The following is a 71,903-nucleotide window of genomic DNA, read 5'->3' as shown; positions in this document are numbered from 1 at the left end:
TGGCAGAATCCGAGGCTCCAGAGGGCACCTGTGCCTTCCTCTGTGAGCCTTCTTTGAACATGATCAGGCATGAAAAGATCCTGGAGTGAGAGTCTCCACCACGTGCAAGGAGATAGAAGGAGAAGCAGAGAGAGGAGCTGAGATTTCTTGGAAGTCCTGACATGACTCTGAGCAGACTTGATTTATTCTCCTTATATAGGAGAGATCTGAGTGGGCAGAAAGCGGCCCATCCAACGCAGGGACGACCGCTCTGTGACTCAGCTGCTCCCGCTGAGGGTTCCCCGGTCCCGGCTCAGCGCTTCTGAAACGCGGCTGTGCCGGGGGTTGCTGAGTGCGGAGCCGGTTGGAAGGTGGCTGAGGGTGGCTCCTGCTGCTGCCTGCAGGGCCCCTCCCATGGTGAGCCTGCCTGGAATCGCAGAGAAGGGACCAGGTCCCTCTCCTTGGAGGAAACAAAAATCCAGTTATAGTTGCTCTATCCATCTACTCACTACAGAATTCCGTCTGTGACATGAGTAACCTCTCAAAACTGATTCAGCATCTAAGGATACCTTCTCACTTCACACTCTCGTGACCCGAGAAAGTCTTGGCAGCGATGTTCCAGGGCCTGCACAGCAGATGCGTGCACGGTTAGGGAGCCAGGATGGGCGCTGGGCACCCCTGCTCCGGGTCACACTGCTCAGCAGCAGCCCGGCCCCTGCCTGGCCAGGGCTGTCCTGCCAGGGGAGGCTCAGCCGCTGTCCCACTGGCCCCGTGGCTCAGTGTCCGCTCTGAAATAGCATCTGAGGGCAAGAGCCCTGCAGGCTGGAGGGGTCCTGTAGATAACAGACCCCCTTCCCGGCACACCCTTCTCCAAAGGGAGCCGAGGAAACATGCCGTCCTTGGGGCTCCCGGTGCCTGGTACCCCGCTCCTCTCCAGCCCCGGGCTGGCTGGCAACTGCCCGGCTTCCCCACTGTCCTCTCCTCCCACACACTTTTTTTCTTGTCCAAAAAAAAAAAAGTGTCTATTTTCTCCCCTGGAATCTCTTTCCTGGTCTACTTTGTTTTCTTTTTCTTTTACTCTCTAACCATCCTTTCTCCAGTGAGGCTGAAGACTGAGCCCTGCGGCCACAGGTGACCAGCAGTTTTTGGCTTCATGTGAGGACATGGGATTCAAGCAGCCAGGAGCCACAGAACCTTTGGAGGAATGGGTTACAGCAAAGAACTGGAGGAGGAAAAGACACATGAGTTGTCTTGTTCTGCATGCCCTGTCTCACCTACTCTCCAGAGGAGTCCAGCAGAGCAGGCTGGTTAGGGATTATTATCCCATTTCATAGATGTAGAAACTGAGGTTCAAAACCATTAAAAGACTGCCCAGGCTCACACCACTGGTAAGGGACAAAGTCAGAAATTCAAACCCAGATACTCCTAAAGCGGTGTCTCGGTTCTGTCCACTGTCCCAGGCTGCAGTTCTTGACCCTGCTCTGTTTCAATTGCGAGGCTTCAATTTTCTCTCTCTGAGAAGGAAATAGAAGCCCTGGGAGGCTTGGGGACTCACTGTCGTGTGCCCTGATGGCCGCATCTCTTGCTTCCATGATAAGAACGGCATGCTTCTCACTTTAGGTGTATGCGTGTGCTCTTGAGTGTTTCTCAGCTTCGTGATGGCACCACCATCACACACTTGTCCTAAGCACGTTTTCTCTTCTCTACAATGGGGCAGTAAGGGACCAGTGCTGTGACGTAATGGGCTAAGACTCCACCTGCAGCCTCGGCATCCCATGTGGGATGTTGCTCTTCCAATCCAGCTTTCTGCTAATGGCCTGGGAAAGCAGTGGAAGATGATCCAAGTGCTCAGGCTCCTGCACCCATGTGGGAGACCCAGAAGAAGCTCTTGGCTCCTGCCTTCAAATCAGCCAAGATCTGGCCATTGCAGTCATTTGGGGAGTGAACCAGCGGATGGAAGGCCTTTCTCTCTGTCTCTCCCTCTCTCTTTCTGTAATTCTACCATTCAAATAAATAAATAAACATTTTAAAACAGGGGACAATAATAGTAGCTGCCTCACAGGAGTCCAAGGAGAAACATTAGATTAATTAGTCAATTTTTTGTTGCTGTAACAAACTACCTGAGGTAGGCTAACTTTATGAAGTAAGGAGGTCTACTGCATACAGGTGTGGAAGCTGGAAGTCCAACACTGGGCAGCCTCATTCATCTGCCCTCTGCTGAGAGCCGAGTGGCAGGTGGCATCATGGCGGGTGCCTGTGCACAAGCAGGCAGTCCCCTCACCTGCCAGGCAGCCAATGTGAGGGTGAAGGGTGAGCTTGCTCTTTCCAGAACAACCAAGGGCTCCCGTGAGAATGACCTTACCCCCTTTGGCCTTAGTACCTCCCTTAAGACCCCGCCCCTTAAGTGTCTACCCCACCTCCCAACACTTCGATACTAAAGATCAGGTGAACCCTCGGGGGACACACCACAGCAAGCCGCGGTGCATATGGGTCATAATAAAGCACAGTCGCTACCTGCTAGTGCTTTGCTGCTGCTGCCCATGTTGTCATCATTGTCATTGCTGCTGCAGAAGACATTCAGAACGAGGAGGCTCTACTGTCCATCCGTGCGAGGCTTAGTCTTCGCGGGAAAGATGCAGTGGTAACAGGTGAAGCCTCACCCACCATGGGGCCGATGCTCTAATCAGGGGAGAAGAAGCCCAAAGAACAGAGCAGCCTGAAGCCACCAGGACAGAAACGGGATGCAGGGGCGGGGCCAGAGGACAGCACTGCCAAGAGAAGCATCCGAACTGAGACCTGAGCGAGGAGAAGGAGCCAGGAGAGCAGAGACCCAGGCAGGGGTCTGAGAAGGGAGTGAGCTCAGCACGTCAGCTATGCTTTCCTGATTCCAGAAACGTTCTGACATGCAGCAGGAAGCAGAAGCGAAGGGCCAAGGTCACAGTACAGGCAGACTGGAGCCGGTGCCACCTGATCTTGGCTCCAGACCGTGACCTCGGGAACGTTACCCAACTCTCCAAGCTGGTTTCCTGGTCTTCAGATTGGGAGAGACGTAGTGAGCATGAAATTAGTTAGATATGAGAGTAGCAGGCACAGTTCTTGGCGTATAATAAGCAGGGGGAACTCCTGCTCTTGTTACTATGACTGCTTAATTGGTATAAAGAAAGCCCTAGGACAGTTCCTGGAAGCAATAAACAGTAGGTGCTAGCTGTTGCACCTCCTGGGTTTTCCACACAATGCACACTGGGTGACTGGATTACTTGAGGGTTTCTCACAGTGTCTGTATCTTGATCAAGTGTAAGGAGAAGGATTTTGCATATCATTTTACTGTTTGATCAGAAAACACATCAATAGAATCCCTGTGGTCAGGATGAATTGTGTTTATCAACATGTTTGCCTTACTGAATGGAACCAGTGCTTAAGGAAAAAATAAAAGCAAAAAAAAAAACCCTGAATTACAAAATTCAGGGCATTCTTTTGGAAACCCACCCCTGTTGGCCAAATGATTTAACTACTGCTTCCTCTCGGGGCTGAGTTGCACAGTGTGGGGCATCATTCCTCTCTTTCCCTCAGCATTTCCTGAAGGCTCTCATTCCCTCCAGGAGGTGAGGTGCTGGGGTGAAAGGGTCAGTTCAAACTCGGTCACCATGGAGTCTGGGCTGGTTTCAACAGTTTCCCATCAATGTTTTTCTGGCTTCTGTAAGTTATTATCTATGGGACATTGGCCCTGGAGACTCCCTAGTTCATGGCTGACATGGTTTTGTTCCCATGCCAGCCAGGAATTCTCCCACACAACCATCAGGAACTGGATTTTGTGAACTCACACCAGGAGGATTGTGGCTGGGACCACTGAGGTCTATTTTAGCAGGAGAGCCTGGTGGTGTTGCTCTGCACTGAGGACCTTCCCTGGGGTGGAGACACCAGGCCCGGGCACCAGGGCTCACTGAGCCGCCTCCTGTCCCAACTGCTCGGCCCTTCATGGGGGAACTGATTTTACAATTTCTATTTAGGACATCAAGATAGGTTGCCATGGAAAAATGACATCTTCTAATTAAAAACACAGAGAGGTCACAAGTTTCCCAGAACCACCAGGGCACAGATCCTAAAGGGAAAGAAACGAAACATTTGAAAAAAAAAAAAAAAAAAACCTTGAGAGCTACGTCAGCCTGTAACTTTCCAAACCTGAATGAGATGCCTTGCGTGGACAGGGGCTGCTGAATGGAGAGTGACAATTCCCCACCAACGCTGCTGCTGTGGGCTGCCAAGGCTCAGGCTGCAGAGCAAGGGTGCCTAGGGAACATTGTGTCGCTCAGGGCTGTCCCTTACACTGGGGACTTCTGATTTTGCTTGAAGAGTACAGGGAAGCCAGGCGGGAGCAATCAGAAGACTGCTAGTTCCAAGGGAGCAGGCGCCCCTCATTCTCAGCCAATTTCCCCTCTTTGTACCATACCTTGTGCATGGTAACCTAGGCAACCCGCACCAGACTGTAGCTTCTTCAGGACATGGATACTGTTGCCTTTATGGCCAGGGTCTAGTATATTGTTTGGTAGGTAGAACATGTACAATAATCCTGTTGAACAGATATTAACAACAGAGATAACAATAACAATAATGATAATAATAGTAATAATAATAGCTCTCATTTACTGAGTGCAGTGACATTGGAATATCATTAATCTTGTTTTAGAATAAAGAAACTGCAATTCAGGGAAGCTAAGCAGCTCACGTAAGTCCATACTAATAGAACATGACAGAGCCTGGATCTAAATTCCACGCTCAGTCCAAAGCTGAGCAATAAATGAATCCCTGTGGGCCAGAGTTGCTCGCACACGGAGACTGACTAACCGACAAGTGGTTTGAGGGGCCCTTTGCCGTGGCTCCTCCTCTCGCAGACTGCCTGCTGGCCCTCTCTAGTCTCCCGGTAAGCCCTGGGCTAGAGCAGGAAGAGGAGAAACAGTCTACACTGCAGCCTGGCTGCCCGGCCAAGGCCTGCTGGAGGACAGAGCCCCACGATGGCCGTGGGTGAGCCTGGAGGACTTGGTGCCTTTCTTGCCCTGACATCTGTCCATCTTAGCTGAGGAACTGACGTCACACTCCTAGGGTCAGGAAGCTGTCTCCCATCACTGGGGAGCTTGGAGTGAGTCGAGTGCAGCCCCACACTGGAAACCCCTGACAGTAAATGGAGTGGAATGGGCTCTCATTTAGCCAACACTGCCATATTGCCCACAAGCATAGAATATCATGTGAATAACTGTGTAGGAAAGTTTTCGACATAATCTTTCAACTTTCAAGTGCACTTTGCATTATACATCGTAAATGTTAACAGCCTGTATTCATTTAGAAAAGACTTTTACACCCATTGTTTCATGGCTACCCTCTGTTCACCCCCTTTACAGATGATGAGGTGAGGTGTGGAGGGTATGCCGTGTTCCCTCGATCAGACAGGAAATAGCACATAAGCTAAGGCTCCTTACAGTGCCAATGTCAGGCCCTACCCCAGACCAACAGAATCTGGGGGGTTGGGCCCAGGAATTTGAGTCTTAAGTCTCCCAGGTGGCGCCTGTGCTCACTGAAGTTTCAGAAGTTCTACCCTAGGGCATAGGATAAGTGGCAGGGGGTTGAGTTCAAATTCAGCCTTCCCTCTCCCACCCCAAGTCAAACCCTGTTAAAGGGTCTGGAAAGTGGGCAGGATAAGGCTGATGCCTGGGCACAGATCACGGGGCAACTTTCATTTGTTGGAAGAAGGTGGACGAGGGAGTTAATCACTGTCAGGTTCAGTTGCTTCTTCTACAAATGCTCCACATTACTGGGCAGCTGTGAAAAGCAAATTCACGTATGTTAGCGTACCATGTAAACGGTTGAATGCCAAGCACCATATGATTTTGTTGCTTTTCTACTATTATAATTATAGTAATTATTATGGCTCAAACATGGAAAAAATAGGAACTAATGGGTAAACTGAGGTTTAAATATACAGTCATAACCAGGTTTCCATTACGTAATCCAATTCTGTAAATACAAAATTATTTTCAGGGAAAAGAAAATGAGGGCACGTTGAGTGACCCAAGCTGGCGAACAATGACAACAATCATCGCGATAATTACTTGTGTACAGAGAAGAGGTGCCGCTCTGTCTACCCAGAGGAACAGGCTGCAGAGAGTGCAGAGGAGACGTACAGAGGGTACCTGCGTCTGCACCCAGGGTGCTTCCCCTCCAAGAACTTAGCTCTTCCCCTGGCAAGGTGAAATCCTTACAAGAAGGAGATGATGACTTATTTGACGGGAGGCTCAAGCAAAGAGAGCGTCTGGGAAGGCACTCTGCAAACTGCAGGCCTGGGTACAAGCGGGAATTGTTCTGCTTGCTGCTGCTGTTTACAGTGGGAGAGACTAAATGGCAAGGCACGCAGAGAGCAATGGCTCCACAGGGGCTCCTGAGACCTGCCAGGAGAAAGGCTGGGAAGGGTGACTTTTTATATTTATTTATTATTCTTATTATGTATTAAATTCATTTGTTTATATTTATTTACTTTATTGTTATTTGAGAAACAAACAGACACCAAGACAGACAGCGAGGAAGAGCTCCTATCTGCTGGTTCACTTCCCAAATGCCTATAACAGCCGTGGCTGGGCCAGGCCAAAGCTGGAAGATAGTAACTCAATCCATGCGGTGGCAGGGACCCAGCCTCCAGAGCTGTCACCTGCTGCCTCCCAGGGCGTGCATTAGCTGGGAGCTGTTGGAGTGGTGCTGGGACTCAAACCCAGGCATACTCATTTGGGATGTAGGCATCCCCACTGACAGCTTAACAGCTGGACCAAACCCCTGCCCCAGAAGAAAGGCTTTTAGCTGCCTGGACTTTGGGCAGCAAGGGGCAGGTCCCCTGGACGGGGTGAGGGTGTTGAGAAGGAGCCTCAACAGTTGGAGGCAGCAGGTGCAGCTCCAGAGAAGGTGACTTCCAGGGGGCCATGCAGTCACCCAGTGCCAGGGCATCAGCCCATTGGCACTGAGTGCACCGGTCCAGGGGTCCAGCTCAGGGCTGTCACAGCCTGCACCAGCTCACATTCACAACAGCTCCCAGCTGAGACGTTCAATGTCATTTCCAAGTGGGTTTATACCGTCACAGAAGACGGTGTCACTGCTATCACCTCACACGTGTGCGTCCTGCTATGTGTGTGTGCGACCTGCAGCATCACCAGTAGTTGGTATTTTATAAATCCTCGGGCTATATTGTAAATTGTCCAATTGTATTTTAAAATCAAAGTGTTAGTTTGTTAAGTATAAATGTTTAAAGCATAACCGTAATTTTTATGGCTATTTCTAGCCTTGCTTCCTTTTTTAATCTATCAGGAACTTCTGAGAAGCCCCAGCCAAGGTCAGCAGACCTGGTAATCCAGCTCCTACGTGGGACATAGCTGGGAACTCTCACATAGGCACAGACATGCTGTGTCTTACCCAAGCCTTTTTACAATAACTGTTCACGTCTGTATAGTACTTCAAACTTTACCCAAGCATTTTCATACACATTCTCTAGCCGTGACACAGTAACCATAGTAAAGCAAATATTTCCATCCTTTACCCTTGTATTCATTGCTGTATAACAAACCAGCCCCCGAAGCAAGTCAATGACAACAACAACAAAGTCATTTTATTTAGGAATCTGCCATCTGGCCTCAGAAGAGACAGCTCGTCTGTGCTCCAGTCAGCACGGACAGTCGTGGCTCACAGGTGGGGGCCTGGGCTTGCCCACTCACCCACATGTCTGGGGCCTGGTCTAGGAAGACTGCAACAGCCAGGGCTCCCCTGTCCATTTCCCTGTGGTCAGCTACTGATCGCTGTCCAAGACCCAGAGCATCCGAGTTTAGATAGCTACACAAATAGACATTCAGGAAATGACAGATACTTGTTTGGGAGCCTACTTCCCTGGAAAAACTTGGTCAGGTTATTGTGATTGATACACCTGGGTGGAAGTTCAAGAGGCAGACGTGTGGCGGGATCAGGTATGTGGAAGTCTCGGTGCAGGAGATGTTACCAAAGTAGCTTATTCATTGTCTAGTTTGCATATGGGCGCTCTTTGTGGTTTTATTGCCAAAAACAGAAATGGACAGGAACATGGAGCTGGTGGCCTCAAGTGTCCTATCAGGAACTTCTAATTCCTACAACACATCTTTGGAGCAATCAGCCCTGGGGAGGGGGGTGGTGTGCGCACATGTTTACATCTGTGTGGCTTTGCAAAGTCGCTTGCTTCCTGACTCAAGATGGGGTTTTTAACCTTTTCTGGGTCACTCACCACCCTGACTGAGAGTTAGCCTAGAGAAATAAGGTGCTAAAAAAGTCAAGTGGTTTGATTAAAAAAAAAAAAAAAGCACAAAATGAGGAAGTTGCTCTCAGAAGCCCAATCTCCCCTCTCTGATCCGCCAGACACACTTTCACTGGATTTCTGTATGTCAAGGACCAGGCAGTCCTGCACTCTGAAAGGGCTGACATGTAGATGGCCACAAAAGATACTTGTCTCTCTCAGATCTTTAGCTGCCGTGACTAATCAGGATGAGGGCTGGACGCATGCAAGGTCTTTGAGAATGCTGATCTCTCCTTCCATGTATGCGGAAAATGCCATTCATCTTGGCCTAATAAGAAGGGAGCCTTTTTGAAGTCGAAAACTGCAACTTTTGGACCAGAACACAGCCTTGCGGATGGTCCTTAACTGTGTCAGACTGGTAAATCCCTTTGTGCACATGTTTGTAAAAGAGGTTCCAGAATGTTCTCTCGGAGAAAGACACATTCATGGGCGTCTATGCGAGGATGAACCCTGCTGATTTTTTTGTCTTTTGAGTCTTCTTTCAAATACACCGAGTTTAAATTCCTGGCCAAGTTTTGCTGTCCCTGGAGGCATAGTAATATGATGATGATGACGATGACGACGATGGTTTGCACTTACATGGCTCGTGCTGTGTGCCAGACATTCAGTGTCTTAGACATAATACCTCAGCCAATCTTCACAGCCACACTGTGAGGTAGATTCTGTTATTATCCCAGTTATGTGGGAGGGCGTGGGGGGAGGAGGGATAGAGGACCAGAATAACTTGTTCAAGGTCACACAGCCAGGAAATGGTGGACTGACATATAAGGCAAGGCTCCCAGAATCCATGCTCACCCAGGGCAGGGTCCTGGACGACTGGTACATTTAGGGCATGGACAGAGGAAAGAAGATCTGCAAAGCTCCAAAGGGGCTGTCAATCATGTAGTCCTGTCACAGGGTAGGCACATGAGCCAGGAGGGCCAATCAGAGTGCCTGCTTGTGCATACACGGACTGCTGGGGACCAATCAGAATTCAGAAAAATGTATGGGCTCTGGGAGGAAAGATCTGTCTTGGGGCTGCCAGGAGCCATTTTTTTTTCTTAGCCCCATTGAGAGAGCCCTTTCCTGATACAATACAGAAAAAACCTGACCTGAGACGTGGGTAGGCGGGATAGAGCTGATGACATTGTTTGATCAGCTGGACTGCAAGCCAGTCCCTTTTCTCCTCTCTGCTCCCTCTCTTTCCACTTCCTGAGCCAGTGCATACCCACTTTTGCTCCAGCCTGCTTGGAGGAGGGCTCAGTCACTTTTCAAGAAAGGAATCTGAAACAACAGCGCCTGCCAAGACACTTTAGGGGAGGCAGGAGTGGGCCGGGCAGGTCTGGGACCACCAAGGGCAGCTTACATGGAAGCAGATTTGGTTCACTGTAAGGATAGATGCCATGACTGATGTGATAGAAGTGCTTGCAAATGAACAAAAAACATATGCTTGTTAAATGAAATACTGGGCCAGAGTAGTTCCAGGTCTGGCCAGTCTGTGGGTATCAGGTATGAATAATGTCACAGTCATCATAGCAGCTCATATTTCATTGTCTATTGAACCCACATACGGCACTCAGACCCTGCCGTCCTCCGTAATTATTTCCAAGCGTCTCTCGTGGCAGTGCACAGTGCCCTTCTGGATGGGGCTACCAAGAGCCCTGGGCATCTATGTCTAAGACAGTGGAGCCCTCGGGACCAGTGCCAGGCCGTGGTCTGGGGCGAGGAGAGGACTGGCGCCGTCTCCCTTGGGAGTGATTCTCTGCTGCACTGCCCCTGTCCCCAGGTCTGGCAGAGCCTTCGCTGCCACTGCTCGTTTAGAGCTCACTTTCAGCACCTCTGCTCTGCCTAGAACGCAGGCAGTAGCGGAACAGAGGCTGGACTGGGAGATAAACCTGAGTGACAGACATTGAACTTGCTCTCATCTGCGCCTCAGTGCCAAGGTTAATGGGTTTTCTGCTGGGTGATGTTGGCTGTGCCTCTTGCTTTCTGCCCTCAGTCTGGATTATCCCAAGGGACTTCTAGGACCTCTGCGAATGGACTTCTGGTCACAAACATGTCCAGGCTTGTCTGATCTCACTCAGACTGCACAACAATTAAATAGAATAAGGTTGAGAGGCCGGGATGTGCATAGAAGGTCTGGAAGACGTGATACAGAGAGGCCCCTAGAGGCTCCAAAGGGGACTAGAGGTGACTTTTTACCAGGAAGAGGGAGGATCTGGAGAAAGCAAGACACGAAAATGATTTCTTCCTGTGAAAAAGAGTTCTGTGTGTCCCCTCTCACTGTCTCTGGCAACATCAGAGCAGGTTTCGCCTGCCCTCCTGCTCCTCGAATAGTGGGCTTGGCAGGAATCAGCTACTGTCTAATACAGGATGTATGCTTACATATTCCTTATATCTTATTAATTTTTTAAAAGTTTTTATTTATTTGAATGGCAGAGAGAAAAAAAAGAGAGAGAGAGAGAGCTCTTCCTTTCACTGGTTCAATCCCCAAATGCTAGGGCTGGGCCAGGCTGAAGCCAGGAGGCTGGAACTCCATGTGGGTCTGTTATGTGGGTGGCAGGGACTCAACCACTTGATCCATCCCCTAATGCCTTCCAGGCTCCTGTAAGCAGGAAGCTGCATCAGAAGTGGAGTGAGCGGTGACTTGATCAGCATAGCCCTGACTGTTAATGAACAACTTAATACATTATCCCTCTTAGTAGTTTTTTTTTTGTCTGTTCTACATATTATGACTGGTTTAATTCTGTAATTAATACACAGTTATTCTTAAGTGTTGAAAATTAACTGAAATGTGATCCCTGTTAAACATAAGAGTGGGAATAAGAGAGGGAAGAGATGTATAATTTGGGACATGCTCAAGCTGACTTGCCCCAAATGGTAGAGTTAGAAACATACCAGGGGATTCCAATTCAATCCCATCAAGGTGGCATGTACCAATGCCATCACACTAGTCCAAGTGATCAATTTCAGTTCACAATTGATCATAATGAAAGGACTAAGAGTCAAAGGGATCACATAAACAAGTCTAGTACCTGCTAACACTAACCGATAGAATAAATAAAGGGGAGAGTGATCCAACATGGGAAGCGAGATACTCAGCAGACTCATAGAATGGCAGATGTCCTAAATAGCACTCTGGCCTCAGAATCAGCCCTAAAGACATTCGGATCTGGCTGAAAAGCCCATGAGAGTATTTCAGGCATGGAAAGCCAAGACACTCTGGCAAAAGATCTCTGTGAGTGAGATCCCAGTGGAAAGAACAGGTCTTCAAAGAAGGAGGTACCTTTCTCTGAAGGGAGGAGAGAACCTCCACTTTGACTATGACCTTGTCTAAACAAGATAAGAATCGGAGAACTCAGAGGGCCTCCATAACCTTGGAAACTCATGACTGAAGCATAGGGAGATTACTGATGCCATAGACAGGAGTGTCAATTGGTAAAGTCAACAACAGGAGTCACTGTGCACTTACTCCTCATGTAGGATCTCTGTCCTTAATGTGCTGTGCATTGAGATTTAATGCTATAACGAGTACTCAAACAATATATTTCACTTTGTGTTTCTATGGGGGTGCAAACTGTTGAAATCTTTACTTAATGTATACTAAACTGATCCTCTGTAAAAAAAAAAAAAATTATCAACTCCCAACTTGACTCTCACTGGGATTAAACATGACAATAGATCTGATCTGATTTCATTATCACTTAAAAAAAATCATCTATTATTTTTCACTTTATGTTTCTGTGTGGGAGCAAACTGTTGAAATCCTTACTTAATGTATACTAAGCTGATCTTCTGTATATTAAGATAATCGAAAATGAATCTTGATGTGAATGGAAGGGGAGAGGGAGTGGGAAAGGGGAGGGTTGTGGGTGGGAGGGACGGTATGGGGGGGAAGCCATTGTAATCCATAAATCGTACTTTGGAAATTTATATTCATTAAATAAAAGTTAAAAAAAAAAAAAAAGAAGAAGTGGAGTGAGTAGCTGAAAAAACTTGAATCAGGCACTCTGCATGAGATATGGGCGCCCCAAGTGGTGGTTTAATGTGCTGCACCACAGTACCAGTGTATCATAAAGATATTTTTAACTAAAAATTAAAGTCCTCACTTAACTATAAAGTTAACATATGTCAAAGATTTTTTGAAGGTTTTTAAATTTGAAAAGCAGAGAGACAGAGACAGAGACAGAGAGACAGACAGACAGAACTCCCATCCAGTGGTTCACTTCCCAAATGCCTGCAATAGGTAAGGCTGGGCCAGGTCAAAGCCAGGGACTGGAAACTCCACGTGTGGTTGGCAGGGACCCAACCACTTGAGCCATCACCTGCTGCTTCCTCGTGCATGCGTTAGTGTGAAGCTGGAATTGGGACCAGAGTGAGGACTCAAACCCAAGTACTCGGACATGGAATCTGGGTGCCACAAGTGGTATCTTAAGCACTAGCTCGCATTAGGTTCTCCCCACACATATGAGACATGTTTAACTCATTAAAGAGGGAATCAATAAGATTCAAAAACCTAATTAAAGGAGACTTCAAAAAGTACATTATACATCATGAAGAATACTGAAAAGAGTTTACAAATAAATTCAAAATTTTTTTACATATCCATGGGCAACAATATGTGAATCTCCAGGAGCCATAAAATGTTTCTGTAGACAAGGGTCATTTTATTTTTTTAAATATTTATTTTATTTTATTTGAAAGAGGGTTACAGAGAGAGGTAGAGACAGGGAGAGAGGTCTTCCATCTGCTGGTTCGCTCCCCAGATGGCCGCAACAGCCAGAGCTGAGCTGATCCGAAGCCAGGGCCAGGAGCTTCTTCCGGGTCTCCCACGCGGGTGCAGGGGCCCAAGCGCTTGGGCCATCTTCCACTGCTTTCCCAGGCCTTAGCAGAGAGCTGGATCAGAAGAGGAGCAGCCGGGACTAGAACCAGTGCCCGTATGGGATGCCGGCGCTTCAGGCCACAGTGCCGGTCCCAACAAGGGTCATTTTAATTTACTATTAGTATTCTACAACAACTTCAAAAGAAGCTCAAGGACAATGAAAGATATGAAGTCAGGGGTCTCCAGATAAATAGAATCAATAGAATATAGATGCAGATATAGCTATAGAGGCAGGTATATGAAAAGAGACCTATTCTTAGAGATCGGCTCACACAATCACAGAGCTGGGAAATGTCCAGTCTGCAAGCTAGGGGCCAGTAAAGCTGGTAGTAGGGAAATCCTGGCCCAAACGTGCAGGCCCAAGAGTCGGGAGCACACCGACATCCAGGACAGAAGGAGAAGGATGTCCCAGCTTGGGAAGACACAGGATTTGCTCCTCCTCTACCCCTTTGTTGTATCTAGTTGGTGCTCAGTGGTCTAGATATTGCCAATCCACGTTGGTGAAGAGGGGCTTCTTCACTCAGCCTACTGATTGCAATGCTAATCTCCTCCAGAACCCCTAATGAGTCATGGACAGACCCAGAAGGAATGTCCTACTGCTCCCTTAGCCAAGTCAAGATGACACATAAGACTGGATACTTCAGGGGATGACTTGGAAGAGGGCTTTAGACAAGGCAAGCAGTCAGCATTCTTACCCATGTGGAAGTTTGCATGGTTCTTCCTGCCCTGACCGTGGGTTGGGGGCCTCCACAGCATGGAGATGGAACACCATGATCAAGAAAGTAGGGATCTGGGAAAGCAGATTCTGTGGGAGGGGAGACCCTGTGCAGGACCGACCAGATGGGATCTCGAAAGGAAGCCAGGTCCTTTCCAGGTTGAATGCGCCAAGAGGTTTCTTAGGAATGCTGGGACAACTGGATAGAAACCATTTAGAAAAGGGATCGAGTGAGTGAATTTTGTACTGTGAATCATCCTGAGGCTTTGTAAGGTGGTAAAAGAAATTAATTAGACCGGAATTTTCAAACAGTGCTGGCAGAGACTTAGGTCTCCGTGTTGAGGCAAGGAGGCGGGCAAAGGGATGGGGATCAGAAGCCCCTCCCCCACTCCCTTTTCTAGAGCAGCCCTACTTGTCTATTGTATATCCTTGAAGACTACTTAACATTTCATTTGAACAGAGGATTAAAACATAATGAAATGTCTATGAAAATAACTCAATCATTAAACAAATGGTGGTTGCTCTGTAAAATCTAACCTTCTTAAATTTTTCATGAGAGTGTATGCCGAATCCTGCCCGTCTCCTAGGATACCACAAGGATACCGAGATCAGGGTGAGGATGTTGCCATCCACCGAGGGAAGCTCTTCTAACTCTTGGTTAAGCGCAAACAAAAAGCAGTTTTTCACAAGGCTGACAAGCAAAGTAAGTAACCACCCTCTCCCTACCTCACAAATGAACAATCAGCCATCTGTTAGCTGGCTGCCGTTCATCCTAAACACACCCAGGCTGGAAAACTAAGTTCTGATGTCTTGGCAGGGGGGGGGGGGCAGTCATCTCTAGAATTTTGCCAGATTAAGTTCTCATTTCCGAGATCATGGAAATTCAGTTGCTCTTCTTCTGACCTCGTAGGTGTGACTCCTGGGTACAAGTGCCCCGCCCCCATCTTGTCATTAGTAGAATAGAGCTGACTTGATAAAGCCTACACTTACAGACAGAAGCAAAACACAAGTCCCTCTCTGTGTATCTTAAACCCGGAAATTCACCATGACGTCTCCCCCTTGTCTCCAACCCAAAGCCTCTCAGTCCTTGCGTGCCATGCCCCCTCCCGACAGGTGACCCTGCGAGTCCACTGCATCTAGAAACAGGGCGCGCCTTCCATTCCTTCACTGTGTAATCAGCCCCTGTTCACCCCTCAGTTCTTAGCTACACGAGGTCATCCCTGTCTCTGATTGGATCAAAATCTCCATATTATGTACTGTTATAAAATCACATACTTCAACTTAACACATCTCAGTTATAATTTTACCCTTTTTTTGATGATTGGACCATTTTTTTCAATGTATGACTTGACCCACATGTGTCTACCCAGGTCCAAACATAGTGGGACTCAGTGCTTATTTGTTGCGTGAGTACGGGAATGGCCATACTTTCTAAACAAGCAGTTGACTGAATAGTCTGGAAAGTCCCTCACCTGCTTTAGGCCTTTACTCAAAGCACACTCTCACAGGGCCAGCACTGTGGCATAGTGGGTAAAGCTGCCACCTGCAGTGCCGGCATCCCATATGGTCACCGGTTCGAGTCCCGGCTGCTTCACTCCAATCCAGCTCTCTGCTATAGCCTGGGAAAGCAGTAGAAGATGGCCCAAGTCCTTGGGCCCCTGCACATCCGTGGGAGACCTGGAGGAAGCTCCTGGCTCCTGGCTCCTGGCTCCTGGCTTCAGATTGGTGCAGCCATCTGGGGAGTGAACCAGTGGATGATGGAGGACTTCTCTCCCTCTCTCTCTCTGTCACTCTGTAACTCAGCCTTCAAAATAAATAAATAAATCTTAAAAAAAAAAAAAAAAAGCACACTCTTAGCACGGCCTTCTCTGGTCACCTCATCAAAAATCCATGTCCTTCTCAACCCCCGCAAGTCTCCCCCACCCCCCGGCCATTCTCATGCACATACATCCGCTCTGTAACCTCTTGTTGTTGAGTTCTCTTCCTGGGTGCTTATCTAATGTGATTGGTTTATTTATTTTGTTCATCTCCCCCTGCCTTCAAGACCAAAAACTGTGCAACCAGAGATTGTTGTCTGTGTCTGTTGGTGACTGACGCATTGCTAGCTCCTGGAACCATGCCTGGCACATAGTGAGTGCCTGGTAAATACCAATTGCATCCATGAACAACTTCTTAAAGGGTGCGCAGAAAGTAGGGTGGACATTTGAACTGTCCTGGAACACCTAGCGCAGCCATTGTTGTAGTCTCTTTTCTGGCCTCCCCCGTTCTGCCTGCACCCCTCCCATGACCACACTACACTAAAACTACAATAACCTGATTTCAATGCAAATCTGAGAAATCACCCAAACACTCCAGAGACCTCTCTCCACTTGCAGCAAAATCCGCCATGCTGACCTACATTCCCCCACGTGCCTGGGGCCCTGGTCCCCCCAGTACTGTCTCTAAGCTCTCTCTCTCCACCCCACCCCACCCTGTTTATCTCCAGTGGCCTCCCCTGGGCCCTGCTGATTCTCACCTCACAAGGGCCGTCTGCATTTGCTCCTCTCCTGCACATCTGCTCTCTCATCCTCTCTCCCTCTGTCCCTCTGAAGACACCCTGGCCGTCTCTAAAGCAGTCATACCCTCCCCCATCACTCCTCCTGCCCTTAACCTGACTCACTTCCCTTCCAAGGACTCCTAACCATCTGCTATGGTGGTGTTCATACACTTGTTAGCTATCTGTCTCTTAGTGTTCAAGCTGCTTGAGGCAAGGACTTGACTTTCTTTATTGTCTAGTCCCTGGTGACTGGAGTGATGCCTAGGCCCTCAGGTAATGCTTGCTGATTGAATAAATGAGCATTCTACTGTGTATGGCATCCATTTCCATCATGTCATACGGCAGGTGGAGCAGAGAAATTTGGATTCCACGTGTTGTCCATGCTCCTGACCCCAGTTCAACCCCCACATTTATTGCAGGAGCTAATATATGCAAAGGAGCCAGGAAGACTTGTGATGGGTTCAGAGCCCCATACACGGACAGGCAGGGCCAAGCAGAAGACAGTGCGCTGCAGTTAGGAACGGACGTCCGTGTCCTCCTCAGGGACTCCACAGTCCATAGCACAAGCAGGGGCGCTAAGGTCTAAGCTCCCCTCCTCTTGCAGAGAACACAGCACAGCCTCGGTGCCCTGAGGGTGAAGGGAGGATGGACAGGCAGTCGGGGGTGTGACAGATCACAGAGGACGCCCACCCGCGGCCAATGATGAGCACTGCTCAAGGGGCTCCCTGGCAGAGGAAACACAGGGGGTGGCCAGGGAGGAAGACGGCCTGCTCCTCAGGAGACAGCTGGTAACCCCCGGATAACTGGGGAGCTTTGGTGTAGGAACTAAGGAGCGTGCAGGTGGAAGGCAACCAGGACAAACGGCAGCTGGTGGGGCATGGGGACATTCCAATGACACCTGTTCCCTGGGGAATTCTGATCCAAGTGTACCATACACTCCGAATTATGAAAACTGAGAGATGTAATATTTTGTCCACACATGAGGCTCGGAATGTGTTCTCAATGAAACCTGCTTAAGAATGTTTCAAATGTGTTCACTCTTTGACTGAGAAATCCCGCCATGGTCCTCTAAGCTGAGGAAATGGTTGGAAACGTATGGGGTGAAGAAAGCTTTTACTCACAAACACACTAACACATGTATTATTCATCTCAGTGAATACTTTCCAGTGTAAGGGGAGAGGCAAATTCTTGTAGGTACAGATAGTAGAAAACTATGCATGGATTCCTACCATTTGACAGTGAGGAAAATCTAATTGTGGCTTAAATCTAGACTCAATAAAAGGAAATATTGGTCAACACAGTGGCATAGCGGGTTAAGGCCCCAGCCTGCAGCACCAACATCCCATACAGGCACCAAGTAGAGTCCTGGCTGCTCCTCCTCCAATCCAACTCTCTTCTGTGGCCTGGGAAGGCAGTGAAAGATGGCCCAACTCCTTGGGCCCCTATATCCACATGGGAGGCCTGGAGGAGATTCCTGGCTCTTGGCTTCAGATCAGCTCAGCTCTGGCCGTTGTGGTCATTTGGGGAGTGAACCAGTAGAATGGAAGACCCCTCTCTCTCTCTCTCTCTCTCTCTCTGTAACTCTGTCTTTCAAATAAATAAAATAAATCTTTAAAAAAAAAAGGAAATATTGATAAATTAGACACCATCAAAAGGAAAAGCATACAGCCAGACAAAACAATACTTCTAGATCCTGGTAAAAGAAAAGGACCAGCAGCCCAAAAAAAGAAAAAGTCAAAGATCCGAACAGGTAGGACTCATAAAAACAGCCTTCAGACATATTAATGTGGCTCAAGCACACTCATAATTAGTAAAATGCACACTGGGAGTACATGGAGATACCACTCGTCTCCTGTCAGGTTGACAAGTGTCCAGATGTTTGAAAACCTGTTCTGAGGACAAGGCTGTGGAGAGTCAGCACCCCTTTTACCACCCCAGGGGTGCAATAGCACAGACACTGTGGAGGACAATTGGCAACACCAAGTAAAATCCCACGTGCAGCAGCCCTGGGACTGGCAACCCTAGTGCTAGGACTCTGTCCCAAAGACAGCTGCACAAACAAAAAATACCACTTTAAACTAAAATACTGGGGGGGGGGGCGGTGCCTCGCTTGGTTAATCTCCCACCTGCGGCACCAGCATCCCATATGGGCGCCAGGTTCTAGTCCCGGTTGCTCCTCTTCCAGGCCAGCTCTCTGCTGTGGCCCGGGAAGGCAGTGGAGGATGGCCCAAGTGCTTGGGCCCTGCACCTGCACGGGAGACCAGAAAGAAGCACCGGGCTCCTGGCTTCGGATCAGCACAGCTCTGGCCATGGTGGCCATTTGGGGAGTGAACCAATGGAAGGAAGACCTTTCTCTCAGTTTCTCTCTCTCACTGTCTGTAACTCTGCCATCAGGTAGAAAAAAATAACCTGAAATACTGGAGTCAACTTCAACCTCTGTCGTGGGGAGACTGAGGAAACCATCATAAACCCATACAATGGCACACATACATGCATCAGTGGAAAAGATAAGGAAGTAAGTGAGTAGTTCTGTGGAGTCATCTTCAGGATACACTTTTAAGTGAAGGAAGCAAGATGCAGACAAATACAAAAAATATGCAACATTTATGTAAGGAGAGGTAAGAATATGATTATATATACACACAGGTGCACACACATGCATATGCATACATGCATACACACAGGGGATTTAAAAAAAGTTTGTGAGAAAATAGAATTAAAAGACAAAAATTAAGAATGTAGGGGTGGGTGTTGTAGTGCAACATGCCCTACTGGAGTGTCAGTTTGAGTCCTCATTCTCTGCTTCCTATCCAGCTTCCTGATAAGGTGCTTGGGAGGCAGCAGTTGATGGTCCAATTGCCCGAGTCCCTGCCAGCCACATGGGAGACCCGGATGGAGTTACTGGCTCCTGGATTTTTCCTGGCCACAGCCCTGGCTATTGCAGGCATTTGGGGAGTGAGCCAGTGGATGGAAGATATCTCTCTTTCCCTTCTCTCTCTTTCTCTCTCTCTCTCTCTCTCTTTATCTCTCTGTTTTCCTCTCCTTCTCTCTCTTTCACTCTTTCAAGTAAGTAAATAAATTTTTATAAAAATTTCTCAACATAAACTCCATCAAATTCAAGACACTTTCATAAGTGGTGATACCAGCCATTTAGTCCAAATCTAAAAAACTAAGGGTTCTGAGAATTTAACTATTTTATTAACTGAAGAAAAATGGGCATTGTTTGAAGCTTTTTTAAGAACATGAAGCAAAAAGAAGTCAGAAGCAGCCAAATCAAAACTGTAGCGTGGAAGCCAAATGATTCCTCATCAAAACTTGCAGAGCTGCCTTTCTGTGAGGAGAGGAACGCGCAAGAGCATCGTCGTGGTGGAGGACTCTCTGGCGAAGATGTCCTGGGTGTCTCTCTGCTGCAGATCTGGCTCCATTTCCCAGAACTCTCTCCTAATGTGCAGCTGTTATGGTTCTAAAGCCCCCCAGAGAGTTAGCCAGCAAAGTACCTTGACCATACCCGAGAACTGTCGTCATGCCTGTTACTCTTGGCCACTCCGCCTTTGCTTTCACTGGACCATTTCCACCTCTTGATAGTCACTTCTTTGATTGTGCTTTGTCTTCAGAGTCACACTGGTGAGGCCATGCTTTATCTCCTGTTACAGTTCCTGGAAGCAGTGCTTCAGGGTGGTGATCCTACTTGTGTAAGATTTCTGTTGAAAGTCCAGGTCTCATCAGCAGTTGTCCTGAGCGCGACGGTTTTGGGACCCACTGAGCAGATTCATCGGAGTCTACTTTGAATCTGATTCTTCTACAGTACAAGCGTAGTGTGATATAGTCTGACAGCAAAAATCATTCAAAGTAAAACAAGCATAATAACCACAGAAAACTTCAAAGAAATATTAAGCTTTGCTTTTATTGTTCTGGCTTATTGGTAGAAGTAATTTTAGCATGGTCATTTTGAAACCATTTTGTGTTGTCTAAGTTTTATAATGTAAGATGTATATTATATTTGGTATAAGAGAAAAGCTATAAAAGTATATAAGTAAGAAAAGTAAAAGCTATAAAAGTATATAAGAAAAGCTATAAAATTATATATTTTTTTACATTAGGTAAAAACCTATAACATTTAAACTGGAATTATAAATATTAGCACAAACTTAGAATTTAAAGATAGGCACACACAGATATACACACATTTTTAAAAGGAGAATTTAAAGCTCCATCTTTGCTCTGTCCATCGAAAGGCGCTGGCCGCAGTGCCAACCTGTGTTAATGAACATCCCAAAGGTCCTGATTTGGTTTCTACATATTATTCTCCATGGGAAGAAATAGGAGTTCCTAGGAGAAATGACTAATTGCAGGAAGAGAGCAGGGAACGTATTTACACATTTTGTTATGCCAGGAAGTGATGAAGCTAGCAAATGCCAACACAGGACTATAAAAAGACATACCAACGTACTTCAAAAAGTCCATGGAAAATGTTAAAAGACAAGTTTGTTTTTTAAAAAAATGAAATACAAACATGGTTTTCTCATATGATGCATTACCAAGAACTTTTTGAGGTACCCATGTAGGAGCCAGTTTGCACTGGCTCCCTTGAGCGGAAGCTGGGCCAATTCATATGTCAGAAAGAATGGATCGAAGCTTTTTAAAAGTAAGTGTTAATGATGTTGGTCAAAAATGAGAAAGGCTTCCACTCCCTTCTCAGAACAGCACCCTAATTCGCCACAGTTCAGGATACCTATCTCACTGGATCCTTAGACTGAGTATTGGTAATTGATTGGAAAGAGTTAGATGCTTGTTCCCCTGTCCAGTAGGAGCTGTACTGAGGGTGTGGCAGTCTGTGCTTTCCAAAGATGGCCGCCGTACCTTCCATCTCAGGGATTCTTCTGTGGTGCGATCCTTCCGTCTGCCCACCAAGAGGAAGGCTCTGTGTCACCTCTCACTGAATCTGGCCAACAGACCTCAGCGAAAGTACTGCTCTGTGATTTCTGAGGACAGGCAGTGAAAGGCAATTCGGTGGGGGCATTTTGTTCAAGAATTAAGTCATTGCATGGGATGCGTGCATCCTATATCAGAGTGCCTGGGTTGGAGTCTTCCATTGCTGCACTTCCCATTGCAGCTTCCTGCTGATGTGCACCCTGGGAGGCAGCAGGTGATGATTTAAGTATGTGAGTCGCTGCCACTCACGTGAGAGGCCCAGATTGCATTCCTGGCTCCTGGCTTCAGCCTGACCCTGCCCTGGCTGTTGAGGACATTTGGGGAGTGAGCCAGCAGATGCAAGATCTCTCTCTCTCTCTCTCTCTCTCTCTCTGTCTCCCCCCCTTCTCTGTCCCTCCCTCCCTCTCTCTATATTTCAAATAAATAAAATTCACTACCATGCTGTGAGGAAGCCCAAGCCACATGGGCAGATCGTGTTAGGAGCTCTGGCTAAGAGTCCCAGCCGAACTCAGTGTTCAAGTCATTCTGGCCCAAGAGAGACTTATGAGCGAAGGAGCCTCCAGACCATACAAGCATCGGATTGTTGAGTCACTGAACCTTTTAGGTCTTCCCAGTCAAGGCTCAGACATTCCAGCACAAAAACATGTCATCCCCAGTGTTCCCTGTCTGAATCCTCACCCACAGAATCCACAAACAGTAAAATTCTTGTTTTATCCTAAGTCTGGAGTGGATGGCCACATGGCAACATTACCTGGAGTGCAAGGTCACAAAGCAACCCTATTTCATAAAGAGTTCTTCTTTACAGAGACTCATTGGTAAATATATAAAGAAGGGGAATTGGTACAATTTAAGCCAACAACTATAGAAGAAGCCATAGAAACAGACATTGACATTTTGCAACCCTAAAGAGATATTGGATTCAGACAACACTCAGCAATGGTTGCTAAAATCATTAGGGGAAAGGTTGAAGGGTAACTAGAGATTTGTAGGATGCTAAAACATCACTCTATTGATTACTTTTTGGCCAAAAGAGAAAAATAAGCTTAACATGAAAATCAAGCTGTTATTACTTAAAGTCACTGATCAATTAATCTGATAACTTTTGTTGGAACAATTTTCCATGTGTACATTCTAGTACAATATAAAATACAGTCTTTTTTAAAATATGTTTATTTGAAAGGCAAAATTACTGGGAGGTGGGGGGGGGGTAGAAAAAGAAAGAGAGAGAGAGAAAGATAATCTTCTATCCACTGGCTCACTCCCCAAATCGCTGTAATGGCAGGAGCTGGCCAGGCAGAAAAGCCAGGAGCCAGGAGCTTCTTCCAGGTCTCCCACATGGGTGCAGGGGCCCAAGCACTTGGGCCATCTCCTGCTGCTTTCAAAAGTGGAGCAGCTGGGTCTTGGACCAGAGCCCATATAGGATGCTGGCATCGCAGGCAGTAGCTATGCCACAACGCCAGCCCCAAAATACAGTCTCCTATAAAATATTTTTACCAAAAACAGTGAATAAAATCCAAGGTTCAATTTATTTAAATATGAACATTAGGAGAATATGTTTAATGATGTCTCCAGGAAGTAATCTAGAAGGTAGGAAATTCTGATTAAAAACTGAATCAGTTCTCTCACAAATGGAATAGAAGAAAGTTGGGGATGGAGAAAGAATTCTAGATTAAAAGGGATTCAACAGCCATAACAGTAAACCACAGTGCAAGGGATCTTGTTTGGATTTAAGTCTGAACAAGCAAGCAGGAGAAAGACATTTAAGGGAGACTCTTAATATTGACCATGCCTTAGTGGATGCTAAGAAGTGAATAAATGTTAATCTAGTTAGGATTGATACTGATAGTGACATTAAGAAATGTGCTTATTCTTTAGAGTAGTAAACAAGTATTTATGACATCTGTAATTTATTTTAAACAATTTAGTGAAAATAAATACAAGAATTGTAAAGGTTAAATATTGCTAAATCTAGGTAATGAATTTCTGGAGAGCCATTACTATGCTTTATTTTTCTATTTGATTAAATTCTTCATAATATAAATTCAAAAAGTGGAGCAGGTTACACACCCGCATCCCATATCAGAGTGTCTGGTTCATGCCAAAGTGAGTTTTGTGAGCTTCATGCTCAGGTACTTGAGTCTCTGCCATGCCCATGAATCAAGTTCCTGGCTCCTGGCTTCAGCCTGGCCCAGCCTTGGCTGCTGCAGGCATTTAGTGGGTGAAGCAGTAGATGGCAGGTCCCTATGTCTGTCTCTCACCCCCCTCGCTGTCTCTCTCTCTCTGCCTTTCAAATAAGATGAAAATAAATAAGTCAATAATTTTGAGAGCCAAAAAGTTTTACAGCTAACAATAAAGTTTTTTAGACAGTCTAAATGTTCAACCTCAAAGGAATATCTAATTGAGTTTTGGTGTGCTATGGTTTGTACATAGCTTGAATGTGTCAGAAAGAATCAAGGCCAATGTTGAGTCTGTGCTATGTGAAAGTTCAGAGTGACTGGATTTCTTCTCCTCCCTCTAGAGATCTCCTTGACAATGCTGGGCTCAGATCCTGGAGGAACCTGAGAGAGGAGGAAGAGAATCTGATGAACTTGCTTCTCCTCCCTCCACGTGGCTCTGCACGGATGGGATTCCCCCCTGCCTGCTCCCTCTCCCCGCTCCAACCCTCCTCCTCATTCCCCCTCCTTTCCCCAGGATAGACCTGCAGAGGCTCCCACATCTGCCGCCAGTGAGACCTCCGCCCCACAGAAAGTGCATGCGTACCAACAGCTTACAGGCTTGGCTGTTTAAGGCAGACGCACATCCCAATTGCAGCTAGAACATAAAGGCTTGTTACTCTGGCCAGTGAGTTTCCAGATAGGCTGCCGGTAAGAAATCAGCGTTTAAGGAATTCCGTCTCTTTGGAGCCCCTAAGTTCATGCGACACTGGTGGTGGCCTCTTCGTCTTTCTGGGAAGGCTATCCTGGTTAGAGAAATGCCGAAAAATACAAAAATCCCTTGTAACCAAGTAGTGACGGTATTAGTACAAAGGTAAGGAGGGGTTTACCTACAGTTGATTTACCCCTTTAGCACTCAACAACTTGTACTGTGTGCCTATCTTGTACTTAGGACTTGCTGTGCAAGCCCGGGGGACGCAAAGGTGATTACATCATGTCTTCCAAAGGAAGAAAGCTACTCAAAGGGATGAGTGATCATATAATGTAGTATACAACAGACAGCTGAGGGTACTCCAGAAGGTCATAGAAAATGGAATTTAAATGATGAGTTTACTTCAGTGCAAAAAAATTATAATTCATACACAGTTTTTTCATAATACATATTTTCCATGAACATTTTAATAAAATGCCTCCTTTGCATAAATTCAAAATTTTTATTCCAAAATAAACTTAGCTTTTAATTCCATTTACCATGAATTTTTCTGAAATACCTTCTTATATGCAAAGTCTTGGGGGAACACAACAAAAAACAACTAGCTCTGCCTAAGTGTATCTGGATTATTGTCACATTGAAAATGACATTTGAGCTGAGTGACCTGGAACAATTTATTTAACCTCTCTGGGCCTTGATTCCTCATCTGTAAAATGGAATAGTCGTATCATACCATTGTGAGAATCAGATGATCTATTGCACTATCTAATATGATTAGAATAGTGCTTAAAATGTAGAAGTTACTCAAGAAATATTAGCCATCAGGAAGATGAGCATATTGGAGAAGGAGAAAGAGGAAGAAACAATAGAGCCATTAAGGGAGTAAGAACATCCTCATTAGTAGGGACAGGATGGGCAAAACACGGTGTCACCTTAGGAGAATGTGCACATCTTAGGAGAGTGGAGGCGCTCGGAGCATCCAGAGCATTTGGTGTTTAGGGAGGAGGAGGCTTCCCTGCAGGGCCGGTCAAGTTCACCCACAGTGGCACTGCCTTACCCGTCAGTTGCCTGGTGCTTGTGCCTCATCATTTGTTAGAATCTTGACTTGCACCCCTGCATCCTTTATTGTTGATGATAAAGGGTGGAGGGAACAGGTGGGAGTTGATTTTAAACAGGGAGCAGTGACACAATCAGGCTTCTGTAAACAGGGAGGTAACTGGAGCAGCAAAGAGAACGCACTAGAATTAGGCGGATTGGCAGCGTGGCGAAGACAGAGGTCTGTGCGCTGCCCTCGAGTTAGGGAGCTGCTCTGTTTAGTTTGCTTTTGTCTCCCCTGTTACACTGGGAGCAGGATCATCCTCCCGTCTCCAGCACCTACAGCACTACTGCCTACAGAGTCGCTACTCTTCTACTTACAGAGTAAATGAACCATCAGGAAGATGAGCATATTGGAGGAGAAAGAGGAAGAAACAAGAACCAAGGAAGGCGCGAAACGAGATGTGGGACCCTGGATGAGGACAAAGGAGGCAGAGAGGAGGAGAAAAGGCCAGGCAGGGGAGATATTTCCAAAACAAGCAAGAGGTCTCAGTGGCCATTCGGCCATGGGAAATGAAAGTGACAAAACCAAGAGCATCCTCTGGGTGATTACGCAGGCCGCTGAGTGCATGCTGGGGCCACGGCTAGGGACTGAAATGTCTGAAGGTCAGAGATAGGGTCTCGATAAAGACATACAACTGGCCTTGGCCAGGGTGAGTAGTCGCTCAAGGATGGTGAGTGGGAAGGCAGCAGGAAGGCCTCCCCTGGCAGAGAGCACACTTGTCAGCCCCGTTCCAGTCCCCCGTGCCATCTGCTAGCACGCGTGAGTCCTGGACACAACAGCTGCCCCACTGCACACCTCATTCCCCAGCCTCTCTGGCAGGAGTAGAAAATAGAAGGTGAGAAAAGGCAACTTCCAGTTTCAGCCTCTAAAAAGCGTGAGTCAGCCGGCTCTCCCCTCCTCCCCTACCTCTGGCTGGAGCATGAACATGGCAGCTGGGGCTGACGCAGGCTTCCTGGACCTTAAGGTGCAAGACACATTTGTAGGATGGCTCAGTAAGACACCAGAAAGACACTGAGGGTTTGAGGCTGTGAATTATTGTGTGACCCCTGGGTGCCTATGCTTGAAGCTTATAGGATTCAGTCGTTACCATGTTGGCTTTTGTGAGAGAAACCAAACCCCTCTTCCAGCTAATACCCCCTGCCCCAAACTGAAACAATGAAAGATAATAAGGTGAGTATCCTTGGAAACAGGAATCAAGTTAGTTTTTCCAATCCTAAATTAAGCACCTGTAATATTTAAAAGAACATGCTGGCTGCTCAGACAGAAATTCTCAAACAGGATTTTTGTTTCAGAGTGGGAAAGAGCAAAGGAGTAAACATCTGGGGGGGGGGGGGGGGGAGAGAACAGGAAACTGCAGAGAGCGAGCCTGGAGCGCCCAGAGACACCTGCTCCTCTGCTCTAAGTCTGCCTGGGCTCTTCGCTGGGAGGGACAGAACATGCAGTGAGAGTTCGAGACAGGAGAACGTGATGTTAATGGGGTCAGCAGGGAGGACTTTGAGGAGGGAGTGGGAAGAGAGCCGAGGGGAGGGTGAGCCTCCTCCCCAGTAACATCCGTGGGTGAAGGGAGGGCTAGATGTTATGGTATAATTTTTATAATGGAGAGGAAGCCAAAAATTCTGTGTGTCTTTTTTCCCCCTTTGGCTATATTTGGGTGCCAATTATACACGGAGAAGCCACACTCAGTCTGTTGATGTCAGACTACAGATACTTGTGATCTGGCAAAGGGCAATCTTTCTGCAATTTTGGAGCTTGTCAGCAGGATTAATGGGCCCAGAGAAAAATGTCTGCAACAATGTTTAGTCCTTCAAAGACCCTGCCGTCCAGATCTGACAGGGCTGGGCACCCTCCCAGAGCTGGTCAGGCACATCCCATGATTCCCTAAGACCTGGCAGGCAGCCAGGCAGGCCTGCTGCTCCCCCTGCCCTCCCCATCCGCACAGAAAAGTTCACGGAGGGCGGGTTCCTCCCACGGGGCACCTGGCAGATGCCCAGTCCCCTGTGGGAGCAGCAGGCCCTGAGAGAAGCCAGGGAGCGGAGCATTGCCTGGAATGGCTCTGAGGCCTCTTCTGCAACCTGCCGAGCCTCCGACAGGCTGTGAATCGCAGTTGGGGACGGCATTACCCCTGGGTCGGTAGTGGCACTGTCTCTCCTTGGGCCACTCGTTGGCTAGGGGCTTTGAACTGACTCAGGGTCCTGAGTGCCCTGCAGACCAAAATAGCCACCTGAATGACAGGCCCAGGCTCCCTCGGGCCCTGGCACTGGTCCCTGCAGCTGTCAGTGTGGCTTAGCTCCCTCACTGGGAGACAAATCCAAGTCACACTCAGCATGATCCTGCGACACCAGTTATCACGGCCGCCTTCAACTTCCTGCAGAGAGCTGTGTACCCACCTCCCCTCTACACCTTAACAGCTAATAAGACGCCTCCCTTCCGAGTGCACACTTGGTCTCAATCTGCAGCACAACTCTGAATTAAGTAGGAAGCTTTTAAAAAACACACCTTCCCGTGCTCCACACATAGATGCCCGTGTCATCTCCCGTGTCATCATCTGTGACACCGTAGTGGTCTCTAACCCACCCACGGCTCGTGGCCATGGAGACAATACCCCACCCTCACACCCCACTGAGGGTGGAGGGTGTCAATGAAGATGCACCCCTCCTCTAACCAAGCAGGGTCCCTGTGTTCATGTGGGCCTCCCTGACAGAAAGCCCTAGATTGGGTGAATTACAAACACCACAAATGTGTTTCTTGGACTTCCGGAAGCTGCAGGTCTGAGACCAGGCCTCAGCCTGGCTGGGTTCTGGTGAGGACCCTCTGCCAGGTGGCAGGCTGCCAGCTTCCCACTGCAGCCCCCCACCCCACAGCAGAAAGCAGGCCACACGTGAGGACTCCACCCCCACGACCTGATGACCTCCCAAAAAGCCCATCTCCAAGTAGGATTGCACTGGGGATCAGATTTCAACAAAGCAGCTTGGAGGGACACAAATCCTCAAGCCATAGTGACTGCTCCCACCTCCCCAGAATGAGAATCCCGGGCAGAGGAAACCAACAATGAACACTTGTTGGAGCTGATTCCTCTGGTGAGACCACCTAACGCAACTCTCTGTGGCACCCATGAGACCCCAGAGACCACACGGCCTGACCGGCTCTTCTGTCATCCCTCTGTCCTACGAGCACTCTGTCTTCCCAATGAACTTCCGCTTGCCTGGTGTTAGCCAAAGTGAGTTTTGTGTCCACAACCAGAGAACCCCGACAGCCGCACCCGGACCACGTGGCTTGTCACAGCTCTGCAGGTGCGCTGGCTTGTGAGGTCGAGCCGTCTGTGTGTCAGGCTCTGTGTGGAGTTCTGCATCCAGTCTTCTCACTGAACCCTCACTGAAATCCAACAAATGAAGAAACTGGGGCCTAGGATCCAACTGACAGCGAACGGCAATTCTGGGATTTGAAACCATTTCCTTTCAAAGACTCTCAACCCCACTGATAAAGTGTTCTCCGGTGGAGAGCATATCTCAAGCTCTTGGCCTCCCATGGTCTTGGTCTCCCTTCAACTCTTTCTTTCTATTCCCTCCTTTTTATCATACTTATTAAAAATCTAAAAGTCTCGGCTGGCACTGCGGCTCACTAGGCTAATCCTCTGCCTTGCGGCGCCGCCACACCGGGTTCTAGTCCCGGTCAGGGCGCCGGATTCTGTCCCGGTTGCCCCTCTTCCAGGCCAGCTCTCTGCTGTGGCCAGGGAGTGCAGTGAAGGATGGCCCAAGTGCTTGGGCCCTGCACCCCATGGGAGACCAGGATAAGTACCTGGCTCCTGCCATCGGATCGGCGCGGTGCGCTGGCTGTAGCGCACCGGCCGCAGCGGCCATTGGAGAGTGAACCAACGGCAAAAGGAAGACCTTTCTCTCTGTCTCTCTCTCTCACTGTCCACTCTGCCTGTCAAAAAATAAAAAAAAAATAAAAATAAAAAATCTAAAAGTCTCAGGAATTTTTTAGGCATGGTCAACTAGATATTTTAGTTTACTTTTTCTTTGTTGGAAAGGTTTAAAGCAGGACGTACTTCGTTCCCTAATCTGGCACCTTTTGTACTTCTAGTCCCCCTGGATTTGTTGAATGAATGAATGAATGAATGATGGTAGCTGGTTACTACGCAGTGGGAATCAGTGCGTGGCCAGCCACTGCTGAGCTCGCACTGTAGGAGGGGGAGCAGGATGCGTGGCCATGGGCTGACGTCCACATGTGCCCTCTCTAGACGCTTACTTAAGTTCTTGAAAAACCCTTTGTCGCAATGAGTCCCTGCCGAAAGCCCTGCTTCACCACAATCAGTGCCAGATTGAAAGTGACCACGTGTAGGCAGGTGTGTTAGGGTGGGAGAAGACTAAGATTTCAGGTCTGTTTTATGTTAGGTTAGCAAACATCAATCGACTACTTAACACATGCCCCCTGGTACACTAAAGAGTTCCCTAAAGTAGCCTGTTAAAGCCTAACCACTGGCTGATCCCATAGTATAGACGTCTTGACTCCCATTTCCTAGATGAGTACACTGAGGCTGAGGGAGGGCAGGAGTTTACCTGAGCTTCAGGGGAGTGCAGCCAGGCTGCCAATCCAGATCTCTGACTCTTCAAGGCACTTCAAAAAGCTCATGGGACAATGGAATTTAAAAAAACAAACAAACAAACAAACAAACAAAAAAAAACAAAAAACATGTTTCGGGGGCTGGCACCATGGCTCACTTGATTAATCCTCCGCCTGCGGCGCCGGCATCCCATATGGGCACCGGGTTCTAGTTCCAGTTGCTCCTCTTCCAGTCCAGCTCTCTGCTGTGGAGGATGGCCCAAGTGCTTGGGTGCCTGCACCCGTGTGGGAGACCAGGAAGAAGCTCCTGGCTCCCAGCTTCGGATCAGTGCAGCGCTGGCCATAGCAGCCATTTGGGGGGTGAACCAATGGAAAAGGAGGACCTTTCTCTCTGTCTCTCTCTCTCTCACTGTCTAACTCCATCTATCAAATAAAACAAAACAAAACAAAAAAACAAACATGTTTCTTCTGGTTCAAAAAATTGAAAGCCATGCATAATTTTTTCATAAAATGTGTTTTCCGTGAACTTTGCGGAAGCCCCTCATGGAGCACATACAGTCACCACATACCTGTGTCCCAAGGCCGGGCCTGCGCAAATGCTGCACTGCCGAACATATCACCCTGCAAGTCCACTGTGGACAAGTAAGTTAGAGCAACCTCCAGTGTGCCGAGTAGAGCCCACGGGCCTGAACAGGCTAAGGGCATTGGGAAAATGCCTCTCCGTGGTGCGATCAGCCAGTGGACATTCTGTATGCTAGGCCCTGGCTCCAAGGCCCCCTCTTTCCCGGAGCCTGCCCAGGTCCTCTCCAGGAAGGTAGAAGTCTCCCATCGCCTCAGTCGGACCTGGGCCTGTCTCTCCTGGGAATCAGCAAGCCGTGCAGATCAAGCCAAGCTCTCCTTCCACCCCTTTGTGTCTGTCCTGCAGCTGGTCCAGTGCTACCCACACGGTAAGTCCCCAAGAAATATTCAGTTAGAGGAATCTGCGTGGAAGATTTTGGTAATGATAGGCCCATTCCCAACACCAATAATTGCATTCCTCATTTCACTAGCTTTTACACAGTGGCTTATGGCGTGAACCACAAGAGCACGCCCCCTGTCATGGACCCCCTGTTCCATAAAGCACTCGGCAGCAGGCGTTTCTGTACATTTTTCTGAGAACAGACGAGTGGCACTCCAAAGGCCTTTTAGCTTTGATTTGAGACCCACGTTATGACCAGGCACAAACTCCACTGTTTGAGAAAATTCAGTTGCACTTTCTCACACACACACACACTCTTTATTTCAAAAGGCTTGTTTACCTCCTGACGCTCACAAAGCTGTCATTCTAGGAAATAACCTGAAAAATCACCTATGGCAAATTCCTCCCAGGCTTGGATCTCAGAAGCGCTGCCTCCCTCCAAAGTTGCTTAGAAAGTCTGTGGTACATAATTAAATCAAAATCGTTTGTTATTACTGCTCTGCGGGCTCTCTGCAAAGCTTTGAACCTCGGGGCATCAGCCCTTCCAGCCACTCCCGTGTGTTTATTCCCCTGGCCCCCGGAGTGCCCCCCGGGAGCCCCCCTGCTGCCTCTGGGGCGCCTCTTCCTCTCCGCTTTTCTAAATGGGTCCAGATGGCTCCCGCCTGGGTTCAGAGCGCTGTTGAGAAAGCCTGGGACAGTCACTGGTACGGTGGTGCGCTGCTCGCAATTTGGGCTCTTTAGAATTTCCCTCCCTGATGCTTTGTATTGAAAATCACAGGCTGATGTGAGAGCCGAGAGAGAAATTGCAAGCCTTTCTGGAAATGCTCCATGTCTCGGCTGTGATGTGAGTGTTGAACTTCCACGGGAACTAGACCCACGTCTGTCTCGTCACCAGTGTATCCCCAGTGTCTAGACATGGTGCTGAGACATAACAGGTACCCCACGAATGTTTGCAAAATGACTGAGTCGCTGAAGAAGGAATCTTTTAATGAGCTGGCAGCGTCGCCACCAGCACAGGCAATGTTTACTAGCCGGTTTTATTTCTTTCTCCCACCACACTGGCTAACCAGATGGACTGGCTGTTCAGGGATCTGACACCCCCCGGGGCTTTGTCCTTTGGGGCTGGCGTTTGTCCCCTCCTTTGTGAGCACACACAGGAGACCCAGTGTCAAATTTCTGAGTGGCACGTGTCGGAGCAGTTTGTTTGCTCCAGCGCACTACACAGCAGCCTCTCTGATGATGGAAGTGGGCCGCCCGCCGAGAGTCGTGGCTGAGCTGTCTGCCCTCCTGGAGAGCTCAGGGCTGGGTAATCGCAATGAACTTGTCCCAGGAAGGGGCCAGGAGATAACTAAGCAGTGATAACTAATTGGTGTCTTGGGGATCTGATCTTCGGATACCCAGGCCTCAGATTAGGAGGGTTTCGCTTTCTCACTGTGCCAAGCCCAACAGTCTAAGGCTGGACGCCCAGAGTCGTGTCCCACGCTCTGTGATCTGGACCTCACACGACGAGAGTTTTATTAGCCTGCCGGGGGGTGGGGGGGTGGAGCACCTGACAATAGTGTCCCGCTCTGTGCAGCCATGGGCTTTCTGCAGGCCCTTGGTCTCCATCTGCCAGCTTGCACCCGGCCACTCAGGGGTGCAGCCGGGAAAAGGAGCAAGCCAGTGAATGATCTGGAATCTGCTTTTCTAACAAGCAATCCCGGGGATGCTGGCGTCGCTGGTCCTCAGACCACACAGAGCGGTACTACCAGTGGAGGGATCACCACCTCGTGTCTCCCTGAAAACAGAGCCCCAGGAGGCTGTCTTTAGGAAGCCTGCGGAAACCTCCCGAATGCCCCACACATGCCCTCCCCACGGGGACCTTCCCTCCTCAACCTGGCAGAATCCTGCGCACCTGCAGAATTCTGCCGCCTCCCTGAGACCTCTCCCCACGTCAGCATTTGTCACCGGGTTACAGGGTGTGAGCTGGACGGTGAGGCATGCCAGGTAGGGAGTGGACTTACTCATCGTGGCCTGGCCCAGCGGCGGCACTGATTATCCCATACCTGTTGTTCAAAGCTCTCCAAGTTCTCTCTTTAGGAGTGAGTGCTTGCAACAACTCATCCTGCAGACATTAATGAGATGCGGGGCTCAGATGAGATCACATGAGACAGCAAAAGCGGCTTAGACATGGCTGAAAGGCTGTCTCGGGCTGGGCATTTGTTCCAGTTCAAATCCAGCTGCAGATCATAATCAAAGCCCTAGGCGGGCAGAGGGTGGGAAGGTGGTGGGAGGGGTCCCCCGGGGTGGGTTGTCATGAGCCTGGCCCATGCCTTGTGCCTCTTCCCCAAAGCCAAGGCTTCCCCTCCCCCACACACTCCCATCAGACCTCATGCCCATTAACGTCTTGCCAAGACTGGCTGGGTTCTTGTTCACTCAGAGCCACGTGCATGGTTTTACTGCCCAGATGTCTCATGAACTTTTGCAGCCTTGCAGGTACAGAACCTCCCAAATTAGCCCTGTTCACCCTCAGTAGGGAAGGGTGGAGCTCTACGAGGGGCGGGGAGGTGAGCTGCTTCCGGGAACCCAGATAATCCCCGTCTTCATTGAGTTCTAAGCTTCCTGGCTGTGGCTGTCAGAGGCCACAGCTGAGTCACAGGCGAGTGAAGGCACCAGCACTTAGCTGCACTTTCTGGATTTCTGGCACAATCCACGTTGCCTTAGCTTTCCTATATTCCACAAGCTTTTACTGAGGCCCTACTCTGTGCAGGACAGTGTCGAGCGCTCTGAGATGAGAGGCGGATGGATGGAGCCACACTCACGCCAAGGAACTCTCCGTTCAGGGAGGGCGCCTGGCACGGAAGCTCCCCGGAGGCAGGCAGGGCTGCCTGGAGGAAGGGCAGGGCTGGGCGCCCAGCTAACGCCTTCATTTTCTTTTTTTCTAGGCTATATCCTGTCTACTCCCCCAAAAAACATAATTTAGTGCAAAATGTATCTAAGATAATGGAGTAAACATTTTAAATCAAAGTCGTGTTGAAGGAGAGGCGGCAGACGGGCTGGGGCTCAACATGTAAACGACACGGGTTCTGCAGGAGTGGCAGGCAGGCCCGAGCTTCCTAGAGGTCACGGAACAAAGGCCACGCAGCGTGGGGACCCACAGCCGTCTTTCCTGCCACCCAAGCCCTCCTTGCCCCAGTGCAACTGTGGCCTCTCCTTGTGGCTTGAGAGCCTAAGCGCCAGGCTCTGGTCCCTGGTCCTCCTGGCCTCCTGGGAACAGACCTCTTGGTCAAGGGAAAGGAAGCCCTGCCCATCTTGGTCAAGCCCCAAGGTCAGGGGCCACTGTGCACCTTCTTGCTGCACCTGGCCTCACTCACCCCAGCTGAGCAAATGCATCAGAGAGGCGGGGCGAGGCTGAGGGCGGGGCTTCCGGGAGTGACTTTCTAACCTGGGACCTGAGTTCAGAGCAAGTGGGAAGCAACCTGGAGTTTCTGCCCTGAGGCAATAAAGGGAGGGAGGGCTGCCAGGCCAGCAGCTAAGGGTCACAGGCAGCCTGTGAGGTGGCTCCCGCCCTGGCCCTGCCTAGCTGGATCTGGAGGTGGCTTTGGCCTTATCAAGTTCAGTGCTTCTCAGACAACAGGTGGAGAAGGACCGTTCCAGCTCAATACAAAGCACAATAAAAATGAATCCCTAGAATCTAAATTCTTTTTCAAAAAGGATTTACTTTATTGAGTTGAAAGACAGAGTGACAGAGAGAGGAAAAGACAGTGAGAGAGAGAGATTGAACAGGCACTGGCTCAATCCCCAGATGGCCACAACTGCCAGAGCTGGGCCAGGCATAAGCCAGGAGCCAGGAGCTTCATCTGGGTCTCAGGAGCCCAAGCACTTGAGCCATCCTCTGCTGCTTTCTCAGGTGCATTAGCAGGGAACTGAATCAGAAGTGGAACAACTGGGACTCGAACCAGCGCCCATATGGGATGCTGGCACTGCAAGCCGGGGCTTTAACCTGCTGCTCCACAGTGCTGGCCCCTGGCCCCTGAAATTCTAAAACATAATTAAACAGAACCCTGAATTGAATGCCACATGGATGTTCAAGCAATTGCAGATTTCTAGGAAATTTTCCAAAGAGTTTTTTAAAAAAAACTCCTGTATTTATTAAGGTTTTCAGATAAGCATTTCCCAGAGGAGCGAGAGCCCTAGCCTACTCTGCATGGAACGGAAGAACCGGCTCACCATGGGTTGGACAGTCCACTCTGGAAGATGATACCTCCTCTCCAAGGAGCAATGCTATCCGTGAAGGCTTGGATAGCAGCCTCCTGATAAGGCCTGGGCTGGGCGCTGAGGCACTGCAGCCCACTCTACCTGAAAGAGAGGCAGTGGCTGCCTCCGGGGAAGCCCAGGGCAATGGGTATGCACCGTCCCCACACTCACTGGGGAGAAGTCTGAGCTCCAGAAAGAGAAATCTTCCATGGCACACCGTCATACACGGCAAACCCAGAACAGGCCCCGGGGCCCCTGACACAAGAATCCATGTCCTCCCCTGGCTCTTTGGGATGCTTCTCAAGATGGCCAGTTTCCACTGGAGTCAGCCTTACGGAGATCAGCAACGGGCAGTCGGCCTTTGTGGGCTACAGACTGATGAGTAGACAGTCCTGGGAGCCCCAGTGACTGGAGAGCTGGGAATGCCGAAGGGGAACATAGAGTTTGGCAGTAGGGAAACTCCAGGAAACCCACTGCCTACACACACACACACACGCACGCATGCACACACATGCAAATGTCCTTTCCCAGAGAGAGTGTGAGCCCATCACCATGCAGTGAAACCTCACCAGGATTCTATGGGATGGAGGCAGAGCTGTGTGGCTATGGCAACAGGCAGGTTGCCAGGGAACACTACAACTTGCCCCCATTCCCAGCTCTACGCTGGAAATTGCCCTCCAGGGCCTCTCAGATGACCCAGCCACAAGGCTGTGAGCTCGTGGGAGAGTATGGCTGAACAGGGACAGTGCTGTTGATGTTTGGAGGAGGCGTCTCATCCTTGAGCCAGCCGGGGCTGCCTGTCTGCACGCCCAGGTGAAGAATTACAAACCCTCCATCTACTCGGAACCGCGGGCCTTTCTCGCAGCCCAGCCCACTCCTTCCTCGGTGATGAGTGAGGTAGAAGGGCTGATGCATCCCTCAGTCCAGTCTCAGGCAGCTGAGCTGTACAAAGTGCCCCATGACTGCTCCATCCATTCCTCATGGCACTCGGGTTGGGTGGATGGGAGGGTGTGTGTGTGTGTGTGTGTGTGTGTGGCTTCAGGAGCAGGTGAATGAAAGGTGCCTCCTGGTATGAAATGCAGGCCTGTCTGTGAGTGAGAGGGGAGGCGAGGAGCCACGTGCATGTTCTTGGACGAGTGCCTGCAGGGTCCTGGGTGTGCTCAGGGCCCCTGCAACCACATCTCAGGCTTCGTCAGCTCCCACCACAACCCAAGGTCCCACAGTCCTGCTATGCAGAGGCCAGGCTCTGGCAGACAGCCAGAATGGAGCCTCTCCATTTGTCCCACGCTTCTTGCTCCAAAACTGTAGCCTGAGAGACTCCAGGTTCTGCGGGTCCTGCTCCCATGTCTAGGGAAGGACAGGAGTCTCTATGAGACAAAAGGTAACTGTGAGTGACGTGGCCCCAGTCTGACCATGAACCTTCATGGAGAGCAGACTGGCACTGTGGGTGTTTGCCACAGGCACTCCACTTTCTTCTCCAGGTCCTTTCTGGGTGGGCTCAGAAATCTGGGCACCTAGGGGCACTCAAATCTGCTTCCTCCAGGGATCTCTGGGTGGTGTCCAAGGAGTAAGAAACCCTGAGGGTCTAGGAACCCCTTGAAGGGAAAGAGGAAGGGTCTTTTCCCAAGTACCACCTCTGCTGGGGAGTCTCTGACAACGGTAGTGGTCTGGTTTTGTACCATGCTGGGAAGAGTGGGTGGGGGTGGGATGTAGGGAGAGCACTGACTTGTCACTCTTAATGTTTCTTTAAAAGATTTCTTTAGGGTCCAGCCTGTGCTAATCTGCTGCTTCTCCTGCCAGCATCCCGTAACAGAGCAGCGTTTCCATTCGCGGCTTCTCCACCTCTTATCCAGCTTCCTGTTAATGAGCCTGGAGAGGCACCGGATGATGGTCCACAGATTTGGGCTCCTGCTGACAATGAGGGAGACCCAGACAGAATTCCAGGCTCCTGGGTTTGGCCTGGCCCAGCCCCAGATCTTGCAGCCATTTGGGAACTAAATCAGTAGATGGAAGCGCTCTCTCTCGCTCTCTCGCTCTCTCTCTCTCTTCCTTTCAAATGAATACGCTTTATTTTTATTTATTTTAAAGGCGGAACGACAAATTCCTACAATGACAAGGACTGGGCCAGGCTGAAGCCAAGAACCCAGAACTCTATCTGAGTCTCCCCCATGGGTGGCCGGAGTCTGAGTACTTGGGCCATCTTCCACTGCCTTCCCAGGTACGTTAGCAGGGAGCTGGATTGGAAGCACACAGCAGCCAGGACTCAAATCGCTGCTCTGCTATGGGGTGCTGGCACCCCCACAGCAGCTTAAACCACTTGCAGTGCCACAATGCCAGCTCACTCATTACAGTTTAATGGAAATTTTTAGGCGACTACAGGATGACTCTATGTTGTCTCATTTCATCCTCGCAGTAACTGCACGTGGTGAACACGTGATCCTCTGTAGAGAAGAGGAAACTGAGGCACAGGTCGCATAGCTGCCGAGGTCCAGCCAAGCGTAGAACCGGCCACATTTTCAACCCAACCACCACACTCTCCCTACACACTGCCACCTTCCTTCTCTGGCCCCTACCCCTGCAGGCACTGCTGGTGGCAGAGCCGACCCCTCCCCTGAGGGGCTGGTTTGGGGGAACAGGTGCAGCACCTGCCATCACCCCTCCGTAGGCCCCTCCAGACCCTTTCAGTGGCAGTACCTGGGACGCCACCCAAGGCTGAGCAGCCTCATCCCCTCAAACTTCACGGGAGGGGTCAGCTCTGCTCCTGCCTCTGTCTCCCTCTGCAGGAGTTTCTCAGGTCCCGGCAGCCACAGGGGTGAGAGACTGGGTCTGAAGAGAGTGAGCTGGCCTATCTTCATCTTTACTGCTTTTTTTTTTTTTTTTTTTTTTTTTTTTTTACTGTTTTTGAAGACATTGGATTTGCATATGGCTCCTTGCTTGACTCAGAAATGGGAGGCTGGGGCAGGGCTCATGTGTGGTGGTGGTGGTGGGGCGGGGTGGGAAGCCGGGCAAGGGTAAGAGCCCCCACTTTTACCACCTCTTTGGGTTCCGCTGCCCTAGGTTCCACTAATGTCTTTCCAACGCAGTCTAACACCTGTCCCCTTTGACCTTCCCAAAATGTTGAAAAGTACACATGGGAACCTACTCGTTCTTGAAGACCCTTAAAAGACAGCAAAGTAATGAGGAACATATAAACCCTCACGGGAGAGGAGACCTCAGGAGACGAGGGATGACAGCGACACGCGGAAGACGAAATTACTGGAGGGCGTGGGCAGCGCAGAGCCCACCAAGGGTTACACGCAGGGGGCTTCACCCTCAGGACCCCCGCGCAGCTTGGCTCGGTGTCTGCCCTGCAAACAGAGCAGCTGCGGCTCTGGGAGATTTCCCCGGGGCCCCTCTCTCAGCCAGCGCCCCCCAGGCTGGCACGTGACCCCCACCCCCACCCCGGGGAAGAGGCAGCCGGAGACCCCTTCGTCATCCCCACGCTCTTCCTCTTCCGTCACAGGACATTTCTCCGTGCACCTCTGTGTTTTCTTTCAAAAATTCATTCGTTTACTTTTTAAAATTGACACAGCAGTTGTCCATATTTATGGGGCACAGTGTGAAATCTCAACACATGTATACAATGTGTAATGATTAGGTCAGGGTAATGGGCATATCCACATTTCTTCCTGTTGGGAACATTCTGAAGCTTCTCTGCTAGCTATTTGGAAGAACTTGATTGATTGTTGTCGCCATCGTTATCCAGCTGTGCCACGGGGCATTAACCCGTGTTCCTCCCGTGCAGCTGCCCACCGACACTATGAGCTCGTCTTCATCCTGCCCCCCCCCCCATCCTTCCCAGGCTCTGCGACCTACTGTTTTATTCCCATTTTCTATTTCTTTGAGATCAACCTTTTGAGTACCGCATATAAGTGACAACATATAGTATTTGTCTTTCTCTGTCTGACTTACTGCACTTAACATAATGTGTCCCAATTCCATCCACATTGCTACAAACGGCAGAATTTCACTCTCTTTGTGGCTGAATGGTATCCCATTGTGTATATGTACCACATTGTCTTCATCCATTCATCTACTGATGGGTTCCTAGATTGATTCTGTACTTCTGCTATCACAAGTAGTACTTCATGCTACTTGATCAGTCCTGGCCTTTTCTTTGTTGGGAGGCATTTGTTTTATTACTGATGTAATATCATTTCTTTTTATTGGGTTATTCAGGTTTTCTATGTCTTCATCATTCTTTTTTTTTTTTTTCCGATAGGTTTGTGTCCAGAAAGTTAGCCATTCTAGAGTTTCCAATATCTTGGTATATAGTTGTTCATAATAGTCCCTATTTGTGTTTTGTATTTCTGTGATATCTGTTGTAATATCTCCTTTTTTATCTCTAATTTTATTTATGTAAGTTTTATTTATTTTCATCTTGGTTAGTTTGGATACATTTCTTGATTTTTCTTTTTCCAAAAATCAACTCTTTGTTTCATTGATCCCAGTATGTGAGTCATTTCTAACATTGCTCTTTTTGAGAACTCGGTTTATCCCATTGTGATCAGAGCACACACAATGTGATTTTATTTTTTTAAAATGTGGGGTTTTTTTGTGCTGTAACATGATTTATCTGGAGAATGTTTCATGTGCTTCTGAGAAGAATATGTATTTTGCAGCTGTCGGATGAAACGTCTTGTAAATGTCTGTTGGGCCCATTTACTCTAGAGTGTGGTTTAACTCAGATGGTTCTTCACTGATTTCTTTGGTCTGGTTTATCTGTCCACTGGTTAAAGTGGGATGTTGCAGTCCCCAAATATTTTTATATTAGCTTCTATCCCTTTAAATCTAATAATGTTTGCTTCATATAATTGGATGCTCCAATATTGTGTGCATAAATATTTAAATTTTTATGTCCTCTTGTTGACTTGATTCTTTTATCATAATATAACTTCTTTGCATCTTTTTACTGATTTTTAAAATTAGAGTCTATGGACTGGCACTGTGGCATATTGGGTTGGGCTGTCGCCTGCAGTGCCAGCATCCCATATGGGCACCAGTTCGAGACCCAGCTGCTCCATTTCCGATCCAGCTCTCTGCTATGGCCTGGGAAAGCAGTAGAAGATGGCCCAAGTCCTGGTCCCTGCACCCACATGGGAGACCCCAAGGAAGCTCCTGGCTCCTGGCTTCAGATCGGCACAGCTCCAGCCATTGCAACCATTTGGGGAGTGAACCAGCTGATAGAAGATGTCTCTCTGTCTCTCCTTCTCTCTGTGTAACTCTGACTTTCAAATAAATAAATAAATCTTTAAAAAAATAAAAAAATAAAATAAAATAAAATTAGAGTCTATTAGTATTGCTCCTCCTGCTTGCCTTTGGTTTCCATTTGCATGGCATAGGTTTGTGCATTCCTTTACTTCCAGTCTTTGTGTGACTTTACTGATAGAGTGAGTTTTTAATAGGCAGCATGTCATTTGATCTTAATTTTTAATCCATTCAGTCTATATAATTTTAAAAAAAATACTATTTATTCGTTTGAAAGGCAGAGTGACCCAGAGAGACATAGGATGACAGGGGTGGGGGACCTTCCATCCACTGCTTCATTCTCCAGTAGGCCCAATGACTAGGGCCACGACAGGCTGAAGCCAGGAGCCTGGAACTCCATCTCAGTCTCCTCTGTGGGTGGCAGAGCCCCAAGTGCTTGGGCCATCATCTGCTGCTTTCCCAGGTGCATCAGCAGGGAGCTGGCTGCTGAGCCGCTACACCAGCCCTGGTATCACTTGCTTAAAGAATTTAATCTGTTGACATTCAAGGTTATTATTTTGTGGCCATTTAAATATCCTTTATTCATTTCTTCTTTTGTTGTTCATCTTTGGGGTTTGACTTTCTCTACTGATAGGATTTTATTCTTTTCTTTCTGTTTTGTGTGCCCTGTGGAGTTTTGTTCTTATGTGTGTTTTCATGATGGTAGCTTTCAGTTTTCATCTCTAGCTAGGCCTCCCTTGAGCATTTCTTGTAGTGAAAGTCTAGTCATGATGAATTCCCTCAGATTTTGCTTTTCATTGAAAGTCTTCATGTCTCAAGGACATTTTTGCTGAATACAGTATTCTTGGTTGGAAATGTTCTTCTTTTGGGACTTTGAATATTTTCTCCTGGCCAGCAAGTCTGATGTCAGTCTAATTGAGATTTCTTTAGAAGTAGCTTGATTATTTTCTCTTGATGTTTTAGAATTCTACCTTTTACTGTTGACAGTTTGACTACAATATGTCCCATTAAGGTCTTTTTTGGTAGAATCTGTTGGAGGCCCTTTTGGCTCCTGCACCTGCACGTCTATGTCTTTCCCAGATTTGAAGAGTTTTCCATAACTATTTCATTGGAAAGTTTTCTACCTTTTTTTTTTTTTTTTTTTTTGACAGGCAGAGTGGACAGTGAGAGAGAGAGACAGAGAGAAAGGTCTTCCTTTTTCCATAGGTTCACCCCCCAGTGGCTGCTGCGGCCGGCGCACTGATCCGAAGCCAGGAGTCAGGTGCTTCTCCTGGTCTCCTATGCGGGTGCAGGGCCCAAGCACCTGGGCCATCCTCCACTGCACTCCCGGGCCACAGCAGAGAGCTGGCCTGGAAGAGGAGCAACCAAGACAGAATCCGGCACCCCGACCGGAACTAGAACCGGGGATGCCCGCGCTGCAGGCGGAGGATTAGCCTATTGAGCCATGGTGCTGGCCTCTACCTTTTTCCTTCTCTTTTTCTGGCATACCCATACCTCAAATTTTTGCTTGTGTAATGGTTCCCATTCATCTGAAAGACTTTATTTATTCTTTTAAATCTTTTCATTCTTTTTTTTTGGGGGGGGAGCTCTTATTGGTTGTTTCAAAAGACCTGTTTTCAAGTTCAGAAATTCTTTCTTTTGCTTGATCAAATTCTGTGATTGAGTCTCTCAATTGCATTTTAAAATTTTCATTTGTTGAGCTTTTTAGCTGCAAGATTTCAGGTTTATTTGCTTTTATAATCTCTATCTCTTGCCTGGATTTATCATTCATATCAAGAACTGTCTTCCTAATTTTGTTGTCTGTATTCTCTGGTATATCATTCAGTTTCCTCAAAGTCATTCTTCTGAAACATTTGTCAAGGAGTCTGTCAATTTCCATTCCCTTGGAGCTTATTGACACACTTTTTTTTTTTCTTGCTTCTTACGTCAATCTGTGGATATTTGTGCATCTAATGGGTCTCTTACCTCTGCCAATTTTGGGGGTTAGCTTTTGTAGTAAGAAACTTTCTGCTGTAATGTGTCCTAGGGTGATAGCTGGGTAAGTGCTGCTGTTCTTGGTTCTAAGTGGGCACTTTAATGTGGTTTCTGTATAACTTCTTTGGTTGTGTTCATGTTGGTCGTACCCTTGGTGTCTTAGTGGCCTAGGTTTGAGAGGTTGTGGGATTGCCCTGCCAATTGGGATACAGCTCCCTTAGGTGAAGTGTTTGCCTGCAGTTGTGGTCATGGTGCACTCAACTGTGGGTGTGGGGTACCCTTAAGTTCTCACAGGTCGTGTGAGAGTTTTGCCACTCCAGTGGTCCCAGGTGCATGCTGTGTAGCACCCAGCAGAGGGATGTGGTGCCTATCAGTGTCTGAGGAACACATGAAGGCTGAGCCAGATGGACATTTCTCAGAGTCCAAGGCTGCATAGGTGACTTTTCAGGGTCTCCAGGGACCAACCTGCTCAGGAAAGTCTGCCCCGCTGCTTCCCAGGACTAAGGTAAATGGATTAAGCCAGGTGTCTCTTCTCTGGGTCTCAGTGAACTGAGACTCTGAAAACAAGCTGGTGAACGCTTCTTGGGGCTATAGGAGAGTGGTCAGGGCTTCCTGATGGCCTCAGTGAACCACGCCATTCAGGAAAGACTGCTGGTTGCTTCCTAGGGTCAAGGGTGAATAGGTGGGGCCACTCATCTACTTCCCTGGCCTCTATGGGCCAAAGCTGCTCAGGGATGACTGGCCAGCGATATTCTGAAGCCGAGGGCTGGGTGGGTAGGGGAAGAGTGGGTGGGGTCACCTACCTTCCTCCCAGAAGTCTCAGTGGGCTGAGCCACTCAAGACTGGTTGCCCAGTTGTTCGCTGGGGCCAACAGTATATGAGCAGGGATGCCATGGCTGTTTCTGCAGGGCAATGAAATGGGACAGTAACCCAGCAGCTTCCCAAACCATCCTTCTGTAAACATGTTAGGTGTCTTTGGCATGAGTGGGGCCTGACAGCAGCCTCCTACTTGCCTTGTCTCTGCCCAGTGAAGTCGCTCCTGGTTCAGGGTTGACCCTGGGATGGCACGGTGGATGCTCCGTGCTTAGTCCCCTTCTTTATAAGGCCGCTCTGTGTCCCTGTGCTCTGTGACGTCTCTGCTACCTCCTCACTGTACTCTGATGCTCTACTTGAAACACTCCAGAGAAGTAACTACTGCTCTTCCCTTGTTTGTGGCTCTTTGTGGTGGAGAGAAGTGTGCCGGGCACCTCTAGTCAGTCATCTTTGTGACATCCCAGGCCCAGGCCCCCAGAGGATAATGGGGACTCACAGAGAGGTTCGGTAATTTGCTCAGAATCATGTATCTGGGAAGGGGTCCAAGCATGTCCTCCATAACTCCTCTTTCCTCACCCACATTTGGCATTACTTCCATCAGCCATATAATGAGGCTGGGGGCACCCAGGGGAGCGTGGAGCAGGAGCCCAAAGAGAGCTATGGCTGGAGTAGACTAGGGAAGCTTCTAGAGGTTGATGTGCAATGCTGGACCTTGAATAATTTGTGTGTGTGTGTGTTGTAGATTCTTCTTTTTATTGAATAATTTTAAAAACTGGGGAGAAAGGAAGAGGCAAGGAAGGGATTTTCTGAAAGGGGGATGGCAACAGGTGGAGATGCAAAGGAGGACCTGGAGCAAGGAATGGGCAATGCACCTTGCCTGACTCTACATTTCCCAAACTGCAGAATGGGGGCATCAAACAACTCACCTTGTAAGATGGCTTAGAATCACACAGGTAATTACGAAAACATTTTGTGAACAGTAAACTGGGTAGGCATATGCTAAGTCATTTCCATTACAATTTGACGCCTGATAGAAATGAAAGCTGCTTTCCTGTTCAGGGGCAAAAGGGGGAAGGGTGAGTCGAAAGCATGAGGGAAATTATTCCAAAGTTAGGTTGGGCTCCCATCCTGGGACTCCCTGGACACCAGCTACAGGCAACTTCCTTCAGGTTCGAGCAAACAGTGTTCATGGCCCAGCCCAGGGGACTCCATGCGCCAAACAGCACTGGACACGTGCTTTGAGTCCCTGAGCCATCATTTCTGAGTCACCTTCATCTGTGATCCGTGATTTCCTTGTCTACAGAATGGGGTAGTGACACTCCTCTGCAGAGTGCTGTGAGCTTTGTACAGGTGTGTGTGTGTGTGTACAGTGTTTGGCACACATCTGGTAACTGCTCAGTCTCCTTTAAATTCTGCCTCCCAAAGCTGAGGGAACAAGGAGAGGAGGAACTGGGGTTTAGGCTCCAGGTACCTTTCCAACAGCAAGCCACACAGACACTCTGGAGACGCTGAGCTCTCCGTACAACCCAGTTCAATCCATCAACCCTACCACAGCCCTGGCTGGATGCCCGCCCCCAGGTGTCCTGGAGCCCCCAGAGGCTGCTGTGGGCATCTGCTGCCACCTACAGGCCCCATATGGCACGGCTTCCCCCGTCCAGCATTGAGGGGGACACTCCCCCCCAGCCTTCACCTCCTGCAAGGGGGTGTCATTGCCCATTTCCTCACCTGCTGGGGTTCCTGAAAGGCAGCGATGATCCCTATTCTCGTATCTGCAGTATCTAGCACAGTGACGCATCAAGTGCTCCACACATGATTAGCCAGTGAATGAATCAATCAACAAATGGCCTTATCTAACCAAATTAGACAACAGGAAGAGGATTATTTAATACCAGTATAGGTGACTCACTGTATTTATTTTGTTGCATAAAAATTGAAAATAATGCATTTTCTGTAATGTTCATTTTCTATGAACTTTCTGACCTTTGCTTCTTTTTTATGTGTTTTCTTTCTTTCTTTCTTTCTTTCTTTCTTTCTTTCTTTCTTTCTTTCTTTCTTTCTTTCTTTCTTTCTTTCTTTCTTTCTTTTTTTTAAAGGCAGAGCGAGAGTGAGAGAGAGAGTTCTTTCATCTGCTGGTTCACTTGCCAAATGGCTGCAACAGCCAGGGCTGAGCCAGGCCAAAACCAGGGGTCCAGAACTACATCTGAGTCCCCGACATGGGTGGCAGGGGCCCAAGTTCTCGGTCCATCTTCCTCTGCCTTCCCAGGCTCGTGAGCTGGAAGCTGAATCAGAAGCAGAGCAGCCAGGACTCAAACTGGCAGTCATTTATGGGCTGCCCGTGTCACTAGCAGTAGTTTAACTTACTGCACCACAATGCCACCCTCTTTTGTATGGTTTTTGACATAAAGTCTATTTCTTTGGGCAACAGAGACAGAGAGACAAATTGACACACACAGAGCTCCCATCCACTGGCTCACTCCTCAAATGCTTATAATGGCTGGGACTGGGCTGAACTGAAGCCCGGAGTCCAGAACTCAATCCAGGTCTCCCAAGTGGGTGGCAAGAACCCAATTACTTGAGCCATCACCACTGCCTGCCACGGACTTCATTAGCAGGAAGCTGGAGTCTGGAGCCAGAGCCAGGCGTGGAACCCAGGTACTCCCATATGGAACGTGGGCACTTGAAAGGGCATCTCGCCCGCTAAGTGCCCGCCCCTTACAGTCTATTTTATCTGATGTAAGTACAGCTATTCCTGGGCTCTTTTGGGTTCTGTTTCCACGAAATATCTTTTCCCTGCCTTCACTTTGTTTATACGTATCTTCCCTGGGAAAGCGAATTTCCGGTAGGGAGCGTATTCTTGAGTCTCTTTTCTTTGTCATCCATTCAGCCAGCCTGTTTCAGTTAATTAGAGAATTTAATCTATTTCCATTCAAGTTTATTACTGATGGGTAAGAACTTACTCCTTTAATTGTGCTGGTTCTTTTTGGTTGTCTGCTACGTCCTTTGTTCCTTTCTTCCTCTCTTGTAATCGATTTCTGTGGTTTGATGGTTTTCTGTATCAATGAAGGATGATCTTTTCCTTTTCCTCTTTTGTGTATCTGTCCTGTGAGTGGCTTTTGTATTTTCACATGTTTTCCAGAGGATAGTTATCATCCTTTCAGTTCTGGATGTCTTTCTAGTAAGGCCAGTAAGCATTTCTTAAAAGCGCTTCCTGCAAGGCTAATCTGATGGTGGTAAATCCCCTGTTTTCGCTTGTCTTGGATGGGAGATAAGGCAAGGCTGTGACATAGCTGTGACCTGGGGCCCTTCTTGTAGGGCCATGGCTCTGCATTCGCTCCTTCATTTGTTTATTTGCTCATTCATTGGCTTAGTACATGCTGGGTGCCAAGCAATAAGGTAGGCTGTTGGGGGGACAGCAGTGAACAGTGAGCACACAGAACCCCTCGGCTTTTACCTTCGCAGGGCACGCAGTCTAGCTGGAAGACAAGAGAGGACAGCATGCTGAGGGTTACAGCCACGTGGCTCCGGAGCATGGTGCTTGGTGGTTCTAGGCTGAGCTTACAGCCAGCCCTGAGGAAGCCGGGTCAGCTCCTGAACAGGGCTGTGATGTGCTCTGAGCTACTGAGTTTAAAAAGATGGTGTATGCTAAAGACAGGAGGTGATCAAGGCCAGCGACAGTGAGAGCGAAGGAGAGAGTCAGAGTTCAGAGAAATCCCAGAGGTCAAATGGAAAGGAGTCTTTGATTTGCTGACAGAAGGGAAGTATGGAGAGAAGGACACCTGGAGGGGCCTCTGGGGTCAGCGGTGGGCTGGGAAAGAGCCCTGTGGGGACACTGGGGCCTGGTCAGAGGCCAGCGGTGAAGAGGCTGGTGTGGCTGTCAGGAAGTGGGGTCACAAGTGTGGGCTGCCCTGGGGAGCTCAACAGAGGAGGGAATGTGGGCGGGGTGTGGGGTGAGATCTGGGGAGAAGCAGGGCGAGGGAGGGTGGGGTTGCAGGTGCTAGAGAAGACTGCAGCACTGCTTATAGGTGGAGCGAAAAGCAGTGGAGCAAACCAGAGATTGAAATGGGGAACATGGAGCAGATACCTGGGGCCGTGATGGGCGCAGGCACGGAAGGGATGGAGTTCCAGCAAGCAGGAAGAAGGCAGGGCTACGCAGAAAGGACCTGATGTGTTGGGAGAAGGGTGGGAGAGAATTCGTGCTGTATGCACACACCTGTAGGTACACAAATAATGCACACTTGCACAAAATAACACGTGCACATCTACACACACATGTGTGCACACATGCCTCTCACATGAATTCTGAAAAATTGCATCACACACACACACACACACACACACTGTGGAAACCCAAAGGCAGGGACACTGTGTGGCCTGGAGAAGAAGCCAAGGAGCATCAGATTTGCACCAGGCGCCAGGAGCCCTGACTCCAGTCCCCTCCTCACCCGACCACTCACGGCCTGGCTGAGTTCTGCAAGGGACTTCAGCTCTTGGATGCCTGCATTGCCTGGAAGCTAAAACAGGGTGCATAATCCCCACCCCACCCAGCAGCAGGGCCAGGGAGGCTCACCCGAAACACGGGCTTCCTCTCTGCCCTCTTTCTCTGCAGAAATCCCAGGTAGGGAGACAAAACCCCCGACCTCCCAGCACTCCCTAAGCTCATGGCCCAGAGTCCCAGAGAGCACCTGCCCCAGACTCACCTCCGCCAGCCCAGCTCCAGCATTTGCCCGAGTTCTCTGCCCCTTGTTGCAGCTCTCTTCATGCCCCCTGCCCACCCCTCATGCAGCAGTCTCCCCAGAGTCCTCACTCACATCTGGTTGGCCAGCAACAACCCAGTCCAAGTGTGCACCTGTGGCTGTCCTTGTGCCTTGTTCCCTGCTGCGACCTCTCTAGGATGCTTTTCGCAAGTGGCTGGACCACTAGAGCAGTCCCTGGCTGGGCTTGGGGAGGGACTACCTGCTGCAAGCTTCCTAATGGCAGCCTCAAGCCCAGCCACCTCCCCAGTACCCTGACTCCAAAGTCCTCTGCCCAGGTGACCCTCGCCCCACCCTCCCTTGTTGCCGGAGTTGCTGGGTCTTCAGGAGCTTCCGATCGTTCTTTGAGGAATTCTCACTCGCTGGGGGCAGAAAGCGTGCTGGGACACGGTGACCCTCGTGGAGGAGATGTGGAGGAGCTGTCCATGATGTGAGGCTCCCGGCAGATGGCAGAGGAAGGCTCAGGAATCCCCATCCCTCCCCTCTGCAGAAACGCTGGAGTTGGGGTGGGGTGGGAGGGGCAGAGCTGCCATCCTGCCCTCTCTCCAAAGGTGGCCACTCCCTACACAAGCCACCACGCGCTCTGCAGGAGGAGCCCTGAGACGTGAGGGGCGCAGGGAGAGGCAGTAACAGTCGCTAAGCCATGTGCTGCCGAGGGGACAGCACTTCCCCCCACCCTGCTCACCGTCTTACCTCTCTCCAGTGCATCACCCACCCTCTCAGGAAAGAGATGCCACCTGGAGGTGTCTCATCAGCCTTTTTCTGCCTGTCCGTCTGTCTTTGGGGTCAGCCACTCCGCTGTGTGAGGGCTGCTTGGCAGTGGTAGACACTGGCACCTCCACCTCTCACATCACACCAGCTCCCTGAGGCTGTTCCTGGGGCTCTGGGTGCCAAGGAGCTGAGTGTAGATGAAGTGTAAGAAGTTGGGGGGTGGGGGAGAGGACAGGGTAATGGGGAGCACCACTGGTGGGTCCAGAGCGGTGGCCGCAGGTAGGTGGGGAGGCAGGCGGGGCTTCCACGGGACCAGGCGGCTTTCACAGTCACTGCCAGCCAGTGCACAATCCGGCTGGATCCGGGCACCAGGCCGTGAACCCGCTCCTGAGTCCTGGAGTTGCCTGGCCCCTCTCCTCCCACCTGGATTTGTCCTGGACACCAGAAGGGACTGGATCCATGGAGTGGGCTCCTGGGAACAGCTGTGTGCCCTTGCAGGCAGTGCTCCAAGGCCACCCCGGGCCCACCTGCTGCGGCTTATCCACGTACCAGGACCCCTGCGCCTGCTCCTGGAGCCTAGGCCGCATTGCAAGCCCCAGCAGAGAAGCAGAGGGGACGCAGGGACGCAGCTGGGGCCCTGACTGGCAGTAACCAGGGTGCGTGGTTGCTTGTCCCTGCGTGGTCTGCAAGCCCACAGAACGGCACAGACAAGTTTGGATGGAGGCTTGTGTGGACTGGGCAAAGCTGGCTCACCTCCCTAGGCCCTCCACTCATACACAGCCCTGCCCCTGGGTTCCAGGACACGCCAGAGGGCCTCGCCCACTGAGAGCTAAGGCCTCATCCCATGTCACTGTCCAGAAGTCTACCCAGCCAGCTCTGAAGCCGGAGGAGACAGGAATTGTAAGGGAACTCTCCTCCCACCACACACATCCACAGTTTCTGCTTCATTTCTTGATGGGAGCAGTCTCCAGGCTCTGAGCACCCCTATGGGCCCCGGAGCATTCAGGCTGGCACTGAGCCCCTCACCACTGCTGCAGTCTGGGGCTAAGCTCCCCCAGAGCGCCTTCCCCAACCCCAGGCGAACACTGCCTGGACTCCTGTGCAGGCAGAGCCCCCTCCCCAAGACTGACTCCGCCCTTACCACCATCTGCATTCTCACCTACACCTGCCTGCCCTTCCCCCCACTCCTTGGCCAGTGCCCAGAGGGCTTGCATGCTGGTTAGAGGAGGGCCTGTGGGCAGCCAAAGGCAAGGTTCCCAGAGAGACTCCAGGCCACATGTGGAGGCTGACAGTCCCCTCCTCGGGAGAGGCGACACTTTCATTTTCAAAACTAAAGGCCCAGTTTGGTGGGAGCCCATCAAGGCATCCAGCAGGCCTGAGGTTAGTTCCGGCCCGGAATGAACATGCCACCGGTCCCCGTCTTCACTGGGCCCAGCTCTAAGGTCCCTTCCAGCTCTGTCATGCTTCCCTGCTGAAGCCCCTGATCCCCTCCGCCTTGCCACCTGCCCAGAGAGCCCATGCTGCCAGCCTGCTGGTTTTCTGTGTCTACTGCTGGGGAACCTCTGTCTGCTAAAACCCTGGAATTGTGTCAACCTCAGTAGCTCCGGTGCCTCTGCCACCAGATATGACACGGTAAAGCTCCCCTTGCCTGGCAGGGGAGGCAGTGAGAGGCGGCTGGTGGGGACAGACCATTCTGAGTGACCCCCAGCCCTCCCTCCTCTGAGACTGCCTGGTCCGCCGTGCTCCTTTCGGGGCTGGGATGCAGAGGAAAGAGCAGCAGGTGGCTTCTGCTTATCAAGCAGTGTAGAAATCCCTCGATCGCCAAAGCCCAGCCACAAGTGGCAGGCCCAGAGGAGACAATGTGCCTGGGCTGCGCCCACGTGCCACTTTTTTCTCTTGAACTCTCTTGTTTATCCCAAGTGTTGAAGACAGAGTAGGGCATTCTGAACAGTGCTGAGTTCTTAAGTGAGCGTCCGTGTGTTTGTGCTTAGCACGCAAGTGAGCACCTCCTGCCGGGGCTGTGACTATGAAGTGAGGCCAGAGAGGCCCTGCCCATCTCGGCCCGGGCTGCAGCTGTGCTGATGGACACCATCGCCAGCACGCTGTGGAGCTGTGGCATGGGGGAGGATGTGCGGAGCTGGTGTATGGGGAATGGACTGAGCGGCTGATGAACCAGGAGAATGGGGTCAGGACCTTCCAGCTGCTGCAGGCACAGGACTGTGCCCCCAGCTGTACCACACGGCCCAGAACAGGCTGTGCTGAGTACCTGCAGGGTGTAGGCTTGAGGTTCAGAGCACACCCATGACCCCTGATTCTTCAGGAGAGGAGGTGCCCAGGGGACTTCACCTCCACCATGCATCAGGCTTCAGCCTTTGAAATCCTTGGCCTGCTTCCTTGGTATCCAGTGGGATCCATGGATGTCAGTCCTAGGACCTATGAGTTCTATGGAGTTTGCCTGGAAAATATGTCTGTGTTATGTGCATTGTTCTGCAGAGAGAGACCATTGCTTTCTGCAGATTTTCAGCATAGTCTGCTAAATGGATGAGATCTTGGGGAGGCAAGAGTTTTGGTGGACTTGGAACCAAAGGAACTCGTTCTCAGGGGTCAGCAGCAGACCCCAGTTCTGCTTGTTGGATCCAGGGCCTGGATCTGGGCTGGAAACACCCTGGAGGCCTGAAAATGAAACCTGAGCCAAATCCTCAGGGCAGTCAGAGCTCCTGGCCCCTCCCCTCCTTCTGCCAAGAGCTCACCTTTGCTAGGAAAACGGCAGTGCCAGCCCAGAGAGATGGCATTCCTCCTCCCACGCTGAGCTTCTCGAGGCTCCCAGACCACGTGGGAGCCTAGTTTTGGGGAACTGCAGAGGCGTCCTCTCCAAGGCTCGGAGAAACCCCTGGCCCCCTGGGAAAGTCACCTATACAAATGCCTGACTGTGTTAGTCCCAGGAACTGGGACTTGACCTTCAAGCCTTGTGAATGCCCCCACGGAGCTTGGAAAGATGCTGTAACACACTCCCTCTCCTCTGACCATGCCGGAACCAGGCTGTCCAGCCGTTGTCTGCTCCCTCCCTGCAGTGCACCCCAGTCTGGAGCACACTCAGACCATAGTGAGGCCCGAGGCAGGCTGAGGTCTACACTGGACGGCACACACAGCAGAGAGGGGTCAGCCTAGGATCCTCGGGAGCTGTCCCGTCTGACCCAAAGGGAGCACTCTGCAGGCCGGGGTCCCTTGGGGTGTAGACAGACTAAGCAGCTTCTTTGCTGCTGAAGATTCCCAAGATTGCATGAACTGAGCATGTCCTTTGTTAATGTTCCTATGGCTGTAGGTTGGAGCGCCCCATACTGAGCATTCTTGCCCAGCAAAGACTCAGCAGGGGGAGGTTGGGGAGGGGTGCAAGGGAGCATGAGGGAAGTGGCCCCCAGAGGCCTTTTGCCCCTTTCATCTCAGTCATCTGTACCCTAGAGAGAGAATTTTCGGTGCTGGGGAAGTCGTCTAGGAACACCCTGCTTCCTTCACCTACCTGTCCACAGATCATTTAACCTATGAAGACACGGATCAGAGATGGAGAAAGCGGCCAGTGCTGTGGCAAAGTGGGTAAAGCCACTGCCTGCGACGCCGGCTTCCCATATGGGTGCTGGTTCGAGTCCCAGCTGCTCCATTTCCAATCCAGCTCCCTGCTAATGCACCTGGGAAAAGCAGCAGAAGGTGGTCTAAGTGCTTGGGCCCTTGCCACCCATGTGGGAGACAAGAAGCTCTTGGTTCCTGGTTTTGGGCTGGCTCAACACTGGCTGTAGCAGCCATCTGGGAAGTAAACCAGTAGATGGAAGATTTCTCTCTCTCTTCTCTCTTTCTGTAATTCTGCTGCTTTTAAAAAGAAATCTTAAGGATAAAAAGAGGATGCAGAAAAACGCAACAAATTTACAGGAGCCAGTGGAAAGCTGGAGTCGTGGTGCTGATTTCAGAACAAGTTGACTTCAGGATAAGGAAAATTATGAAGGACACAGAGGGGCCTGCAATGCAGATTCAGGGGTTGTATTACTCCACTGAGGCGCCGCAGCTCTCCACCATACACCGGGTGACTTAAGCCTGGAACAGAACATTCTCACTGATTTGGAGATGGGAAGTTCAAGATCAAGGCTCCAGCCTCCTGGTGAGAGCTCTTGCCGGCCTGTCCCTAACCTCCTTGCTGTCTCCTCATGGGCCCTTGTGCTGGGGGCAAAGGGAGGAAATGGGAGGTTGCAGGGAAGTGACCATCTCTTGTGTCTGCTCTGATAAGGACGCTAATCCTGTGGGATCAGGGTCCCAACCTTGTGGTCTCATTTAACCATGATTACCTCTTAAAGGGTCTAGCTCCAAATACAGTCACATTAGGGGTTACGATTTCAACACACACATTTGGCAGGTTGCATGCAATTCAGCGCATAGCAGGGGTCAGCTTGGCAAGAAGCAGTAACAATCCTTAATATGCGTGCATTTAAAAACACCAAAATACTTGTGGCAAAAATGGATAGAGCTGCAAAGGAGAAACCAATGAATGCATTATTGCAGCCAGAGATTTCAGCACCCTTCTATCAGTAATTGACAGAACCAGGGGACAGAAAAATCAATAAGGGCATAATTGAGCCGTCAATCAACTGGATCTAATCAACTCGTATACAACTCTTCATGCACCAACACTAAAATACACAAGCTCACATGGAGCATGCACCAAGATAGACCAAATTACGGGCCTCGTATCGCACAACAACAAGTTTAAAAGAATAGAAATCTACAGAATATTCTGTCACATAACAATGGAATGAAACGAGAAATAAAGAAGAAAGAGATAGCTGGAAAATCCCCCAAACACTTGGACGTTAAAGAACACATCTCCAAATGACACATGGGTTGAGCAAAAAGTCCTGGGCCCAAGATACAGAGAAGACAGGGGCAGTTACCTAACCCTAAGAAGTCAGCCCCTTCCTGCCCGTGTTGGAGAAAGACGAGGGCACAGCTCAGCTGGCCCTGGGGTTTGGGTCCAAACTCTAGGTCTTCTCCCCACTGTCTAGGGGCCAGGGGAGCTTCCGGCCCAGCCTGTTCATTTGGGGCCATGGAAGAGCAGCATGCTAGGGCCCCAGAGTCAAGGGCAGTGAAGGGCGAGGAGCTGGGGAGGGGAGGTGGGGAAGGGTGTCATCCCAAAGCTGCAGGCAGCAATTTCATAACAAAGTCTGGGCTCAAGTTGTGAATTAATCCAGCCTACGAAAACGGAAACCTCCTCGGGAGCTTCAGACAGAAAAAGAAAAAAGGCAAACAACCAGGCTGTCTGGAAAACCAAAGTCGGCAGCACTGAAGTGGGGAAAGAAGGGGAGCAGACAACAGGGGGCTGAGGCCAGAGGAAGTGACAAGGGCACAACACAGCCTTGGCGGCTGAGGTCCGGCAGGCACTGATGAGGCCACCGCCCCCTACAGCCACCACTCTGCTGGCCTTGGCCTTGGGCAGGCCACTGGGTCACCTCTGGACCTGGGGCTCTGTGGACTTCCCCTCCGTCCTGTCCCAAGTTGGTGGCCTACCAGCTTCTATCTCAAACCTTTCCCTCCCCAGGCAGCCCAGAGGCCCCTGCAGCAGCCACAGGGAAGATGGTCACACCGGCGGGGACATCAAGCCCCTCCCCCACCGGGGCTGGACTCTGCCCATCCCCAAAGCTGACAATGGAGGCAGGGGAGGTGATGATCTCTCTGATGAACTTTAGTGCTCACCATGTGTGGCTACTTAGCACTTGACACGTGGCCAGGCCAAGGAGAGCTAAGATGCATGGGTGCCCTACACTTGGATTTCAGAGGCTTCACACAAGAAGCAAAATGTAACATTCATAATTCTGTTACTGACGACATGCTGTGGTTAAAATATTTTGGATATATTGGTTTAAATAAAATGCATCATTGATACTAATCACACCTGTTCTCTTTTTACACTTCTTAATGTCACTGCTAGAACACTGAAAATTATGCGTGTTATTTGCATTATGCTACTGTCAGACGGTGCTGCACTGGGGCGTTTCCTGACTTGGAGTCTCGGTGGCCTTTTCTATCCATGCTTACTCCCAACAGGACCTGCAGCTGGGCAATGAGTTATCGATACACTGGGGAACCTGCCTCCTGGGGCTCCCAGAGGCTCACTCCAGCCCCTCACTCAATGCCTAGTAACAGCAAGCCCTCCTGGAGACCAGTCACACTGGGCTGGAGGTGTTGGTGTGCCCACCAGCACGTGGTGGCCGCCAGGTGATTCTGCCTGACCTGGCTGCTCAAAAGAGGCCCCCGGTCTCATGGGTCTGGGATGCAACTGCAGGCTTGTCCTGGGCCCTTCTCTTTCTGGAGAGGCCACAGTTCGGCCCAAGCCTCCCTCCCAGCTGCAGGGGGCATGGCCTTTGGGCACATCCTCAGCCTCCTCCTTCCTCTCCCCAGGACAGGCGTGTTTCAGAAGTGCAGCTCCTTCCCCTGCCTTGTCACAGCCTTGAGGGAATGTAGGTCCCAGCTGGCTGTGACCCTTGGATGTGTGCATGGAGCATCTGCCCCAGGGTCTGGACCCTAACATCCCCGCCAGGAAGCAGGAGCCACATGCGATGAACTACATGGGAAGAGAAGGGAGAAGGGCACTGCGCAGCCCTGCACTGTCACTCTGCAGCCAAGCATCCCTACACAGGTTGCCTCACCTCTGCGGGCTTGGTCTGTAAAGCATGGGACCCTGGGGGAATCACCAGGACAGAGTTTAGCAGACTTCCAGGCTTCTAGGTCCCGCAAGTCTGGGTTACATCTGCTCTGCACCCAACTGACTCGTACAACCTTCAGCAAGATAATAAACTTCTCTGAGCCTCCAGCTCCTTCTCTATAGCATGAGCACAATGACCTATACTTCACAGTCATCCATAAGGATGAAATAATGCAGGGTGAGTTGCTCTGAGTCCCAGGAACCAAAAACAGATCAGAGCAGCAGAACCTGGCTGTGAGGTGCCCCAGGAGACTGTGTCCTGGGTTTAACTTGACCTGCGGAGGGCAGCACCCCAGGGTACCCCAGCATCACAGTAACAGTGGTTCACCCACCCAGGGTAGTTGCCCATCAACCACTCTCCTCCATTTGCCTGCCACCCCCTCCCACTGGAGCCCCAAAGCCCAGCCTGAGACCCCATCTAAGGAATATGGAATCTTCTGGATCCAGTTTCTATAAGACTCCTACCCATTGCCTCATGTCTCAGGTGCACAGACAATGCCTCAGACTCCTGTTCACAGCAAGGACACATACCACCAACATGGATGACTGTCACATGCTTGATGATTTGAGGGGTCTTCAAAAGCTCACGGGGCTGGGGGGGGGACTGGTGCTGTAGTGTAGCAGATTAAGCCACCACCTACAAGGCTGGCATCCCATATGGGCGCCGTTTGAGTTCCGGTTGCTCCACTTCTGATCCAACTCCCTGCAAATGTGCCTGGGAAAGCAATGGAAAACGACCCAAGTGCTTGGGCCCCTGCACCCATGTGGGAAACCTGGAGGAAGCTCCTGGCTCCTGGCTTCAGCCAGGCCCAGCTCTGCTGTTGTGGCTATTTGGGGAGTGAATAAGTAGATGGAAGATATCTCTCTTTTTCTCCCCTCCTCTCTCGTAATCCTGGCTTTCAAATAAATAAAATAAATCTTTAAAAAAAAAAGTTCATGGCTGGGTAAGCATTTGGCAGAGCAGTAAAGACCCTGCTTGCGACACTTGAATCCTGTATCCTAATGTTGCTGCCAATTCCAGCTTCCTGCTGCTGCACACTCTGGGGGCAGCGGTGGCTTGGGTGGCAGGTGATGGCTCAGTGCTTAGATCCCTTCGAAGCCCATAGGAGACCCGAACTGAGATCCTAGCTCCTGGCTTTGGCCTGGCCCAGGCCCTTCTGTTGTAGGCATCTGGGAAGTGAACCACTGGTTGAAAGATTTCTCTCTCTCTCTCTATTTCTCTGTCTCTCTACCTTTAAAATAACATTTAAAAATGTTTACCTTCATGGAGAACATTCAGTATCTTTTAATTCCATTTTTCTATGCACTGAGTGCCCTCAATCATCCCCTTAACTTGTATGCACATCTGTGTGTTTGTGTGTTTGCCTGGAACACAGATAACAGAAAGCACCTCCAGGAGGGAGGAGCACACAAGGGCCCCTTCACATGTGTGCACACACATGCACACGCACACACATGGCCATGCTCTTGGCCCTCCCAAACCCAGAAAGGGGGAAGTTTGCAGGCTGCTCTGGACACGTGCAGAGCTGCCCAGATGTACTGGACCCGGCTTTATCTGCAACCTGCTGGGGCCTGTGGAAAGTGAGCTGTGCTCCCGGCAGGGGCATGCGGTGCAGGACAGGCTGGGGAAAGAGCTGACAGCCTGAGGGTCCTAGAGAGGCGGCAATGGGCCTCCACTCCAAGCCAGGGCAGGAGAGCTAAAGAATCAGGGGCTGCAAAGCCTGGCATCACACCAACCCCAGCCTCCAGTACTAGAATGCTTCTAGAGCCAAGGAGTTGAGAGAAAGGCCTCTGGGCTCAGGCCGACCTATGAACCCAGCTCTGCCTGTTGATTGCTGTGTGATCCACCTAACCTCTCTGAGTCCTGGTTTCCTCCTTGGTGAAATGGGAATAAGAAAACCCAACAGGTGGAGAGATGAGCCTTCCCAACACCCCAGAGCCTCTCGTTGCACCTGTTTTACATTCTCCTGGCGCTTGTACATCCCTGTGAACATGGACATGATGCTCTTACAGGCTTAATTCATCTCTGACTCACCCAGTCACCTGGGAGCCCACCTTGCCCCACCCAGGGCCCTGTGGAAACCCACAGAACCTGTTTGGCTGACCACTGGAGCTCCGGAGCTAAGCACAGTTCCTGGAGCACAGTAGGTGCTTACAGACTGAGAGGATGTGTGGCTCTGCAGCATAGTCCCAGATGCATCCAAGGGCACAACAGGTGACAGCTATGGTTTGCTACTTACTTATTTGAGAAGCAGAGAGACAGAGAGCTCCCATGTACTGGTTCACTCCTCAACAGGACAACACCACCGCCTCCAGCCCAGTGGAGGGACACTGAGCCCCCTGCACCCTCTTGTCCTCAGCCTGCAGGCAGATTGCCAGAGTTTTACGGGACCCAGTCATATGCACACACAAAGCAGCATACACAAAGCCAAAGCAGGCCAAGGTCACTCATGTTCTAACTGCAGAGACGGAGGCCCAGGAGTACCAGGTGCACGGGGCTAATTTGGGCAGCCCAGGGCTGCAGAGCCGTGGAAGGTAGAGATGGAGGACCTCAGCCTGCTGGAACACAGAGCAGCTTGCAGCTCTGGCCTCCCATTCCCTGCTGGGGGTCGCCTCCCAGGCCCTCTCCCCTGCCTTCTTCCAGGTTCTCTCTCATTGGGACATCTGGAAGACGGGAAGTCCTCTAAGGGGAAGGGCTCTGCTCTTTTCACCCTGGATATGGGGCTACATCCATGAGGTCCTGAGTCTCTGGGCTGAGGCCTTCACAGGCCTGGGATCCCCCAAACCCAGCACCTAGGACGTGGATAGAGGGGGTACTGCTGTGTAGAGACAGCCAGAGCCTCAGAGCACCGAGGCCGCGGTGCCACGCTTCTTCCTTGTCTCCTGTCCCTCTCCATCCCTCTCCCAGCCCTCGGAGCACAGCACTGAGCCCCTTGCTCCCCAAGACAAATCACCAGCCTCTTCCTTTTCTGATCAGTCCGCGGGCCTGCTGGTTTGGAACCAAAGGAGTTCTAACTCCCTGCACCCCACCCCCAGATGCTGATGAAGACAGAGATAAATTCCAGTCCTTGCAGCTCAACAAGTGACTCAGGCCCTAGGGGGTAGGCAGACACTCCAATGCTCAGAAATTCCATGGGTTTAGAGTCTATCTTCCAGGAACCAGGAACAGAAGGCCAGACCTCCCGGTAACCTTTGGCTATGGTTCTTTATCTCTGCCTAAAGTTTGGAAGATCCATAGTAGGGTAAGGATGACTCGTCTCCAAGTGCTTTTGACTACTGAAGTCAGCCATTAGACTCTTACCAGCAAATCAGTGGGACCAGCATTGGGGCCAGCAGGTCAAGCTCCCTCTTGCAAGGCTGGCATCCCATATGAGCACCAGCTTGAGTCCCGGCTGCTCCACTTTCAATCCACCTTCCTGCTGATGTGCATGGGAAAGCAGCAGAAGATGATGACCCGAGTGCTCGGGCACCTGCCACCCATGTGAGAGACCCAGATGGAGTTCCAGGCTCCCGGCTTCGGCCCGGCCAAGCCCTGGCTGTTGCGGCCATTTGGGGAATGAACCATCAGACTGAAGATTCTCTCTCTCTCTCTCTCACTCTCTCTCTCTCTCTCTCTCTCCCTCCATGTTTCTCCTTCTTTCTCTGTCACTCTGCCTTTCAAATAAATAAAATAAAATCTTTTTAAAAAGGAATCTTACCAGCCAGGCCAGTGTTTGGCTATATTGCAATTGGGTGCCTGCGACCTGAAAAATTTAAGAATCAAAAGCTTCATGTACATTACTACAGTCTCACTCAGCTGTCAAATCATGTAACCCAAATGTCTTCCAGGCAAGGCCCCTCAGATTGCAGGCTCAGGGTGGTCTCTGCAATACAGGGCGCCCCCTTTCGGCACGCACTGGAACTGAGCTAGGGGACCACGCTGTCTCCCACTCTAGCCCTTTCCCAAGGTATTCCTCTAATATGGGATGTCCTCATGAGCCAATCCAGTTCCTCGTCCCATTGCCCTTGCCTACTGCTCTGTTTATATTCAAATGTGTGTGCCTTTATAAGAGGCACTTGTTAGACTAAGCATTGTGCCAGACCACCACGTGGCTCCCATCAGTCCCCGGCCCAGGACGCGGGCCCCAGGGCACTCCAGTCAGGAGGAGCCTGCTCAGGGCTTCCCACCAGCTAGAAAAACACGCAGAACTCAGGGCCTGACCAGTAATCACAATTTCATGATAGCCAAAGAATCCAGATCAGACCAGCCGAAGGGAACAGCTCTGTGTCCGCGGGAGGGAAGAGACATCACCCTTGACCTGTGTTTTCTGAGGCTGCAGTTGACTCAAAACCATAATAATAAACAACACCCCCTGGCTCAGCTCTCTCCAGCTGAGGGCCTGGAGGCTGTAGCCCACGCTGCCCCTCCTTCTCCCTGTGTGTTTCATGAGGCAGCTGTGCCCCCCACCCCGCCTGAGCCAGCTATGTGCACCCCCCGGCTTGCCCACGGTGGACCCCTGCAGCTCCGCTGGCCTGTCCCTGACGGCCACTGCTGGGCTGACTTCGGCACACTGCTCTGGCCAGCCGGGCCACCTTCGGCTTTCTATACCATGGAACATAGGTCCCTCATCTGACGCCCCTGCAGGAGCAGGCAGACACAGGAGAGAGGAGGTCAGACCGAGCCCGCACGTCCGTGCCCTTCTCGGGGCCATCCGCATTCGGTAGGAGGCTCCTTGTCTTTGAGCTTCAGGCTCTCAGGGTCTTCTTTCCTTAGGTTCCTTCCACCGAGGCTGTCACTCAACCCCTCCCAGTCAGCGGCCCACCCCCAGGGCTCACTGTCTGTGCAGCTAGGATCTGGACCCCATGAACGGACACTGTGACCCTTCCTTCCCCTGGGTTGCTTGTCCAGGACCATGGACCGGGGTCTTTGCCTACCAGGTTGGCTCACAATCTGCTGAGCTGCCTGAAGAATGCCCTCTTAACCCTGGAGGTTGCATTTTCCATAAGAAGTCCCCAAAATATTCTTGCTCGGTACAAATGGAAAAATACAAAGCCAACATCTTATTATTCTTGGTTATTTCCAATTGTATTATGATGGAAAATAAGTTATTCCTTATATCAAGCCTTAACCTACAGCTATTCTGATTGCATTTCTGAGAAATGTAGTTGTGTATGTGTATGTGTGTGTGTGTGTGTGTGTGTGTGTTTAATGGGCCCAGATCATATTTCCTTTTCTTTATCCTTGGATTAATATGATTACCATATACATTTCATGTTTCCAAGTTGTTTATAAAAAGTAAAATTTCTCCAGGGGAAAAAAATGTAAGCATCTTTCTGATTTGGTCCTGCATACTTTTCCAGCCCCGGCTCCCTCCACACCCCTGCCCGCCAGCCTGTTTGCTCTCCCCCAGCTCCACACCAGTCTGGTGTAACGTTTAAGAAGTCAGGGCCCGGGAGGCATGGGCTCGGGTTTACACTCTGGTTCTGCCTCTGATGGGCTGTAGGACCTTGGGCAAGTTTCTTAACTTGCGTTGCCTCATCTGAAAAACTGTAGGTAGGAACAGCATCCACTTCACCACAATGAGATACACCCATTACGAATGCCAACATTACAACAACAACAGAAAATAACAAGGCTTTCAAAGCTGTGGGGACAGTGCAACTCTCGTGCCTGCTCGTAGGAAAGCAAAATGGTGAGACTATTGTGGAACGCAGTGTGATGGTTCCTCAAAACATTTTCAATCTGTGTCCAGGGTTTTCGCAGGCAATTCCAGAATTCCTAAGGGATCCAGCAATGTCACTTCTGAGTGTAAACCCAAAGGAAGTCAGAGACGTGAATGGATTTCCATACGCTGGTGCTCGGAGTACACTTGTTCACAATACCCAGGGATGTGAGCCACCCAGTGACCATCAAGGGATGGACAGTGGATAAACAAACCATGGTACAGACATACGATGGGATATTATTTGCCTTAAAAAGGGATGAAATTCTGACCCACGCTATATACATAGATAGGCATTGGAGACACTATGCAAAGTGGAATAAGCCAGTTACAAAAGACAAATATTGTGCAGTTCCATAAATGTGAGCTTCCTGGAGAGGTCAAATTCATAGCGGTCAGCAGTGGGGGAGTGGGCACCAGAGGCTGCGGGGGACGGAGGTATGGGAAGCTCTCATTCAGTGGGCACCGAGTGAGGGATGATGAAGAAGTGCCAGAGTCAAACGGTAGGGATGTGTTGTACAACCATGTGAGTGTACTTAATGCCTCAGAGCCACACCCTTCAAAATGGCTAACATCAGAAGTGTGATGTGATGGCTGTTTTACCATATTCGCATTTGTTGAGGGGAGGGCCCTTGGCACAGCAGTTAAGATGCTGTTTTGGATGCTCACACACCAGTCAAGTGTGGAGTTCAAGTCCAGCCCCTCTGCATCTGATCTAGCTTCCTACTCATGCCACCCTGGGAGGCAGATGGTGACACTCAAGTCCTGGGTCCCTGCCACCGGTGGGGGAGACCCGGATTGAGTTCTGGATTCCTGGCTACAGCTTGGCCCAACCCTGGCTGTTGCAGTCATTTGGGGAGTAAACCAGTGGATGGAACATCTTTCTCATCTGTCACTCTGTTTCTTTGTCTTTCCACCTCTCAAATGAAATGAAATAAATAAACAAAAAAGCTCTATAGAATTTATAAAAATGAAATAAATGAAGAAAAAATGAATCGGAATGTCACAAGGAAGGCAAACGCATGGAATGCACCTGGCGTGATGGTGACATCTATGCAGCAGGTGCTCACAAATGTTGACTCTGGGAAGCCCTGCGCTGCTAGCATCAGAGAGACGGCCACTCGCAACGCAGACACCCATGACTCTTAGGGTGTGTTCAACTCCTTTTCTTCGCTTCACCATTCCATGCTAAGTGTGTCTGCCTCCATTCTCCCACTCACAGGCATCTAATACGGTGCTGGCTGCTCCGTCCTTTGTCCTTGCTTTCCTTACCTGCCTTCCCCACTAGAGGGAGCGTCTGAGGACAAAGTGTGCGCCCTATTCCTTCCTTGTTCCAGTACCTAGGAGAGTACTTGCTGCATTTGTCTAGAAGGTTTGCTGCACAAAACAAGGGAACAGTGAGGGCTCAATAATTTTTAAAGAGAAAGTTTTGCTCTAAAATAGAGGCTTTGCTTGAGTACAAGGACCTCCTTTTTCCCAGCATTGTGATGCTGTGGGTTAAGCTGCTGTGATACCGTCATTCCATATGATCACTGGTTTTGAGTCCTGGCTGCTCCACTTCCAATCCAGCTCCCTGCTGATGTGCCTGGGAAAGCAGTGGAGGATGACCCAGGTGCTTGGGTCCCTGCCAGGGGATTTTTAATAACCGAGGGCAAATATTTTACCCTGACCTAATACTAGTATGAAGACAACACTTTAAAAATGTCCTAGGCCAATTCTCAAAGTTTAATGCTCAGTTTTGTGGGTCAATGGCTAGGACTTCCGGCCCATGTTACATCTGGGCCCAAGTGCACTTCAGCAGTGGTGGTGTCCTGATGAGAAAGAAGTGGCTCCGTGGAGGCGGGTGCCAGTGGGTAAAAAAACCTACTTGGGAAACCACGCTTGTGTGTTAGCGTCCTGCTGCGGCAGCTGCCGAAGACCAGAAACCACAGGATTCAAACCACGGATGTGTGTTAGCTCCAAGTCTGGAGGCTGAAGCAGAGGATGGAGGTGGGGACCGGGTGGGTTCCTCCTGAGGGCTGCCTCTCCCTTAGCTTCGGGTGGCTTTCTGGGGATCCTCGGGGCTCCATGGCTTGCACACGCAGCGCCAGCCTCCCTTCCTCCTCACATGCCCCTCCCTGCGGGCCGCAGCTCCTGCTATCTGTTTTTGTAACATACCATACACCTTTATTGCCCCAAAACTTCTCTGCCTGAGCTTGAAAGCATACACAAAGTACATACAAGTTGATATCAAGTAGAGTCGAGTCAGGCTTTGCCATTAGTACAGATAAACCCTGGTGGAGCGCAGTCGTGTTAGAGCGGTGCAGACTCCATAGTCAAGGCCTGGGCTCAGTCTGGTTTTTCCATAAAGGGCCAAGCAGGAAACATTTTAGGGCTTTCCAGTTATATGCACTCATGTGCCACTAATATAACTCTACCACTGAGGCACGAGAAGAATCGTAAATAATTATTAAACAGATGAGGATGGCTGTACCAATAAAACTGGATTAGCAAAATCAATCAGGGGCCAGATTTGCCCCACGGTGCCTTGTGCTCCAGACCATCCCTCACCCTACCGGATGTTCTGCCCTCCTGCTGTTATCCCTCCTCTGCCTTATTGCCCACAGAGGAGCCGCCTGACCCACCCCTAGCGGGGCGGCAGCAGCCTCCCCTCCCTGCGTCCCCTGCTTCCTTTCCCACCCCAACTGCGCAGCTTCATCCTCGGAGCACCCTTCCTTCTCCACCCCAATCCTCACTCAAACTCCTGCCCTGCCCCACGTCCACAAAGCGGATCGCACCGCGTCTGTGCAGGGCCAGGCGGCGCTGAGCTGGGGCCGTGCAGTGCAGTGCATCCATAACCATATGTAGGCAGCAGAGAATCCTCTAGGTCAGCCATGTGGATTTATGAAGCTCTTTGACAGCCTTTGTTCTACCCTCACAGGAGGCTCTGCCAAGTTTATAAATACTTCCTCTGAGTGACAATAAATTTGGTCTCCCCTAATCTTTCACTGCACGGATAAAATCTCATTGAGGATGCAATCGCGCTGACAATTACAGTTAACCGCTTTCCTCCTTGATCTCAAGCTTCTAACCAGATGGACTCGGAGGGCCTCCTCTCCGTGGGTCGCAGCCGATTGAATTGAGTCTAGGAGCCGTGCCGCTCGGTGCTCTGACGGCTGGAAGCTCACCCGCTTGGATGCCTGCCTCTCGTGCGGCTCGGTTTTATGAAGTCAAGAGGGTTGATACAACCCAGACAGTTTACAGAGGGGCCCAGAGGAGGTCGCCGCTCCGGACACTTGGTTGTACCTTCTCCAACCACAGATGGATTTACCAGATGTAACTGGAGCGCGGCTTCTTTATCTCGTGGAAGACGAGGTTGCTCTAGGTTTTGATAGTCCTGAAGCCTTAAAGGTAAGGAAACACACTAATAATACAGCAGCTTAGCTGTTCTTTTTCCCTAACTTCTTTCTTCTGTATTGTCTCCTGTGACCAGCCAGTGGCTTAGCATTCTACAAGGGACAGAGAAGACATTTTTTGCCTAATGCATCTTTTGTCATCCATGCACTCAACATCACAGCACTCTTGCCTGTCTTTGGGACCTACTTAGCCACACAAAAGTCACTCACCTGCTCTGTAAACTCTTCAGGAAGGGTTAGTCAAGGCCACAAGTCTCTTCGTTTTATTTTGCTGCCTGAATTGCTCATTGGCTTACCAGTGACTCTCCCAGAGCAATGGAAAGGACTGGGTAATTCGTGCACCGACAGTACACACGAAGGGGCCAAACACCTCTCAGTTCTAGTTTTTTTCCCTTTTTATCATCAAATGTGTGTAGAGAAAAAGGCACGGAGACGCGAGGAGACATAAGCACAGACAGCGGCCACAGGGAGGATATAGAGACCCGGGGGGGCGGGGGGAGCCTATGTACAAGTGCATCTCCTTTGACTTTCTTTCCCTTCTTTCGTCACTCCTCCATTTCTACTTCCTCCTCATCTCTCCTTCCGTCTTTTCTTTTCACCCTCCCCCAACGTAAAACAAATTAGGCAACGGAATCAACCGGCTATGCTTGGTTTTCCAAAGATCATTATTACTACCTAAATGACGTGGCCCTGCTACTTGGGTTCTGACTTGCATGACTGAGTGAGCAATCATTTGAGAACAGGATTGATTCCCTGGACCCTCAGCCTGTTGCGGCTTCGAGCCTGGAGACGTCTCACTCCCAGTGGCAAACAAAACATCTTCCCGGTCAGAACAGAAGGAGCAAAGGCCGCTCCAGTCACTTCAGCTCTTCCCCTGCCCCCTGCCTCTCCCTCCCCTTCTCTGGTTACTCACTCTGATGACCAGAAGGTGAGGCACGCACCTGGCCTTCCTCCTGGGGCGGTCATGACTCACAGCACCCACCTCCCTCCGGGGGAAGCCGCCTGTGACTGTTGTTACGACAGGGCTCAGGGCACTCCAAAGCCACTCGGTTGCCTGAGGGCCACATGGCTGGGAGGTGACACCAGCCTGGCTCAGAGACAGCACAGAGAGGCCCGCGGACCAAAGCCGGAGATGTCACGGTGCCAGGCTCGCGGACTCGGCAGGCCCGCAGATCCGGATTTAACCCTCGGCTCTTCTGTTGAACACAGGGATGAGAAGACCTCGAATGAGGGTGCCACTGTGCTGATCTACAAGCAGAGGGTGCTGCCTCCCTCACCAGCTTCTCGTCAGCACCCATGGCCTAACAGAGGGCAGAGCACCTGCCACTGCCCACGGCAGAGGAGAAAGGGCAGAGATGGAGGGTGGGACAAGGACAAAAGGTGACACCCAGGGGCGCAGGGGCGCGATCTGGGGCTGCGTCCTGGGGAGATGAGCACACCCAGGGGACCTACAGGTGCTGGGACTGCTCTCTGAACTTGCTGACCACACAGCGCCACCTAGGGGCAGCGTGTGCTCCAGCAAAGGACTGTGTTGGCAGGATCCCGACCCAATGCAATCCCCCTACCCCTTTGCCCTTTCCCCCAGACTTCCTCCTGCCTCTGCTCCCTCTTTCCCACCCCAGCCTTCTCCCCTGTCTCCTCTTGCTGCCGCAGTGTTTTTCACAGTGGGGTCCTCAGGGCTTTGGACGAAGAGCTTAATCTGTGGGAAGTCAGATAATGACCATTCCCAACGTCTCCCGCCCCTCCTCCTGCGCTCCGCGTCACTGAGTCCCTTCGGATGGCACTGAGAACGGCTGGTTTGCCAGGGCCACACTGTCCCTGACCCAGCCGAGGGCCCACGGGGGTGCCATGGACAGCGGGGTCTGGGTCTCCCTGCTGCAGGCCGTGAGAGACGGCAGTGAGGAGGGGACTTTATGGCTGCAGGTCCCCATCCCCGGGGGTTGCCCCCTCCACTGTGAATTCCACTCTGACTACTTTTCTCATTCTCCAACCAGAGGAAGCCTCTTTCCAAAGCGCTCTCAAGCTACAGCCTGCAGCAGAGTTTGCTCTTAAGATGAAATAGCAAAACAAAACTCAAAGAGGGAAGGATGCTGGCCCAGGCTGCAACTTAGGAGACTGGCCAACTTCTACTCCCTGTTCTAGAAATCGGGATTTAAAACAAGGCTGAATTATTTCTTTGGAAATACGTTGACAAAGAGGTTTTGGATCCATTTCAGCATTCCCTCCACACCTCCTTAAATCTCTCTCATTCTTCTTGAGAGCTAAGGTTGGCTTTCAAATCCCAACAAGTTGCACTTGAAACAGCCTCCTTTGTTCAAAGCGTTTTTTGGAAGCTCAGTAGGAGCCCTGTAACATGATAATGAATTTCCTGAAATGTTATCAGGATGCATCACTTCCAGAAACTTGCATGTTGTATGTTTCCCAGCAGGTTATTGAATTCCAATCGAAGTCCAGAGCAGGCAGGAGCGGCAAATATAAACTTACTGCCTTCCTGCTTATGCGTCTTTCCCGAAAGCCAAACATTATTCAGTGCACACTTCTGTTCTCATTGTGGTCATTAGTAAACTACGGTTTGTTTGGGTTTTTCAGATGGTCTCATTTACATCAGGGAGTTCGACCTAGCAAATACTTTGAAATTACGACAGTTTTGATCAAGGCAAAAACGCATGTGGAAGTAATTACCTGTGTCAATGGAGAAGTAAGTAGAAACCCAGAGCGCTCATTTCCTTCTCATTTTCCCCTCGCCGCTGCTGTTTTGTTGTATGTGCAATGGAATGACTTAGCCGTGCAGTTTCTCTGTCCAGATCACCCACTCCCTCTTCCCTCTGCCTAGAAAATACTGCATAATTCTTCAAATTTCAATCCTATGCCATCTATTTGGAAAAACCACCTCTTAACTGGAATTATTAGGTGCTGCTCCTCAGTGTTGTTGGAGAACTTTGGACATGCCTTCATCAATGCAATGATTACCATATTGTCATTTTTTGTATCAATGCCAATCTCCTTCCCATTGCAAGTTCTTTTGTTTCCAATGCAATAATAGCTACCACCACTCTGCACCAGACACTCTTCTGAGAGCTTTGCATGTATTGGTCACTCATTTCCGCCTCCTAGGAACTCTTAGAGAAAGTTTCCTCCAATGGGGCTCTGTGAAATCCTAGCCCTAATGCGACAGATGTCACAATATGTCTTGGCTGAAAAAAGCAAGCATTATTTTTCTTTTTAAAAAAAGATTTATTTATTTACAGGAAAGGTAGCATTACAGAAAGAGAGACAGACAGATCGCCCATCCATTGGTTCATTCCCAAAATGGCCACGACAGCTAGACCTTGTGTCTCATTTCTCTTCTGAAAATGTAGATAATAGAATCTGCTTTTTTTATTCTTTTCTTTTTAATTTATTTGAAAGACAGAGTTACAGAGAGAGGTAGAGACAGAGAGAGAGGGGTCTTCCATCATCTGCTGGTTCACTCCGCAGATGGCCATGATGGCCGGTGTTGTGCTGATCCGAAGCCAGGAGCCAGGAGCTTCTTCCAGGTCTCCCACATGGGTGCAGGGGCCCAAGCACTTGGGCCATCTTCTACTGCTTTCCCAGGCCATAGCAGAGAACTGGATTGGAAGAGGAGCAGCCAGGACAAAAACCAGTACCCATATGGGGTGCCAGTGCTTCAAGCCAGGGCTTTAACCCGCTTGTCCGCAGCACCAGCCCCAATAGTATCTGCTTTTTAGAGTCCTTATGAGAAGTAAATGAATTGCTATTTATCATGCTTATAATAGTGCCTGGCCATATTAGGCTCTATAGAAATATTTGTTAAGTAAAAATATTGCAAGAAAATTATTCTCCTTAGACTTCAATTCTCTGATTGGTTATAGTAATTTAATTTGTATCAATAGAGTGAGCTTGAAAGATGTGTTCAAATTGAGAGATGTCAGCATCCCATATGGATGCCAGTTTGAGTTCCAGGTGCTCCACTCTGATCCAGCTCTCTGCTATGGCCTGGGAAAGCAGCAGAAGATGGCTCAAGTGCTTGGGCCCCTGCACCCTCGTGAGAGACTTTGGTGGTTGTGACCATTTGAGGAATGAACCAGCAGACGAAATATTTCTCTGTCTCTTCCTCTCTATCTGTAATTTTGTCTTTCAAATAAATAAATAAATCTTAAAAAAAAAGCAGCATGAAAAGCAAATAAAAGAATGTAGGCGGGGCCAGTGCTGTAGCGTATCGGGTGAAGCCACCACCTGCGGTGTCAGCATCCCATATGGGCACCAGTTCGAGTCCCAGCTGCTCCACTTCTGATCCAGCTCTCTGCTGTGGCCTGGGAAGGCGGAGATTGTGCGACTGGCTAGGACTGTAAGACCTGACTGTATGCTGTCAAGAATGAACCTGGGGGCCAGTGCTGTGGTGCAGTGGGTTAACACCCTGGCCTGAAGCACCGGCATCCTATATGGGCGCTGGTTCTCATCCCAGCTGCTCTTCTTCTGATCCAGCTCTCTGCTGTGGCCTGGGAAGGCGGTGGAGGATGGCCCAAGTCCTTGGGCCCCTGCACCCGTGTGGGAGACCAGGAGAAGCTCCTGGCTTCAGATCGGTGCAGCTCTGGGCGTTGCAGCCAATTGGGCAGTGAACCACTGGATGAAAGATCTCTCTCTCTCTCTCTCTCTCTCTCTCTCTCTGCCTCTCTGTAACTCTGACTTTCAAGTAAACAAATAAGATCTTAAAAAAAGACAGAAAAGAGAACAGTGATTTGATTGCAATGTAAGGATGATGTCTTACATTATCAAGTTCCTGTTACAAAAACAAACAAAGGCTAGCACCTTCCAGCAGGGCAAAAGACAAGGGCTCAGTACATCCTTCTCAATATTCTCTCTGGATGCAAAGACTCCAGCAAGCAATTCCAAAAACTGATATGAAGAAGTAATCCCTAAATTCTGCAAAATAAGAGATGCGTTCTACAGGGGACAAGCACATTTCATTCCCAAAATGATTTAGCATCAAGTATAGAATCCAATCAAGCAAACGAATCTAAGCTGCAGTAGTCACACTCTGGGTTTATAAACATGTGCATATTTGGTTAAGTACTTTAGGACAATTGGCCTTTAAAATTTCAAGGGCCAATATATTACTCCAAAATATAATATATAATTAACCAATTGATCTAGACCTGTGATTTTTGGTTGAAATTGTATTTTTTATATACCTTTTAAGCATTTGGGAGAAGCTAAGAATGGTTTTCTTAATTATTTTAGCTTATTAGATTTATGAGGTTTGTCAACAATTTATTTAAAAGTAAATCAAATATTAAATACTATAAATAACACTTGATTAAAATATTTAACAGGATACTAAATTCACAAGTATAGTTTAAAATATTGGAATGTATTCACCTTCTCAGTGGGGTCAACTATTTTACAATGCCTCCCCTCCCACCTTCCCTATCTTACTTATCTTTATAGAAATAACCAGCTTCCAACATAGTATATAATATATTAGTTCCTTTGTTCATTTTCTGTCTTCCTTCCATTAGTTCATAAACTTCATGAAGCCAACAAGTTGCATTGGTTATCTGATATATCCCAGGGCTAAGACCTGAGCTAGGCAAATGATAATTTATAGTGAATAAATGAATAAGGTTCACAAATTAAACCTAAAAATGTAATGCAACTTCTAATGTATCATTTCATTTTTTAAAGATTTATTTATTTATTTGAAAGGCAGAGTAACAGAGCAGCAAAGGCAGAGAGAAAGAAAGAAGTCTTGCATCTGCTGGTTCACTCCCCAAGCAGCACAATGCCAAGAGTTGCACCAATCCAAAGCCAGGAGCCAGGAGATTCTTTGGAGTCTCCCATGCGGGTGCAAGCACCCAAGGACTTGGGCCATCTTCTACTGCTTTTCCAGGCCATAGCAGAGAGCTAGATTGGAAGCAGAGCAGCTGAGACTCGAACTGGTGTCCATATGGGATGCCGGCACTATAGGAGGCGGCTTTACCCACTACACCACAGCGCCAGTCCCTGATGCTTCATTTTAATAAAATAAGTATTATTTGTTAAAAATACCATAAAATTCTTGGAATTCTTTCCAGAATACAGAAATAACCCTCAAGTATATCTCAGAATTCTCGTTTGACATCCTGTAAGTTCTCTGCATATCCCAGGCCAGGAGGCCAGCTTTCACATAGAGCATGGGAGTACTCCAAACGACTTTGTCATCTCAAAGATTCTCATTATCCTTTCTAACCATTAATTTTCAGCATGAGGATGATTCTCTTGGACAAGGAAAGCAAGAACAAAGCAAGATCCAAGACATTCCATTGTTTCTGTATTTTATTCATCAATGCTGCCCAATCAAGCCCAAATTGGGGGCATATAATTTTTTTCTTGTTTTAATATAACTTAAAATTTTCTTTCCTTTGTTATTTTTTTCTTTATACTTCAATGCATTTGAGGTTTTAACTTTCCTGACACACGGTCATGATCAACATGCCTTAGCTAGCTCAATCACACTTTTGTACTGTTCTTTTCAAGTCCAGACTCAAAGCCGGTTACTTGGGGCAGCCACAACGGCTTCTACAGGTCTTCTTCTGCCCCCTCCTCTAACTCAACTCAAGCACAATCTCAGCTCAGATATCAGAAAACACAGCAGCTGCAGAACCGATGGCACTGTGGAAGACTTGACAAACATTAGCAGTGTGTACCATTATCTATTGCACAGTAGAACAATGACACTGCATAGCAAACAAGCCCAAGACTCAGTCATTACTCTTTGTAATCCCATGGGTTGATGGTGCTGCAGCTTTCTTGATCAGGGATAAGCCCCAGCACCAATCAGCAGCTCTACTGGGACAACAGCTCTGCCCCTCCAGAAACCCAGCAGAAGCTTTTTGGAAATGGAGATCTTAGAGAAAGACATAACGGCTCTAGAGACTTACTCTCAGAAAAGCACAGTTTCACTTTTGTGGTGTTCCATTGGCCAGAGAAGGGGCAACACCAGCCCACATTCAAAGCATGGGGCAGTAGATTCTACCCCTTGATGAGGGGATCAGCAATGAATCTGCCAACAGCATTATAGCTTCTTCAGGTATCGACAGCCATTGTAGACACTGCCAAGCTCACCCAGCGAAGCTGGCAAAGCTCTAAGATGACTCCACAGTGTCGATAACATAATTCGGCTCCTGAGCACACGTGAATAGCACCTGAGAAAGTCAGAGTGCTTGAAAAGGATGTGAAGAGAGCTAGGTCTTCCTTCTAGCAGGAGGCAACACAGCATTCTAAGCCTGATGGTCACCGCGGTTCTTACCCCCAGGCTGCAGAGCTGAAAATGTGGGTGATGTGGACAGGTTGGTGGCACTCCTACATCATGGCCTGCACACAGCCCACTTTGTTCACATTGCTGCCTGTCGGGCCATGTGGCCTGCACATGCGTGCTGTTCCCATGCAGATGCTATGTGGGATGCACCGGCATACTTCCACGGGTTAGGTCCAT

Source organism: Oryctolagus cuniculus, chromosome 7, assembly GCF_964237555.1.
Source record: "Oryctolagus cuniculus chromosome 7, mOryCun1.1, whole genome shotgun sequence".
NCBI lineage: Eukaryota > Metazoa > Chordata > Mammalia > Lagomorpha > Leporidae > Oryctolagus > Oryctolagus cuniculus.
Note: the sequence above shows the minus strand (reverse complement) of the source record.